Raw genomic sequence first — 72089 nt, 5'->3', positions numbered from 1 at the left:
CCAAAAAGGAACCAAACTGAAAACCAGAAACAGCACGACACCAGGCACAACTAGCGAAGCTAAAATGAAAATCAGCAGCCTAAGAAAAACCATGCAAACGGAAGAAGAAGATAACACTCCAAGAGGTGGCACATCGACGACGAAAACTGCCGCCCCTCAAGCAAGCTCGACGTGAAACAGTAGAAACACGCCGATCACGGAGATCCAAGAGGTCCGACCAGTCGGCTCCCAGTGTCGAGCTCACCCGAGCACTGAAAAAAGACACCGCTGACACCCCGACCCTAACACCAGAAATCGCCCACCCTCCTGCAAAACCATCACAACACCAGCAGACAATCGAAACCCCAACGAAGCAACCGCACCTGTCGCGAAAAGCATCCAACCTATTCGAAACAGACATTAACACCTTAAAGCACCATTCTAACAAAGCTATGGGTAGAAAAATCACGAGCCACCGCATGTTTAATATCGTCAATCGCATAAGGCCACCATCCCTCTTGTCTATCATCATTGGCCATTATGTCCGCGGGGTGATTTCCTTCACGAAAGATGTGAGTAACAATCAAAGAAAAACCATGAAGACGATGCAGAACCTGCTTCCAGGAAGCTAAGAAACGCCAGGGAACATCCGTGGAGCGATTCTCCAACAACCGCACGACATACATCGAATCGGACTCAACCCAAAGATGAAGCCAGCCACGTTCATGAGCAATATTAATAGCAGTAATAACCGCTAGAAGCTCAGCTTATTTTCATTACACATTGTATAAATTGAAAATTTATAATTTTATATTCAAGATTTTATTGAGTAATTGATCTTATATATTATATTTTTAAAACATATGTTGTATTTGTTTATATTTTATTTTTATTATTATTTAAATTTATTTATTTAAATTTATCGTTTAATTTCGATGTCCGTCGTGCATCGTACGAATGGGCGTATACTAGTAGAGAAATAAAACCCAAGTTGGTGGCAAGGCTGAAAGTCAAAATTGGAGCTGGCATAGCTGGCTCTCGGCAAAGCTGGATCTGGAAGCACTGAAATCTGGCAAGGCTAGAATCCGGCAAAGCTGGAGCTGGCAAAGATGGGATCTGGCAAGGTTGGAATTTGGCAAAGCTGGAACCGGGCATAGCTGGAGGCCAAAGCTGGCATTTCCCCGGTGTACAACGCCGATGCATATTTTACTCCTCATCGGCTACTCCCCCCAGTTCGGTTGAATCGAGTCTTCTTCGTGTTCAACCGATGAAGTGTTGTGTAGAATCAGCGTTGTGCTGTTCTCCCAAGTAAAGTCCAAATATCTCAGCCCTGCAGCCCTGTAACTTATCCAAGATTGAGTATTGTAAATTTTCAAAATAATCCATGACAAAAAATTTCAGCCCTGCCGATTGTCATCACAAAAATACTCCAACCCTGTCAATATACTTAGAATAACAACAAAAATAATAAGAGTGAAGAAACTCCCTTTCGCATGCCCTTATTGAGTTGCTCTTTGATTGTTATCGTCGTGCCTACGGCCAACAACTCCCTTTGTTTTTTAGTTTTCTCTCCAATAGCTCGCGGCTGAGGCAGCTTCTAAAATTTAATGCCCGCGCTAAGCTAGCATTGGGATCCGAACTTAGGCAACTTCTCAAACTTAATGCTCTTAACGCCCGCGCTAAGACAGCTCTGGGAGCTCGCGCTTAGGCGACTTCTAAATCCTAAGTGCTCGCGCAACTACCCGCATTGGGATACGGTGTAGGCAGCTGCCCGCGCTAAGCCAGCTCTGGGAGCTCGAACTTAGGCGATATCTAAAAAATTTAACCCTCCTACTACCCGCGCTAAGGCAGCTCTGGGAGCTCGCGCTTAGGCGACTTCTAGGTCCTAAGTGCTCGCGCTACTATCAGCATTGGGATCCGGTGTGGGCAGTTGCCTGCGCTAAGCCAGCTTTGGGAGCTCAAACTTAGGCGACATCTAAAAAATTTAACCCTCCTACTGCCCGCGCTAAGGCAACTCTGGGAGCTCGCGCTTAGGCGATATCTAGATCCTAAGTGCTCGGGCTACTACCAGCTTTGGGATCCAGTGTAGGCAGTTGTCCGCACTAAGCCAGCTCTGGGAGCTCGAACTTAGGCGACATCTAAAAAATTTAAATTTTTTATCTCTAAAAAATAGGATATGAATCACAGTGCAGTAGGTATATACGGGGTATACACCCCTACTCTCCCCAGTGTCGTGCGCGTACTTTAGAAGTCAAACACGATTGTATTGTACTCCCTCCGTCCGCCAAAATTATGTCACAATTACTATATCGGGTGTCCGCCAAGATTATGTCACTTTCCTTTTAGAGGCGAAATTTAAAGTGCCCCTTCTCTTATGAATAATTTGAAAAATGTCCTCTCTTACTATGTAAAGCACTACATGCCCTAAATAAGTGAAGAACCGAAAATGCCCTTTGAATGTGATGGATGTGCATTGTTTTCTGCAAAAGTTCTTACACATCTATGACAAAAGTTGTTAAAGTGTAAGAAAAACATCAATTCATCAATTTAAACATTGAAATCGGTCAAATAAGTGTTGGAACATGTGAAATACTGACAGAGAAAATAATATTTATTTATTTTTGAATTAAAATCGAAGGTTTTACAAGTAAATCGTAGGCTAATTAATCAATGGAAAATAAATACTAAAAATTAACACAATCGATATTAGCACTCAAAACACACATTGGAAAAAAAAAAGCGTCCGACCGGAAAAACAAAGTGTCCGACCGGACATAAGGTTTCTTCGGGCGGACACATATATGTTCCGGTCGGATAGATGTTTTTTTGGTTCCTATGTGTGTTTTGAGTGCTAATATGGATTGTGTTAATTTTTTGTATTTATATTCCATCGATTAATTAGCCTTCAATTAAGGGACATAATTTTTTTTTTAAATTGATGATAAACGACAAATATGATGTGAAATAGCTTTGTCAGTAAAGTATTCATGTCAAACACTCTAATTTCATTGAAATTCACGTGAAATGAAGGAATCTTTGTTTATATATGAGTGAATTCTCTCATCCTCTCATCCGAACACTCAAAGTGAAAAAACACTCAAACTCATTAGAAATTCTAATATTTTCCAAGTGGTGAAGCTATTATTTGTGAATTCTCTCATCCGAACGTTTAAAGGTATGTCATTTTACGTTTGAAATGTAATTTAAGTTGGTTATTGTTTATTTTCAATGTTTTGTTTGATCCTATATGCTTATGTGAATTATTAGCATATTATAGCATACTATGATTTAAAGACACGTTTGAAGGAAATACATGAGAATTAGAGCAAATTCTATCATGTTTTAAAGTATTAATTAGTAATTATTAGTTGCATTTTAGTTCTATACATATATATTGCTACATAACTCATGTTAATATGCTCGAAAATTATGTATCCGCCCGGACAAGTGTCCTTGAAAATTTGTCCGGCCGTGTGTAATTATATATCATGTAATACACGGTCGGACACATTTCCTCGGATACTTCCCCGGGCGGATAGATTTTTTTCGAGTGTATTAACATGTTATATGTTATATTTTAACATTTTATTCCATTTACATCATATATTTATTTATTTATTATTTTTTCTGTAGATGAATGAATATGGGAGATACTTTGTGGTTAATTATGGAGGTGCCTTCAATGGTTATGAGTACATCGGCGGCTCTTCTAAGAATTTGCATATTTTCGGAGACACAATGGCCAGTACGGTGTACATGATAAATTACCTGATGATGGAGAATTCATTGAGCACTAATTACAGCTTGTATTATTTGACGAAGAGATTAAATGGCAGGGTATACAGTAAAAATATTCTTGCCGATGACAATGATTTGCTTCAGTTGCTGGCGTCCCAGCCACATTTTCCTGAGATTTATGTTGTCGAAGACGATTACAGTGGAGGAGTGTATGTTCCTTCGTTCGATCTCCCTCAATCTTCCGGGTATGGAGGTGAATCCAGTGCAACATTCGAAGGTGGGGACAGATTGGAAGCAATCCAAAGATATGCTTATTTAGACCTATCAGCCGGAGATTCACCGGCGCAACAAAGTGTTGAACCGTCGGTCACTTGGGGTAATGATCAGTCAACGGGTTGGCCTTCATGGGATGAGCCAAATCCGTACCAGTACGATCGCCCAACAACTGATCGTTGTTGGGGTCCAGCTGATGATCAATATACGTACGAGCCTCAGTTTGTGGAGGATGCTGGTAATGTAGATGAAGATTATGTTCCATCGTCTGAAGCCGAGACTGATACAAGCGCCTCTGAAGACTTGTCGGAGCCAGAGAACGTGAGAAGGGCGGGGATTGAATATGCAGGTTGGCAGAATTTGCAGATCGACGAGGATGATGACGAACAGGTTCCTGGAGCAGATGAACTAACTAATTGGTTAGTTCCGGTTATCCCGTTGGACGCCGCAGCGGCACTTGTGGATATTGAAGATTATCAGCTACTGCCTAGGGAGTTGTCAAAGAATATGTATTTCAATAGCAAAGATGATCTGATCGTTGCAATCGGTCTGTGGAACATGAAGCAGGGCAAGGAATTTTCTGTCAGCAAATCAGACAGCAGACGAGTCTACTTCAAATGCAAGCATTCAGATACGTGCCCCTTCAAGCTCCATGCATCGTCACAAGATGGAGCCATTTGGGGAGTGTATAAGTTCACCAATGAGCACTCATGCGACGGTGAGCTAGGGCGCGTAGCGCGAATAAAGGCCCCCGCAAAAGTCGTCGCAGCATATTTAGCACAGAAGATACATGATGATTGCGAGATCTTGAAGCCGAAGGCCATCCAGCTGGAGCTGCGACGTGAGTTTGGCGTACAGATCAAGTACGATGTTGCATTGCGAGCCCGTAATCGAGCCACTGAGATGGTTTATGGTCGACATGATCAGTCCTTCGAGATGCTGCCCAAGTACTTATACATGTTGAGACAATCTAATCCCGGTTTGATGGTGGAGTGGGAAGTTGACGATGATGGCCGATTCAAACACTTATTTGTTGCTCTTGCAGCTTCGGCTACCCCTTTCATGTTCAGCTTACGGCCAGTGATTGTCGTCGATGGCACACACTTGAAGGGCAAGAATAGGGGTATTTTGTTTGTTGCAGTGACGAAGGACGGCAACGAGAGTTTGTTCCCACTCGCGTATGGTGTTGGCCCGAAAGAAAACGATGAATCGTGGACTTATTTCATGTCACGCATTCGACTTGTTTATGGCCATGCCGATCCACTTTTGATTGTCTCTGATCAGCATATCTCCATTGCCAATGCTATCAGGAATGAGTTACCAAATGCAACCCACGGCCTATGCTACTACCATTTGCAAAATAACCTGAAGCATTACGGTAAGGCAGTGGTCGAGGTGTATCGACAAGCTGCATTTGCGTACGAGAAGTTCGACTTCAATAGGGCTATGAACGCCCTGAAGTTTATGAAGAGAGCTGCGTACGATAAACTAATGGGGATTGGGCCGGAGAAGTGGGCTCGTTCAATGTGTCCTATGCCTGTGCGACGCTACAGTTTTATGACATCAAATGCTGCTAAAGCTTTTAATTCCAGATTGTTGTGGGCAAGAAGACTTCCTATATGCTCGATGTTAGAGGCAATCAGAATTGTTATTGAGAAATGGTTCAGCGAGCGACTAAGGGCTGCACAACAAATCGAGCAAGGCTTGACTGCTGAGGCTGGTAAAAGGGTAGCTATTGAAGTCCAAAAAAGTCGTCGATACACTGCACAAAGGTTGAGTGGCATGAAGTATAAGGTGCAAACTGCTGACAGAAGCTTCAAGGTGGATTTGGAGAAGAAAAAATGCGAATGTCGAGTATTTCAGCTAGACCAACTGCCATGTTCTCATTCAATCGCTGCAATAAGGTACGATCATGAAATGATTACTGTCGGGTTCATTGAAATGTAAATATGTTCTAATGTTCGTTATATTGATTACTATCGGAGTTTGTTTGTTTTTATAGTGAAGCCGGTGATACGATCGCGGAGTATGTAGACTCGTACTACACGAATGACTTTCTTATCGATACTTACTCTCGCGAAGTTAATAATCTCCCGCCGAGACGCCAGTGGTTGGTTCCCGAGCACATCGCTGAGCAGGTTGTATTACCTCTGATTGTAAAAGGTCAAGCGGGGCGCCCAAAAGAAGGTAGACATCGAGGTGGTGGTGAAGGCAGCAGCACACAAGCAGATGAGTCTTCTAGTATTAGGCGTCGTAAACCAAAGAAGTGCAGCATCTGCCATGAAGAAGGACACAGCAAGAGAACGTGCGCTGGCAGGGCGACTGAGCCCAGGGAGTAGTGGGATGTATTTGTGTGCTGTAACAGTTAATGATATTGATTGAATTATCTTATTATTCGATAAGCTGGAATGATTTACAGGAAATAATGCTCGTTGAATAACCAAATAGAAGCACACATTAATGTAATAGAAGTGAGAAAACTATGCAAAACCAAGTCTAGTGGTACGGGCATTCCAAGTTTCACACAACGAAAATATAGATCTAGCAATCTTGGCCCTATATGCCGCCACGTTGCTATTACCCCACTCAATGGATGGAGAGCCAGATATCAGTCGTTCAGCATACATGCAGACGAAAGGCCCGCAGCTGACAGAGTCCTGCTGGTGAAACTGAACCTCCGCTGGAGCAAACACTGCCGTCATAAGTGGCCACTTGTTCTTTGCCACTGTCGAATCAATGGATGTGTCGTCTAGCCACCTCGACACCTGAAGGACAACTGGCAACAATCTCAGTAAAGGTAATAAATCACCAACTCGAGCATCCTGTTGTCGAGGTGTTAGCTTGTGGAATACTGGGTCATAGACCTCGCAAACGGCTTCTCCTAACCGAATCCGACATAGGATAAAATGGTGGCCAATTATGACTGGCATGAGAACCTATGACAAACCACAATGAATTGATAAGAAACAACGATAAAGCACAAATGACAAGTAACAATAATTGTTTAACTGATAACCTGTGCGGCATCCATCCATCCTATATGACCAGGAGGAAGTTCATGGCCCTTAAGTGATTTTCCACGTACTTGGCAGATCCAGTCTATATCAGGCTGCCAATCATCAGCCATTGCTGTACTAGTCAATACATGAAACTCCTTGGGGCCGAACTCACTTCCTGCCCACTTCTCCAATAGAGCGTCCCACTCTTTCTTGAGGTATATCTACAGATCAAATAAGTAATTAATAATTTATATCCGCACCAATGAAAACATATAAATAATGAAAGTTTACTTACAAACCAATCCGTGTCTACTATGATTGTGTTATTCATATCTACGTCATCCAGTAAATCCAGGGAACCTCGAAGTCTATTTCTCAAGGTCAAGAAATACAAGTCAATATCCTGCAACAAAGTTAAAATCAATAAGTTAGTAGACAGTAATTTAACAATGTTAAAATCAATAGATTATTTACCCCAGTTGAGAATTCCTGGCTGACATTATCCACCCGCGCGAAGTCGTCGTACTCCCGCAAACCACCACTTGCCTTGACATAAATCTCACCACCCCTACCCTCTCGACACCTAGCCATCCACTTCTCATAATGGTCACTGCAGTGTTGTGTCACTGGACGTGGCATTTGGCTATTAACCCAAGGCAATCTCTGAAAGTTAGACGGACGCCTCACCCTTTGACTGCGACGCGGGGGCTCTGCCGGCGGCTGCTCTGGGTGCTGCAGCAGTAGTACCTGTGGCTGCTCTGCCTGTAGCTCAGGCTCCTCCGTCTGAGCCTGCCCTGCCGAACTGGACTGTCCCCACTCATGTGGTGCAATAGAAGTGAGCGGTTCAGCAAAGAATATCGGGGTCTCTGTGCTATACTGCGGCTTCAGGAATGGGGAAGACCAATGAGGGTAGACCTGGGTCGACCAGTCACAAGTCTGCTCTGCCGGTGTGTAGTCGCCCTGAACAGACTGATTCATGGCCCGCCACTGCTCGTTGTAATCCGGGGTCTCTGCTGGGCGGGAATGGGCATAATCTGAAGGGCGTGATGGGTAGACCTGGGTCTCTGGATGGCGTGGTTCCTCATCGCGGGGGTCGTCGTCGCAGGGACGTGAAACGCTTGGCCCTGTAGCGTCGGGCCCTGAAGCACTGGGTGGAGGAGACCGTCGTTGTGGAGGAAACCGTGGCTGGTAATCATCAGGGGACCGTCGCTGGTCATCATCATCAGGGGAGTCGGGCACTGGGAAATGTTTGCTCTTCTTGCACCTATCCTTTTTACCCTTGCCCTTCAGATGATCCACGAATTTGCCGAAGGCCTTCTTAATCTCCTGACGGATCGTCTTCTTCACCCACTTACGGTCCACCTCACCCTCGCTGGGACTGGATACAGTCCGAGATCCGCTCGACGATGAAGAAGTATGCGGCGCTGGGCGCTTGCCCGGATCTACTGAATGACGAGCCGGCTCGTGGGGTCGAGCATCCCTCACAGGGCCCCGAACACTGTGACTGCGAGTCATACGAGGTTGACTAGGTACATCCTCCTCATCCCCGCGCTCCTCCACAACACGGGCTCCGGTCTGCTGTGGAAATTGGACACCCCGAGCTAATGGGTTGTCGGGGGGCCTGAAGCTCACCGAGAGTTCGCCCGGTGTCAGCGCTGATATGAAGTAGTGATTCGACAGATCGTCACCATCGGGCTCCAGGGGCAGGACACCACCCTAGAAAGCAACAAAGATAATATATTAGAACATAAGTAAAACCAGTAACGGTGAAACACTAAATCTTAAATAACTGATTACCTGTCCCTCGAATAGATCGCGCAGACCGTGAAGCCGGGGCTTACCCCTGAAAGTCCATCTCAAACACCGAGGGTGCGCTGTCGGATCACCGCTAGATGCTGCGACCATGTGTCCGAAGCCCGGGAAGCGCTCCAATGCCCAGACATATAAAGCCCACGAAGGACCGTAGAAGTGATACTTCTCGCCGGTTCCTATCTCATGCGTATAATGGCATAACATCTTATACGAATACGCGCCCCAGGGGAATCTATCAAATGTAGCCAGATCATCCACCAAAACCCAAAGCCACGGCTGTACCCGCGTATCCAACCCAAGAACAAGGGTGTGAGCCACACACACGAGGACAGCACGAAGGTACAGGCTCCCATCCTCATCATCCACTCGACGATCCAAATCGCGCACGCGTTTGATGAGCCACTGTATGGTCATGCTTCGCGTACCGCAGAATCGTCGGTATGCCTCCACGCGACTGCAGTCGTGCTGTAACGTCGCATCGAACCTCGATCCCCCGAAATTGAGCCCAGTCACTAATGCGTAGTCCGCAGGGGAAAATCTTACTCGTGCTCCGCACAGAAAGAAGCACATCTCATTTTCTTCTGACACAATCTGCCTCGATACAATCTGGTGTAATGCTTTATTGCTCTTCGGGCCGGGCCTCCAATCAGTGAAATGCCCAAAACATGATGCTCTAAATCTTCCCAATAAATCTGAATTGCACTGTTCGCCGACCACATTTAAAGTTTCAACCAGCTCCGGAAAATGTGAATCCCTATAGTAGGTGCTGATAGCAACCTCCGTCGCGACGAAGATATGGGACATTCGCCTATTCATTTACAAAATGAAAACATATTAAATTCAGTAAAATATTTAAAAATAATACAAATAGGCATAATTAAAAAAGAGGCGAAATTAATTAATACCAAGCAATTAAATTAAATAATATTAAAATTCAGTAATTCAGTAAAATAGTAAAATTCAAGTAAAATCGTAAAATTCAGTAAAATATTAAAACATTTAAAATTAAATTCAGTAAAATTCGAGTAATTCAGCAATTTAATATTAAATTCAGTAAAAATTCAGTAAATTATTAAACTGCAATTAATACCAAGCAATTTAATTAAATTCAGTAAAATATTAAAAAACTGCAATTTAATTCGTAAACCAAGCAATAACAGTTTCAATAATTAATAATTAAACAATTAAATATAATTATTTAATAACAGTTTCAATAATTAAACATAAGAGTTTCAATAATTAAACAATAACAGTTTCAGTAAAATAACAGTTTCAATAATTAACGTAAACATACAGATATATTTAGTAAAGTATTTTATGCCTAAAAAGACACTATCCGGCCGGTGAAGTGTCCGGTAAAATGTATCCGGCCGGGTACATTTCAGATTGAAACTGTTCCGGCCGGACGCATTATTCCGGGCATAGTACCGGCCGGATAGTTTCTCTATAGGCATAAAATACTTTATTTTATTAAATTACACAAAAACCACACAAACAGTGCAATGTAATACCCAGCAAAACTCGCAATAATAATTCAATAATGATTACTTAAACAAATATAATTAAATTAAATTCAGTAAATTTCTAATGATTAATATAAACATACAACTAATTAAAATGGAATAATTTATGCTAAAACACGCTCGGTCCGGCTGGTGAAGTGGCCGGATTAATCGATCAGGCCGTATGTTTCATTTAAATAATGTTCTCGGCCGGATCGATTTATCCGGCCACTTCACCGGCCGGACCGATCGTGTTTTAGCATACATTATTCTATTCTATTCAATTTCATGAAAATTAAAAATAAATACCTGTGAAGAAGATGCCATGGATGAGTCCGAGGGTGCTTCAATCTTTTGAACTCTCTCTCTCGGTGGGTAAAAGTGAAGAAGCCGATAGAGGTGTGTGGTGAAGTAAAAAGTGTTCAAAAACCCTAGTATTTTAAAGTAAGTGAACGGACCGATACAATCGGCTTTATGTCTATCAAAAGGGAATCAAATTTTGAAGAAAGATATTTTAACCTTTATGTATCGGTAACATGCATGATTTTTTTGGGTAACAAGCATGCATTTATTTGGGACGGATATTGAGTATATATATATATATATATATATATATATATTAGATTTAAAGATATCAATTGATTTACACGATATATATAGTGTTATATAGTACTATATATCAACATTCAAGAATAACACAATATATATAGAGGTATATATATACAAATAATTTCAAAGAATATATGTATTGAAATTAAGATATTAAAGGGAAAAAAAATAAAAAATTTAAGATAGATACGAATGGATATATATTATTAGCGTCTTGATTTTTTTTTTTTTTATGAAATTGAATAAAATAGAATATTTTATGCCTAAATAATATCGATCCGGCCGGTAATTGTCAAAAAAAATGTATCCGGCCGGGTCATTTTAAAATTGAAATGTACCCGGTCGGATACATTTCTCTGGCCATTTTACCGGCCGGATCGATGATATATCGACATAAAAGTTTGTATTCTATCTATTGGTATTTTTATATTAATTTTTACTATTTTGCTGAATTTAATTTAATATTTTGTTTAAGTGTTAATTAGGGTCCGGTCGATTTAAAGATATGAACAATATATATATATATATATATATATATAGTGTAAAAAAAATTATTGCATGCACTCAATGTAATCATTTCGGTCATTATTGTGCAAAAATGCATTGAAACTCAAAAATGTGTAAGATTGTGTAAGAAGACCGAAATGATTACATTTGATGTTGACCCACTTAAGGGTTAATTAGTAATTTAGGGCATGGATTGCTTTCCATGATAAGGGTGGGCATTTTTCAAAATATGAATAAGGAATGGGGCACTTTTGCCTATTAACACTTCCTTTTATGGCAATGGTCCCACCACCCTCTTTAATATTTTATCCTTACTAACATTCTTTATTTACAAAAAAATCACTCAAAATTCAATCTCAACCACTCATCTCATAAAGTGGTGGGACCCTTTCTCCACTACATCAAAATCATCACCAATTTTATTAAATCACGTGCCCAAGCAAATTGCCATAATCTTGGCGGACGGAGGGAGTAGTTCTGTGAATATCTTTGACGATAATATATCATAGAAAGCCCAGTAATATCATAAAAGATCCGATAATATGCTTTGTATAACATTTGAGAAATGAAGTACTGATCGGATACAATGATACCCCCTTCCCATTTACTATTAGTGATTACGGCAATGAACCAGGAAATCCAAGACCCAACTATTCTTTTATAAGCATCTCACTTATGGCAGCAAAGCACAATTGCAGTAAAATCAAAACAGCCATCCCCGTGGCAACGCTTCCATACACGCCCGCGGAAATATAAGTGATCATTCTCAATGAAAACTCCAGACTAAGAATTAGCGGTGTTATAATAGCATGTTGTTTCTCTTGCAAGCATAATTAACCCCATAGTATGTTGTGGCAATAATATTGTGCCTTTATCTTGCACGAGGCTGTCATCAAGTTCTGCTATCAGCGATCTCGGCATTGAGGTGGAACAGCGTCTAAGAATAACGCACATAGCTGTCAGGAGACATGTCAGAATTTTTTCAACTAAGACGCAAGGTTGAAAAGACCCAAGCAAAGCTAGAAAATCCATTGTGTGGAAATACCCGAGCAGCGCTGGACAACTATTGTGCGAGGAGTCACGCGCAGGACTGGAAATCCCGGTATACTAAGAAATCTGGCGGTACCCCAAAGCGCCAGGGCTGCCATACTGACCCCTGTCCACCCAAGATTCAAACAAATGCAGAGTGGTCCCGAGCAGCTCTGGGAATTCCCAAAGCTCCCGAGAAATCATCAAGCAGGGCTGGAAATACCTCCCTTGCGTCGAGAAAAAATGTGCAGAGCTCCGATGAAATTTCCCCGGGGTAAGCATTGAATTCATTCCAGTTGAAAATCTATCCAGGTAAAGGTAGAGAGCCCAGTATTATCAAGAATTGATGACCGAGAATGTTGTGAATTCCCAAAATTTGCCGGGCTGGTCAGAGCAGCGGCCCTTGCCTGTGTGAAGCACAAGGCTGTCGTGTTTGTATTTAGAAGCAGCACGCCACATAACCTGGTATAAAGCAGCTTCCCTGGTAGCCTCAGATCTGAAATGCCGAATCACAAATTCTCCATGCTCGCACCATCATATCCGCAGAGCAGGCTTGTTGTTGGGTTGTCGAGCTGTCATTAGTCATTGTTGATTCACACTTATGTTAGAATTCTCCCAAGCACGACAGTCGTCATCCCCATCAGTTAGAATTCTCACAAATAAAAGAAGGGTCGTTAATCCCATTATGTTTGACAAGTCCCTCGCAGGGCTGGACTTCGCGTATGCAACAAGTCGGATTCTTGTAACCTTTATCGTGCCAGGACTGTCACTAGGCCTTCCTGAATCAGCATGCTCAGCCTAAAATTTGATATGTCCTTCATATTTGAGTGGAAATCTCCACTCTTCATCATATATAAATGAACGCAAGGCAGGTAGTCCTGCTGCGCCAAGAGGTATTGAGCAAGGCTGGAAACCTTGTGTTGCACCGAGAAATCGCACGTAGGGCTGATAGTTGGCGAGAGTCGTGTATAGGGACGTGATGATACGGTCAGGACAGCAGGTATGGTCATGACACCGACCCATCAGCTGAGTATGGATTTTGCCCAAGGATTCCCTCAAATAACTTCCCGGATAAACGCAGAGCTGGAAACGTTGCTCATTGCGTCTAGAAGCCTCACGCGGGGCTGTCCGTTTCTACTGAGCTGCAAAATCCCATGCAAGGTTGCTACCATAAGAGCAGGGCTGGAAACTCGCCGCAAGAGGTGACCCGAGTAGGGCTGTAAACCCGCCGCAAGAGGACACCCGAGCAGGGCTGGAGACCCCTACCAACTCCAGCGAATGATCGCAGCTCTGAGAATATAAGTCATCACGCCCTTGTTATTCTTCCCCGAGTAAAAGCAAGGCTGGAAGTAAACAAATGTTGAAATACCCATCACGCAGGGCTGGAAATTCCCCAGTTCAGCGTGAAACATCGCGCAGGGCTGGACTTTCCCATCCCCGGTAATGCAGCCACGGAACGAGGTGCAGAATAACTGCCCTGACTCGCCTTGTCCACCCCTGCTGTAAACCCATTTCCAGGCAGCTCTGGCAAGTCGCGTGAAAGTCCATTTACAGCTTTGATGACCCTATTCATTCAATTGCGCCTCAGTCTAAATGTTGCAACCGCCCTAAAAAGGAAAGACAGTGGAGAATTCAGTAAATTGAGATTTCAGAATCCCCAAATTCACTAGCCTTTGGGGCTTTGATTCCCAAAACGTTGCTCCCCCACTTTTGGTGAAAACTGAAGACGAGAGTTCCAGAATTTCCCCAATTTCTCCTAAAATTTCCAGATGTGGACCAACCAATTGAGGAGAACCATTAGTATTTTGAGTCCAAATATTTAAACATCTTTTTTTTAAAAATGAGAACCCCATTGCATTTTCGGACATTGATATCCCCCTATCGAATATATAGCGAAATGGCTGCGTGAGTTTCTCCCTCAAAAAATTTGGCAACTAACAGAACGGTAATCGGCAACGCGCACAGGCGAAGGTGTGCAGTGTATCTCCCGTGGATAGAGTCCCCGTGCCCAGCAGTATGGCAGAATGAGAGAGAGGGAAGGTCGGCGGCGTGGTGTGGTGTCGCTTCTGATCTACCATGAAGACCCAAGCCATTCTAGCTTTCCCAGAGATCCCGCGGCCGCAATTATCAGAGACAGGTGTGTGGCGTCAGTCTGACCTTCTTCTTCTTCAGCTGGGCGATGGTGAGGTCCGATTTCAGGTTTCCACCTAATATGGCGATACATTTTTGGAATTTTCCCTCATTCACGTGAAGAACCACATAGAAATTTGAGGCAGATTTTGTAGATTCCAGCCGATCCCCTTTCTCCCGATAGTACTTTTCCCAAATTCAAATTTTCGCTAATCGGCCTCTAATTTGGTGAGAAGAATTACCAGCAAAAGTTTTCGCAGGAGGAAACACTTAGCCATTTACCCAAAACTTTTGAGACTATATATTTACCACTTTTTCCAAAAGAAATTCGCTCAAGCTCTATTCCCCAAAATTTTCCCCCCTTTTCCCCAAAAATCAAGAGATTCACCATTTTTTCTATAGAAAACCGAGAGAGAGTTGAAGATTATGCAATTGTAAGAAATTCCCCAAAGCTACCAACAATTTTTTTTTTTTTTTTTTTTTTTTAGTTTTTCATATTTTTCTAGAGAGAATCTTATAGGAGTGGAAATTTAAAATGCCGAATCCCTTATGTTTTTTCTTTTAAAATGCTCTCTCTTATCATAGAAAGTAATTTATGCCTTAAAAGACTAAATTACCCTTAATTGGGTCAACATCAAATGTAATCATATGACACTTCTTACACATTCTTACAGACTCATCACTTTCAATGCATTTTTTTACAAGAATTAGTGATGTTGACCAAATTCATGGTTTTGAGTGCATTAAAAATTGTGTTTTTTGTTTTTATTATTTATTTTAAGTGCATGAATGCATGCGAATTTTTTATTTTCCTTTTTTCTTTTTCTTTTTTGACATTTTTCTGGGACATCATTCATTATTAATGGGCAAAAATGTGGAGTGGAAATTAATGTGTCCGAGCGTGTGTATGTATGTATATATATTTTTGAACGTTACTATTAACACTATATATATATATATATATAGAGGGGGGCTAAAATAAAAACTCTATTTAAACTATAAAATAGGAATGTTTGTGGGCCTTTAGATTATAAGAGATGGATGGTCAGATTTATTCCCATTTAATTTATAAGGGATATTAACGTGTTGAATTTGAATAGGCTAGATTAGTAATTTTACTTTTAAGATAATCAGGACTCCAAGAATTAAGGGATTGCATCATTAAATATTGAATAAGTTTCCATATTGCATTTTGATACTCTCAAGGATTATCGTTCACTAAAAAAGAAGAAGATTACCGTAAGAAATTCATACATTCAAAAATAATTCGTACGAAAACCAAATAACAATTCATACATAAACAACAAATAATTCATACATAAACAACAAATAATTCATGCAATCAGACATTCATCACTGTGCGCGGCCTCCTCGGCCCAGTTAAACGCCGCGCAGAGTGCAGCCTGCTCTCCAATCCGTTTCCAGCAACGCCGCCACGCTCCGCCCACCACTCCAATTCAGTCGGACGCCGCCAGCGCCCTGCGCATATCTGCCACGCCTCCTCAGATTTGGACGTCGAGCAGCAGCGCCGCAACCACCACAGCTCACGCCAATCCGTCGCCATCCCCACCTGCGATTGCCGCACCTTCCAGACGCCATTCCACACGTCGCCAGCGCCCTTACATAATTTAGAACCACCGCACTACCTTCCACCAGGACGTGCAATGTAACACCCCGTGTTTTGAGAAGCTATTTGTGCCCTAGCTTGAATTTAAATTGAGTTTTAAATAGTAGCTAGAGGAATTATGCACGTGGGCGAATAAATGAGATAAGAAATTTTTAGAGTTTAATAGGAGGCGATATTATTTTCTCGAGTCTTATAAATTCTCTTATTGAGAAACCTATCTTCGCCCTATATTTTTATTAAAATGTCTATGTGATATAAATATTTTACTTGGTAGAATATTCACATATGATTTATTAATGCATTGTTATTATGATATTAGTTATATCATAATTGAGAAAAAATTTCCTCACATGAATAAATATATTTTCCCACATACTAAATAATGTTATAATTATTCAAGTATATATATATATATATATATATATATATAGATAGATAGATAGATATATATATATATATATATATATATATATAGATGCATCTCTCTTTCTCTCTCACTCTCTCACCCTCACGCAACACTCCCTCCCCACTCTCCCACATTATTCTTCTCTTTCCCATAATCAACACTTCCTCCCCACTCTCCCACATTATTCTTCTCTTTCCCATAATTGAAGATCACATGCACCTAAAAGGCTAATCTACTAGCCAACACATTCCTACACACTTTAAGCTCACAAGCACATGCATACCTCTCTCTCATTTCCCTCCCTCTCTTCTTCTTCTTTATTTTCGCAGCCCCTCCCCTCTTCACTTCACCTTACTTTTTTTTTTTTTTTTTTGTTCCACCAAATATAGTAAGAACTAAGGTTTCTTAAAGTGTTCATCTTCAAGCTCAAGCTCCAAGCATACTACGCATCATCCTCTACTCCACCTCCATTGATCTTGTTGGTAGCAACCTCAATCCTCCTCTTATGTTATATATATATATATATATATATATATATATATTTTCATGATATATAGGCATGTATATTGAAGCATATTGAAGCATGATAGTTCCCTCTCTACTCTTGTGATTTTCGAAAATGTTGGTGAAAGAAAGTGTTATGAACTCCTTCAAAACTTTCACTACTTTTCATATGCTCATACCCTTCTTCATGTAGATGCATGAGAATGGAAGATAGTTCTTGAACACCCTTGAGAGAGCTATATGTTATGATAAGTGAAGCATGATGAGTTATTAGTGTGAAGATGCATGAGAATGGTGATGAAAGTATAGATCTAAGGTGATATGTGCATATGTGATAATTTCAACCATTTTGAGAAGTTTTCTTACGTTCTGGACTGATCAGTCGACGAGGTTTCCCTCGTCCAAAAATCTTCAACATTTTACAGAGTTTAGATATATGTGTCTTGAGGACGCTGGTAAAATTTCAAGTCATTTGGACTTCGTTTACTACCTTTTTAAAATATAAATGTTTTACTGCGCATTTCCGCCGGAAATTTAGAAAGGCAGTCCCTAGAGTCACACTTTTCAGTAACTTTCAAAAACATTCAGCCTCCAAAATTTTTATGATAGAAAGATATATGTGTCATACAGACTCATGTAAAATTTCAAACCCTTTAGCCAACGTTTACTATTTTTCAAAAATCCTAGCTTCCAATCGTGCAAAACTGCCGAATCTGGTAGACTGTGGGAAAACACCCATATCTCTTAAACCACTTGGAGTTTTTCATTCTACTGTTTTTTAAACGAAACTAGACTCAAAGAGGTTTTCATCGGTATAAGTCTCGAATCCAGGAGGTTCCTGAGTTAAAGCAGTTTATTCGTTAAAGTTGAGACAGAACAGAATGTTAAACTGGTAGTGTCCGAAAATTTTACCTTGATTTTGTGTTAAGAATTTTTAAAGAGCTTTGGTGGAATTATACACCATGATATGGCATGAAAATGCTACTAGAAAGTTTTATAAATATTTTTCAAGGCTTACATGAGTATTTGAGAATTTCCCTTCAAGGAAAAAGATTTCAAGTTCATAGAATGACTTTTAAGTCATTTGACTATTGAGATAATTCATTTATATTATGTGAAATATTTGTTTATTTGAAGCATGAATGATTAAGTGATTTTTGAATGCTATTTACCTAGGATTGAGAGTCTTTTAATTGGATAAGATATCCGATTAAATTGGGAGGTCCAATTGGGTAAATAGTGGAGAAGTTATAAGATGAGATTAAGCATTGATGCAAGTATAAGTATTGAGATATTAGTTAGATGAAATTCTAACTAGAGTTTATTTTGTCACATGGCAATCTAAACCACGTGCGCCACCAAAGGTTCGAGTGACGGCCGGCGTTAGTACGACTCTGAGCGTTACGTCATCGACCCCTGAGACAGGTGGGCTTTATTCTAACTCTATTATGGCTAGCTACCATGATAATAAGTTCAAATGCAAATTCTTATGAAAATGAAGCATGTTGAAGCATTATTGATGAGTATTATGAAAATTGTCAACTTGCCATATTTATTATTGATGAGAATGAGATATGGTATGTTGCCTCTATGAAAGACATGATTATGATCATGATGCAAGATATCGGCCTTTGACTGATTTATATGACAGTAAAGGTTTTGTGCGCAGAGGTGATCGTGAGCCGTCTCTAGTCGGCCGGTCACGGTGATTTGAAGGAGGCCTCCTTTTCACCTTATATATATATTATATGAGTTCTCATAGTTGGCACATACCGTGAATATTTAATGTCTGCAGACTAATGATATTATTATGATGATGCAAATGAGTTTATGACAGAAAAACATGAACAGGTATTTTTAATCTCAGTTAAATCCTGTTGATGCATTGAAAAGGGCAAGATTGACATATAGCTCTAAGAGCAACATTTCAATTATTTCCGGCATGAGTCCACTGAGTGCTTTTTGGTACTCAGCCCTGCATGTATTTCTAAATATGCAGGTCTGGCTTGGCGCGAGGATGGGTGAAAGCTGTTGGAATTGTCAGTTGGCTGTGTCTTTCCTATGTCTCATATTTATCCTTATAAGCTTTGACTCTATAAGAATTTGAACTCCCTGCTATATGTCTTCACACATATAGTAACGCATCTCGCTGCATAACTCTGATGAAACTCTTTATTTAATTTGCTTATGTCTGTAATATCCCTTAAGGGAAATACTTCTCAGACCCTTGCTAAGTTTCAATGGCTTAATCATGTTTACCCAAGCTAGTAATTATTTTGGTCTTGAAATCCTTCTTTAAAATGAGTAAAGTTTGCAATTGCTTCCGCTAAAACAAGATATATTCCTATTTCTTTCACTATTTCTTTTATTAGTCGTACGATACTTGGTATACGCTATCACTGGCTATATCGGGCTGCGACATGCAACAACAGCTGTCCTCCACCTACGCCGACCGCGAAAACCACCATGCCGCCTCTCCGTCTGCCATCTTTAATTTGTGGAAGTAATAATTCATACATAATTGTCTAATTATTCAATAGTTTAGACCACATACTTCATACTGCAACCTCTAAAAAACAAGTGTAATATTTATCACTAATGTACGAATTATCAACATAACTAAATGAACAAGCATGAATTATAACAGATATTCAAATGCACACACGCATGCATTCCAATAATTCAATAGTTCAACCCACATAATTCGTACACACGATCCTTTACATTCACAAAACACAAATAATTCGTACAGTTAAACTTGCCTTATTTTATTTCCCCAAAGATGAGGCCTTATTTTCGGAAACAGTTAATTAAGTAAGAGAGATAAAACATCATCAGACCCAATTTTGCCCCCATCCGCATATTATCTACGAATTATAAGACTACCGGAAATGTTAAAACCGCCCAACATAGAATAAATCTAGACCGTCCATGATTAGATTTTAATGGTTAGGATTTATCCTTATATTATAGTCTAAGGGGAGTTTTCTGTATAGCCATATATATATATTCATATTCATATCTTTAAATTGAAAAAATGTATTATTGTATTGGTATCTTGAAACAATCTTTGAAAAAATTTGATTCTCTTTGTGATAGACATAAAACCGATTGTATCGGCTTCACTCTATTAATTTCTTTCTTTTGTCCATATATCTTATAGAATCTACTCCTTCAATCTATATAATACTATATATTATTAGCTTCCTCATTTTTTAACTCACCAATATAACCGAGAGAGATAGATAGTTCAAAGCACATGTTTTTTTTTTTTTATGAAATTGAATAAAATAGAATATTTTATACCTAAATAACATCTGTCCTACCGGTAATTTTCTCGGAAAAATGTGTCCGGCCGGTTCATTGTTTACCTGAAATGTACCCGGCCGGACACATTTCTCCGGGCACTTCACCGGCCGGACAGATCCTATATCGACATAAAATTCTCTATTTTATCTATTTGTATCTTTATATTAATTATTACTCCATCCGTCCATGAAAAAGTGCCCCATTTGGGTGCCGGCACGGGTATTAAGAAAGCTGATAAAGTTGTTTTGAGTGGGGTAAAAATTGCAATAGGGGTAGTTCTAATGACATTGATTAGTTTGTTAATATTTTCTTGTCTTTTAGTTGTTGAGAGTTTAAACAATCCTACTCTTTATTGAGTTCGATTTTAATGTTAAATACTAGTATTTAATTTTTATGCCTATTTTAATTCTTGTGTTTTTCTTTAACATATTCATTCTTGTTTTTTTATGCCTATTTTAATGTTAAAGACTATTTAATTTTTATTTTATTGTATAATTGTAGAGAATCAATTGATTAGTTGGCACTAATATATAAAAATAAAATTAAATTTACTTTAATTTGTCAAAATATAAATATTAAAATTATTATCCACATATATTATGTGTGGTTTAAAAAAATTAATAGAGGTGCACACCAAATATAAAAATAAACTTCATTAAATAAAATAAAACTTAAAAAAGAATTACCGCCATATAATAAATGTTACAAATAAATTTTCTGCTACACATTTTAAATGTCAATAACTAATTGAAAGTTTCAAATTGTTTCACCCACACATTTTCCAAAATATGTGTGGGTAAAACATCAATTAAGATTTGCATAAATAATTAATTAAAGTCAAAATATAAATGTAGTTAAAAATATTTTCCCACGTTTCTTACATGTCAAGAATAAATAATGATAAAAATTCATTACCCACACGTAGATAATTTAGAATTATGTGTGGTTAATAATTTTTATTAGTTTGCCACGTTGGCGCAACAAATTTAAAAATAAATTTTATTATACATAAATAAAACTTAAAAATAACCGTAAAATAATAAATGTCACGAAAATATTTTTGCCACACATTTTAAATGTCAATAACTAATGAAATTTTTTTGTGTGAATTAACTACACATTTTGAAATTATGTGTGGCTAAACTACCACACATTATTATGTGTGGGTAATTATGTGTGGGTAAAAACTCAATTTCTTGTAGTGCGGAATTCACACGTGAAGTGGTGTTAATTTTCAGAACATATTTATTATTCCATTGAACTAATCAACAAATACACATAGCTCAAAAGCCATTAAATCGGGCTGTAGATACAATTGGAGATACAATTTGGAGGGTTTGTGTGTATTTCTTCCACTTGTTTGAGTTCAGAGAAAGTGTAATTTAATTTTGGGGGAAATGAGATTGATTAGGCGTGGGGGAGTTGATTTCGTAGTTTTAATTAGTGGGTTAATTGTGTGGGTTAATTGCATAGATTAAATAAAAGTGTGGATTTATTAATGACATAAGTTGTAAATAAATTAAAAAGTAAAGGAGGGTATAAATGTACAAAAAGGTAAACAGGGCACTTTTTCGTGGACAAAAAAATGGGTAAGTAGGGCACTTTTTCGTGGACAGAGGGAGTACTATTTTGCTGAATTTAATATAATTATATTGTTTAAGTGTTAATTATTGAATTAGTGTTGCTTGGAGAATAGTATTGCTTGGTATGAATTATTATATTGTAGGTTTATTTTTGAGAGAGCATGCACAATGTGTCCGGTCGTGTATCCACTCGTTTGAATTATCTTAAAAATTTGAAAATCAATTTTCAATTAACTTTTAATTATGGAATGCATGCAATGTGTCCGGTCGTGTATAAATTACTTTATGTTTCTTTTTTTAATTATTATTATATTCTTTGTAGCATGAAGCCGACCATAAAATGACAAAATATTGAGTGTTTGTAGGCAATATTTGACCACTTTATTTGTGTAGTTCCAAGGCTGCAATATATCTCGGCCAAATCTTGATTGAATATTTGAAAATAAAAAAAGATTCGCTTGTGATAAATATTGTCTTAATAGCCGATATACACTCCTTTTTTTTGTCCATATATCTCGGCCAAATCTACTCATTCAATCTAATATTATTAACTTTCCTCAACCTTCAATATTCAGCAATATAGCCGAGAGAGATAAAGAGTTGAAAGAACGGTCGGACAGTGGTGAGAGATATATTTGGAGTTCATTCACGCGAGAGAATATGTCCGAGAACAAATTCATGGCAGCTTCATCTTCTCCACAGGTATTGAAATTGAATAGAACAGGTTATTTTATGCCTATAAAGCATCTGTCCGACCGCAAATGTGCCCGGAAAAATGTGTCCGTCCGGCACATTGTTTACCGAGAATGTATCCGGCCTGACACATTTTTCCGGACACTTCACTGGCCGGACAGATGCTTTATAGGCATAAACACTTCTATTTTGTCAATTTGTATCTTCAAATTAATTATTTACTATTTTACTGAATTTAATTTAATTATATTGTTTATGTGTTTCATTATTGAATTAGTATTGCTTGGAGAATTATATTGTTTAATTTTTAGACTCCTGATTTATGCTTAATTGTTCTAATTTTAGGGGTTTGTATGAGCTTTATTTTAAGATAATCTTCTAGAAATTGGTGCGTTTTATGGTGTATTTTATGCTTTGCAGGAGATTTAGGATTTCGAGATGAAGAGTGCAAATTTTGGAGAGTTTGGGCTAAGAAGTACGCTTTTGTGCATACTCTGGCATGTCAGAGAAGCGAAGCCCCGCATGCCAGAGCATCGAAATGGGAAGCCAGAGAAAAGCTCAAGAGCCAGAGCAGCGGAACCAAGCCAGGCCAGAGAAGTCAATCTCCAGTGCAGCGAAGTCAATCTCCAGACCAGAGAAACCAATCGCCAGAGGAATCCTATTCGCCAGAGAAACCAATAGTCAGAGCGGAAGGCCATTTCTCTGACGGAATCCGTTCCGCTGGCGAGAGTTGCGAATTCGGCCAGAATGGAGATTACTTGCTGAGTGCGTCACAGCTGGAGAGTTGCCTTATCTTGCACGATTCTATTGCCTTTAGAGTTCTACTTTGCAAGGCAACTTCCATAGTGATCAAGAGGGATTTGAAGTCTATAAATAGGGCCATACTTTTTATTGTAAAACACATTCCCCTTGCCCTAATCTTTAGTTTCCGCTAGGCAGCCAAAGTTTAGGATTTACTTGTTTTCATAGTTCTTCATAGTTTTCGGATTCATTGTTTTAAGTTAGATTTCAATTTAGTTTTTAGTTTATTCTTGGATTGTGATTGAGTGACACAATTACATGTTCAAGACGTTTACGGTATTTCGTATTTCAATTCAATTCGTTTAATCATGTTTATGTTTTTCATCCATGTTTATGTTTTCTTTTTAATTATGCAATTTAAATTAAGCACTTTAGTTTATGCCTAGATTAGAAGTCTTTAAATTTATAAGTATTTAATTTCATAAGTAGGTTTCATTTAAGTTCTTTAAAAATCTTGCCTAGGGTTTAATAGTTCAATTCGCCTAGCTTAGTTTCATAATTCGGTTTTTAATTATGTTTTTAATTCTAAGTTTTAGTTTAATAATCAATCTCTTTACTGCTTTCTTTATTGTCTTTCCTACGATACTACTAAAAGCCCTTTAAGACTTTCCTTGTGAGATCGACTTGGGTTAGCTTATCACTGCTAGGATGTCCTTGTTCTATTGCAAGTCAAACTAGAGGTGTTCTAGGTTGAGTCAAATTTTGGCGCCGTTGCCGCGGAAAGTTTTAGGCGTTTTAGTTGTGTCGTTTTTACTTGCTTTATTTAATTTCCAGTTTTTCTCGTTTTTGTTTTTACGTTTCTTCCACTCGGTGCGTTTAATCCGTTTGTTTAGTGTTGTGCATGCAGGGACGTCGTAGTCTTAAAGGCAAACTTGTGTCCCCGTTACATAGTACGAGCGAAGGGATTTTCAGGAAGTATAGCTGCAAAGAAGAGGAGGAAGCCAGCTCCGCCAATTCCAGCTCTAACTCTGAACTTGAAGTTCCAGAGCAGATCGTAGAAGAGGAGGAAGCCAGCTCTGCCAAGTCCAACTCTGATTCTGAAGTACCAGAGCAGATCGCAGGAGAGGAGGAACAAGATTTGCCAGCCAGCTCTGACTCTGAGCCTTTAGAGCAGCCAACGAAGGAGGACGCCAGCTCTGCCGATACAGAGCACACGACAGAAACGGCAAAACAAGCTAAGGAGGAAGAGGCCAGCTCCACCAATTTCAGCCCTAAGCAGAATTTAAACGAGGAGAAGGAGAAGATGGCCCAGAACATGGAATACATGGGAGACTTCACCAGACCTGTGATTGGAGATACCAACACGTCGGCAATCGTGCTCCCCACTGCTGTGAGAAATTACAATCTCAAACCCAATGACTCGAATTTACTGCCTGTGTTTCATGGGATGCCAAGCGAGGATGCTCTGCAATTCATCCGAGATTTTTGCACACAAGTGCAAACGATTCCTCTGCTTACTCTCACGGAGGACCAACTCAAGCTCAAGTGCTTTCCCTATGTACTTAAAGATCGGGCAAGGACGTGGATGCTATCTCTGCCGCCCAACTCTATCACTACATGGGGAGATGCTTGTGAAAAGTTCATGCTGAAATACTACCCAAGTCACAAAACACAAGAGCTGAGAACGAGGATAATGGAGTTCACCCAAGGAGCGGACGAGCCTTTGCATGAAGCTTGGGAGAGATATGAAGAACTCATCCGTCAATGCCCTCAACATCAATACACTAATGTTATGTTGATGCAGTTCTTCTACGATGGGTTAGGGCAAACTACCCAATTTATGGTGGATAGCACGGCAGGAGGTAACATAGCTCGGAAGACTGCAGCAGAGCTGAAAGAGATTTTCAAAACCTTAGCGGAGAGCTCTCAACAAAAGTTGGTCCGTGGAAAGAGAGTTGAGGCTAGCGCTGTAACGAACCAGTTTGAGATGCAGAAACAATTGGCCTCAATCATGCGCGAAGTACAACAGCTCAAGATGAGCCATACGGAAGCTGCACCTATCCCTGCGCAGAGCATAAATTATAATCAAGGAAAGCAGAACTTCAATGGAGGATGGAGAGGTCAGCAGCAAGGAAACTTTCAGCGCAATCAATTCCAGAGTGCACAGCAAATTCCAACGCAAAAACAATCTCTGGAGGATACATTGCAAGCGTTTATGGAGGTTAGCAAGCAGAGCATGGAGTCTCAAGCTGCCACTATTAAACGCCTTAAGACCACCGTAGGGCAACTGTCGGGCGCGCTGGACCAGCTACAGCAGCAGCAGAGCCAAACTCATCAAGCGCTAGCTCTGGTAAGGATGCCAGAGAAGACTAGGCTGCCAGCTCTGGCTTGGCAGCCAGAGCAGAGGAGAGAGCTAGCTCTGACTTGGCAGCCAGGGCAGAGGAGAAGGATGACAGCGCAGAGGAGAGAGTCGGAGTTGATAAGGCCAGAGCAGAAACTTCACAAATCAAGTACGCCATATCAACCACCGAAGCCCAGCCCGCCTCTGCCACCTTCAATTGTTTATCTAACCCAACCATTGCCAAAGAAAGAAGATCCAGGGAGTTTCATTATTGGTATTGATTTGGGTCGAGCTGGAGAATTCACGGGCATGTTAGACTTGGGGGCGGCAGTCAATTTGATGCCGTATGCTATTTTTTAGAAATTGGGCAGGAAGGAAGAAGAGCTTAAAAGCACGAAAATAAGACTTCAACTAGCTGATGGGGTATATTGTAGCACTCGTGGTCTTTTAAAAGATGTTGAAGTCATGGTAAGAGGAATCACGGTGCTAGCCGATTTCGTGGTGCTCGAGGCAGGGCAAGGTATTATAGAAAAGAATGGGCAATTTGTTCTACTTGGTCGGCCTTTTATGGCTACTACTCAGACGCGCATTGATGTGGGTTCAGGAACATTGAGCATGGCCGGGTCTGGTTGATCGGTAGCATTCTCTGTTTTTAATAAAAAGCATGTTATTTCTAGTTCTTCAATGCATATCTGTTCTCTTGTGGAGATTGCTGACCATGAGGAAGAAGTAGAAATTTTCAGAGCTAACTGTCTTTCGCCAGCTCTGCCCATTCCGCCAGCGCTAACTACTCCAGCTATGCCCGTTCCGCCAGTGCTGACTACTCCAGCTCTGCCGCTGGAAGACAAAGCAACAAATTTTCCGCCAGCGCTGACTACTCCAGCTCTGCCGCTGGAAGACAGAGCAAAAATTTTACCGCCAGCGCTGACGAGCCCAGCTCTGCCTAGTCAGCCAGCCCTGACTAGTCGGCCAGCCCTGACCAGTTCGCCAGTGCTGGAGAGCACTTGCCCGAAAGAGGACGAGATAATACAGGATTTTCTTGCTAACCTGCTAGATGAGGAGGCCATTGAAGACGAGTTTTTGACCAAGCTTCCACTCGACGTTAATGCAGAGCAAGAAGTATCAACTAAAGTGAAAGCGGATGCAACAGTTAAGGAAGAATGGGCTGATGTGCTGAACTGCAAAGATGGTGTCGTGCAGGGAGTGCAAGGCGTAATGCTCTTGGAGGAGAAGAAAGAGGAGAGATCTCGACATAGCTCTTGGTTCGAGAGAATGATGAATGCGATGAGCTCTGCTTGCTCATTAAGAGGACCCGCAGCTGAACTGGAGGATGATGTGCTTTCACGAGGACTAATTCAGCTGACGTTTCATAGTGATTTTGGTTAAGGGATCCTCTACGTCGGGCTGGCGACTTTAAAACTAGCGCTTGGTGGGAGGCAACCCACCGTGGTTTGGTTTTTGTTTTTGTTTTTCTTATTCTTTGTTTTCTGTTTTTGTTTTGTGTTTTCCTAAGTTTTGGTTGCTTTTGCGGATACTATGATTCTGGAGGTTTTCATGTTTTCAGCGCTGCCACTTTCTACTCTGCATCGACCACAAACTCCACTCTTCACCGCCTCTCACGATGCTTCAGTTTCCCCATGCCAATTATCAGGGACGTTTTCTCAACTTTCCTTATTTCTTTTGTGCCCTGAGGACATGGCATGCTTTAAGTGTGTGGGGGGGGTGTTTTATTGCGCTTATGCTTTCAATTGGGCGAAATTGATTTTTTTTTCTATGCTTAGTTTTTGGTCTCGAATCTTGCTAATTTTTATAAATTTGTGGAAGAGTACAAGGTTTTCAATGCGAATTTCGGGTTTGTGAATGAATGGTGGTTATTCTTGTTTTACTCTTGATATATGTTTCTTGATTGTGCAAAGAATTTGAGTCTTGTTGCAACATGACTGTAAGTAAGTAAAACGTGATTTGTCCGGTAGATGCTAGAAGGAGTGTTGTCATTGTGATTACCTACGATCGTATCTTATCTGTGAAAATGTTGGACGAATTGCCAACTTCAAAATTGCCAGCTCTGAAACATCTGGCCTGTTCTGAAATGTGATAGCTCTGAGGCTCCTCTAGTCTAACTATGAGCATGGGAAACCACGTGAAAAGACTTTGGATTACATTCAAATGGTTTTTATTTCACGAATTATGGCTCAACTGTCGAAATCTTAAGCACAAAGAGTGTGAAAAATGGTGATATTGATTATAAAGGTGATCACATTAGGGAATTCACTTCTAGCGGAGAATTGGGTCTGATCGAATTGCTTACATTACTCTTTTGTTGCTTCTTAAACTTTGAGTTACTTGCATGATCGAGAGATGTGTGTTGATTGCAAAATTTTGAATTGACTTTGAGAATGTTTGGATGGAAATTAGCATTGTTGAAATCAATCTCTTCCTATGATTCATATGGATTTTGCTTGAGGACAAGCAAAAGGCTAAGTGTGGGGGGTTGATTTATGCTTAATTGTTCTAATTTTAGGGGTTTGTATGAGCTTTATTTTAAGATAATCTTCTGGAAATTGGTGCGTTTTATGGTGTATTTTATGCTTTGCAGGAGATTTAGGATTTCGAGATGAAGAGTGCAAATTTTGGAGAGTTTGGGCTAAGAAGTACGCTTTTGTGCATACTCTGGCATGTCAGAGAAGCGAAGCCCCGCATGCCAGAGCATCGAAATGGGAAGCTAGAGAAATGCTCAAGAGCCAGAGCAGCGGAACCAAGCCAGGCCAGAGAAGTCAATCTCCAGTGCAGCGAAGTCAATCTCCAGACCAGAGAAACCAATCGCCAGAGGAATCCTACTCGCCAGAGAAACCAATAGTCAGAGCGGAAGGCCATTTCTCTGACGGAATCCGTTCCGCTGGCGAGAGTTGCGAATTCGGCCAGAATGGAGATTACTTGCTGAGTGCGTCACAGCTGGAGAGTTGCCTTATCTTGCACGATTCTATTGCCTTTAGAGTTCTACTTTGCAAGGAAACTTCCATAGTGATCAAGAGGGATTTGAAGTCTATAAATAGGGCCATACTTTTTATTGTAAAACACATTCCCCTTGCCCTAATCTTTAGTTTCCGCTAGGCAGCCAAAGTTTAGGATTTACTTGTTTTCATAGTTCTTCATAGTTTTCGGATTCATTGTTTTAAGTTAGATTTCAATTCAGTTTTTAGTTTATTCTTGGATTGTGATTGAGTGACACAATTACATGTTCAAGACGTTTACGGTATTTCATATTTCAATTCAATTCGTTTAATCATGTTTATGTTTTTCATTCATGTTTATGTTTTCTTTTTAATTATGCAATTTAAATTATGCACTTTAGTTTATGCCTAGATTAGAAGTCTTTAAATTTATAAGTATTTAATTTCATAAGTAGGTTTCATTTAAGTTCTTTAAAAATCTTGCCTAGGGTTTAATAGTTCAATTCGCCTAGCTTAGTTTCTTAATTCGGTTTTTAATTAAATTTTTAATTCTAAGTTTTAGTTTAATAATCAATCTCTTTACTGCTTTCTTTATTGTCTTTCCTACGATACTACTAAAAGCCCTTTAAGACTTTCCTTGTGAGATCGACTTGGGTTAGCTTATCACTGCTAGGATGTCCTTGTTCTATTGCAAGTCAAACTAGAGGTGTTCTAGGTTGAGTCAACTCCTGTTTAGGTGTTAATTATATATATATTGGGTAACAGTGTTTGTTAATTAATTCATAATTTTTTAACGAATAATTATATGAGTAGTTAATTAATTAATATTTTTTAACGAATAATTGCTTGGTATGAATTGTTTTATATATATTGGCTGGTATGAAATTATATATGAAGTTAACAATGTTCATTTTGTCGAGAATTAATATTGCTTTATGAAATTATATAGATGAGATGTTAGTTTGTGCATTTTGATCTAGATGAGTTTCGAATTAGGCATTTTTGATATAGAATTTGTTTTTTTTTTCTAACTTTAAACTTTTAAATTGTGTATAAAACATGAAAATATTAATAAAAAAGATGTGTCCGGCCGGCGAAGTGGCCGAAAAAATGTGTCCGACCGGAACATTGTTTAGCTAAAATGTACCTGGCCGGACACATTTTTCCAGGAACTTCACCGACCGGACACATTCTATATCGGCAGAAAATCTTCTATTTTATATTCTATTCTATAGTTAATTATTGAATTAGTATTGCTTATTGACTCATCCAAAAACACCTAACGGATGGACTCGAATTTATACGAGGTCGTCCTAGGGTGGTAAGGTGACTCAAGTCGTCTCACAAGGAAGACTTAGCAGGGCTCTAATCGTATTGCTCACAAGAAACTTAAAAGAAATCTAAACACTCTAATCGGGTAATTGGGTCTGACACTTTCTCTCCGATTAACTAATGCGTAATTAAAATAAAGCATATAAAGTTAACTAGGCAAAAGATAGGAAGCCAATAAGAACGCAAGAAAGAAAACAAAGCTAAGGTTCTAAACTAGCAATCTAGAAAGCAATCATCAATTCAACACCATAAACAACGATTATCTAGGCGAAATAACATATTAACATTTAATCAAATGAATGTTAAGCAAACACACACAATCCAAGAGAATTCCGCAAGCAACTCAACGACGAACTAACTAGAACATGGTATTTGAACATTAACGAAATCAACAAGAGTTTCCAACTCCAACACTAAACCAAACGATCATAAACTTGTAAACATCAAAGATTAATAACTACCTAGGCAAGAAACTAAATCAAGCATAAGATTCGAATGCAAAGAAAATCTTAATCTCCAATCATCACATTCATCAAAGCATAAAACACAAAACTTAATTAACCAAAAGATTCATATAACCAAGAAAATATAGCATCAACAACAATGATCTTCAATCATCATATTCATCAAAGACAAGAAACTAAAACTCAAATAACCAAGGGATTCATAAACAAAGAGAATCAAAGGGAGTTCTTACAAAACATAGTAATCCAAGGAAAACCAATCCGATGAAGTGTTAATTGACATCCAAAGCAATCCAATGAATCCACAATCGAAAGTAATTGATTTGAAACTCTAAAAACCCAAGGAAAAATGTGGAAATCGCCCTTGGAGGCTGCTGGGTTCGAGAGTATAAAGTGAAACCCTAGAGATGGGTTTTAAACTAAAAAATTCGTAACTGCCAGATCACGCAGTAGGCGGCCGCCTAGAGAAGGCGGTGGCCTAGAAGTAGGCGGTGGCCTAGAGAAGGCGGTGGCCTAGAAGTAGGCGGTGGCCTAGAGAAGTAGGCGGCCGCCTACTACCCCTTTCGTAAATCCAAAGTAGGCGAGCGGCGAGGCTAGGCGGGCGCCGTGCGCGCGGCGTTTTTGTTTTGGTCTGTTCTCCCTCGTTTCAAGTCGGATTTTAGATCCGTTTTCGCCTACGAACTCGTATCGAGACAAACTTTGATTCTTCATCAGACCATTCAACTAAATTCTGACTTTAATTTTGTTCACATATCAATCAATGTGAGCACAAAATCCTGAGACAACAAAATTAGCACAAAAGCTCAAATCATTCAACTCTTAAGTGAAAGAGACCAAAATAAAAGTCAATATAACACGTAAACACCCAGAGATTCATCACAAAATAGGGCTAAACAACCCCCCCACACTTGATCCTTTGCTTGTCCTCAAGCAAAGTCACGACACCAAAAGATAGTTCACAAGAAAACTTCCTCACCATTCACATCTCCAACCAATCTAAGTCTCTTAGCCATTCACATTCCTCACGAGATGTTCATTGTTAAGATTTTAAGAAGCAACAACCACATGATACAATTCAATCCGATCAGACCCAATTCTCCGCTAGAGGTGAATTCCCTAATGTGATTGCCTTTATAATCAAATCCCATTTTCCTTGAAGATGATAAACAATCAAACCAAAAAAAAAATTTTATACATCTTTCTTTTAAAGGTGATGTTATTCCATTCTCAATAGATGGGCCAACTTTCGTGAGATCAACACTTTTGGAGGTAATCCAAAATGTTCTCACGTGGTTTTCCATGCTCATAACACTACCGTCAGAGGAGCAGAGACCCAGAGCTATAGAAAACTTCACAACAAACCAACATTCAAACTCAAGGGATAAGATCGTAGGCTATCACAATGAAAACACTCCCTCTAGCATCTACCGGACAAATCACGTCAAGAATAGCTCATAAGGGTGTTGCATCCAAAACATTAAACAACTTACATCAAGAGAGGAATATGCATAGCCTGAGAGACAAAGATAGCAACCAAGCCAACACAAAGCATGAAATTTACTTGTGAACAAATCATCAAAGTGTGCATTATTACTTGAAGCCAAACAACAATCAAGATAAAGGAGACCATTTGCCCCACACAAGAAAGCCCAAAAACACAACAAAAAGGCACCCATAGGATCACAACTACCAACAAACACCCCCCCCCCCCCCCACACTTAAACTCTGGCACTGTCCTCAGTGCAAACAAAAAGAGGGGTGAAGGAGGAAACTTCCCTAAATACCGATCCAGTGGTGAGTCTGTAGTGTCCCACGATGTTTGCCTCTCTCTCATCCAAAGAACAAGCAGTCTCCAACGCAACAACCTGCACCAAACAACAGATGCAACAAAACACAACACAAACAAAACGACAGAAAAATGAAACCAGAAAAAGCAAGAAAACATGGGTTGCCTCCCATGCAGCGCTAGTTTTTAAGTCGCCAGCCCGACTAAGAAGGTCCCTTAACCAAAATCCGATTGGAGCTCCAGCTGCCTTAGCGCCCTTGTAAACACATCTTTTTGAATTGTAGCTGCGGGTCCTCCAAATGAGCGTTCCATGCTCATATCATGAGATGCTCCTCTATCCACCCATCCAAGGAGATTGAGTGACACAACCTCATCGAGCTTCTCTTCCAGTGGCAAGGCAGACAGGAAGCCTTGCTCTATGTCATATTCCTCGTGCAGCTTATCCAGAGATTCCTGCTCAATGTCAGCCTCATCCTGCAGGTTAGCAAAGAATTCCTCCACGATCTCGTCCTCCTCCTGCAGCTGATTAAGGAATTCCTGCACAATATAGTTCTCATCCAAAGCATCAAATGCTTCAACATAAGAGCAGGTTTGAATTAAGCGAGTGGGGGTAGTAGGTTTTTGATCAAAAACAGAGAATGTTACCGCTCTACCCGCCCCTGTTGGATTTGTATACTGAAAGCAAGAACTTTATGCTTGTATACAATGATTCCTGTTATTCACTATTCTTATCTCCTATCTGATTGTGTTCATGATTGCATATGTATGTTCTTTATCTCTGTATAAGTAGATTATATGGTGTGTTGTAGATCACAGAAGACCATATAATTGGAATAACCTTAAGAGATATAATATGATCACAGCCGAAATAACTCTAGGACAAGTTATTGGTTTAGGCTGCAGTATAGATGGAAGTAGTTTGTCTTGGCTACTTGTCTATACTGGTACGTCATTACGTATTGATAGGACCAACAGTTGAGATGTATTCTTCTATCTGACTTAAGTGAAGAATCAAGATCTCGGTGACTCATAAATCTTAATACTAATAAGTATTCAGATATATATGTTAATTCGTATATCACTTTGACTTACTATGGGCGAGAGTTAAATACTAACTCGAGTACTCTGTATCTTGGGTGATAGCGGTTAATATATGATATTTGATTATCTGTATTAGTACCCGTATCCGATATAGGATAATGACATCCCCTTAAGGAGCTCAATAAGGTTTATTACGCTAAACCCTGCAGGTTGATTAAGTTCAAGCGTAATAATAAAGATTGAGTGGTACTGCTTAAGGAATTATTAAGAGATTAATTAATTTAAGCTGTCAGAGCTCTAATTAATTAATGGATGTCGGATATTTTAAATACGGAGATTTAATAAGTCTAAATACAAGCCCCGACTCATCACCGGCAATAAAGGGGTAAGTCAGTATCGGTTCTCTAGTGGAATGAACTGATATTTATAAATTAATTATGGTCTGGGCTGACCATGGATAAATTAATTTATTTGAGGCCCATCTTTATTCCTTGTATCTGGTCCCTGGGCTGGCCCAATGTCTCCAAGCCCTAGAAGACAGTAATTTTCGGCCCTCTCAGTAATGTGGCGCCTCCTCCCTCTTTTCTGTATTATTAATACAGCTGTCAGCTCTCAGGAAAATACACTGATAAAATATTAGGGTTTGAGAGCAGAGGGAGGCGCAGAAAATCGTGAGGTGCCATTCTGTCTTGGGAGTTCTCATAGCTCGTTGTCCATCCAACGTTGGGAATTGAGCGGGATACAGTCGAGAAGATCAGAGCTGGAGTCTGAATCATTCAACGCGATCGTCAATCATCTGTGCATCCAATTCTCAAGTAAGTATTTCCTAACACCTAAGTGCAGCTGTTAAATTCATAGGAGCATGTTAGGAATTAATCGTTGTATGATGAATTAATAATAATCCAAGAAACGATCATCGGGCAATCGAGTATTAATTCAATTTAATATTCCTTCAATTGGTATCAGAGCCCAGGATTAATTTCTTGGCTCTATTATTAATTTGTGTACGATTAATAATATGCGTTGTCTTTAACTGCTGTTGTTCTTCGTGATTCGTTGATTCGTGGGATACGTCGTTTGACGTTGTAATCGTTTTTCACCACGAGAAAATCCGTGGTTAGATTAGGATTTCAATTGTATTTGTTTTTTCCGTTGTAAATCTGTAAAATTGAAGAACGAAACGAGGATGACGACGAATCAACAACGAGGGACGATGTTTGGTGGGAGGACGACGGGACAGCACGGCGCGACACGGGCTGCCGCGCCGAGGGCCGCGTGCGCACGAGCGCCTTGCGCGCTGTGCCGCGCGCGCCTGGTCGGGCTGCTGAGTAGCGCCGGGTGCCGCGGATGCCGAAGGCTGTTGCTGCTGCGTGCAAGACCGTGGCGAGGCGAGGCAGACCATGGCGGGCTCGGCTAGGGCTGGGCGAACGGCTGGAAGCAGCGGGCAGGGGCGGTGCGCGCCCGGGGCTGCGTCTGCGCGCTCTGCGCGCTGCGCGCCCGGCGGGCGGCGCGCTGCCGCTGCTGCCGCTGCTGTTGACGTCCGCTGGAGCAGCTGCCGCCGAGATCGCCGAGGGCCAGAGGCTGCTGCCGCTGTGCGCGCGCTGGAGGCGCGCTGGAGGCGCGCGGAGGCTGCTGCCGACTGTTGCTGTTCGCCCGGTGCCGCGCAGAGGCTGCTGCCGCTGGGCTGCTCGCTCGACGGGCTGCTGGTGCGGCATACGCCGGTCTGCCGCGCGCGCCGGGGCGGCTGTGCAGAGAGGCGGCGGCGCCTAGGGTTCCAAACCCTAGGTGGCTGCGTTTCAAACCCTAGGGGGCCCAAACCCTAGCTTGACGGGCCCATGTGTTCGGGCCGAGTTTTATCTTCAGTTTTTGGGCTTGTTTTTCTATTTTATTTTGTAATAGAATAGATGTTGGGTTTCCACGAATGGGTCACGAAGAATTTTAATTCTTTTATTACTGTTCTTTGCATGTCGTGGTTGTTAATCCCTTATGCTCTTTACCTGCCTTTTTGCACGTCTTTGCTTGTTAATATTTGTTTATTAATTGCGCTTAGACGAGCATGTTAGTAGGTTTGCCGTTTTCTTAAGCATGTTTTAGAATTCTGCGAGCATGATTTACATGTTGCGTTCTAGAGAAGCATGTTTAGGTTTATGTGCTTGAGCATAACAAACCTTTTGAAAGAAAAAGACTAAGCAGTTCAATAATTTTTATGGTAATTAAAAATTATTTTAGACCTCCACATGCGGTCTCTAGACAAAGTGATTAGCAATATGAGTAAACGTCCACCCAACGTGGCTTACTTCATATTTGTTTTTCATAAGTTTGTCAGAAGAGGTTTCTATAAAAAATATTTAAACCATTAAAGTAGTGGGAGTTATGCAGTAAACGTCCACCCAACGTGGCTTACTTGTGTAATTTTCACAAGTACTTTGGAGAATGGATTTAAATAAGATAACCAAGAAAATTAAATTGAAAGCGGCATGGTCCTAGTGAGTATGCTAATTTCGAGAATTTAATTTTCAAGGTTAAAATGTGGTCATTGCTTAGATATCATATCAAGTACAATGTACAACTCCCAAAGGAGTCCCTTCTTGATGATGATATGGTCTAGTTAAGGTGCCAACTATTAATTTCCTTTGTCGAAAGGTTAAGTTGACATGGATGGAAATTAAATGACTAGGTAAATAGTCTGGTTGAGGAGTTCATGTGTAAACGTCCACCCAACGTGGCTTGCACATGGGATTCTTTGAGCCGTTGGAGGTTTCATTAATATTGTTTTATCAAAAGGTTACAATATTATTGTTACGAATTATATGCTTTTCATGTTCTTACATGTTTATTTGTTTACTTTCAGATATGTCTATGTCTCCGATTATTAACATTCTAGCAAACAATCCTCTCACCGGTCCAAATTACACTGAATGGAAACGCCATATTATGTATATACTTGACGCTGATGAGCACAGTTTTGTGCTTACCACTCCACGTCCCGCGGCCTTAACTGATGAGTCGACTGATGCGGAACGTGAGGCGCATAAAAGGTGGCACAAGTCGAATAATATGGCCAAGTGCTATATTATGATGACTATGTCGCAAAATTTGCAACTCCAGCATCAGGTCATGGATGACGCAGCGACCATCATGTTAAACCTCAGCGAGGTTTATGGGGAGTCCGAGAGGTCTGCTCGTTTTAACTTGATGAGAGAAATCTTATCTTGTAAAATGAGCGAGGGCAGCTCGGTGCACGATCATGTCATGCATATGACAAATCTGTTTGACAGGCTTGATCTGCTAGGAGGGGGTATCGAAGGCGAAGCCAAGGTCGATATCATCCTCAATACTCTCCCCAAGACTTTTGAGCATTTCCGTCTCAATGTCGTTATGAGCAAGGCCAACTATACTCTTAATGAGTTATTGAATGCTCTAGTTTCGGCAGAGGGGGTCATGGGCACGCGAAATGGGAAAGAGGTCCTTGTTGCTGCCAAGGGATCTACTTCTTCGTCGAAAGGCGGGAAAAAGAAGTGGAAAGGTCCAAAGGGCAAGCATGACCATGAGGCTAGTGGGAGCGGTAAAGCCAAAGTTGATGGCCCTAGCGGCGGCGTGAACAAGCCGACAGCCAAGGGAAAGTGCTTCAAGTGCGGCAAGGTTGGGCATTGGAAGAAAGATTGTCCAGTGCTCAAGGCAAAGGGACAAGGTACGTCACAAGTTTTAGTAACAGAAACATGTTTAGCTTCGTTTTCTACTCATTCGTGGGTAGTGGATACGGGGGCAACTGACCATGTTTGTTACACCTTGCAGGGGTTCAACCCAACAAGGGAGCTGGCAAGTGATGAGATCACCATCTCCATGGGCAATGCGTCGAAGGTCGCAGCTGTTGCTATTGGAGATTTATCTTTATGTTTTGGTGATGACATTTTAGTTTTGAGAGATATTTTATATGTGCCGGAGTTTCGGCGGAACATAATTTCTGTTTCAAAGTTGTTTTTGAATGGATATTCTGTTACTTTTGATGGGGGTGTCTCTATCATGAGAGATAACAAGATTATTTGTTCTGGAATTTTGAACAACTCTCTCTATACTATTACATGTCCAATGAATAACTCTGTCCATGTTGCATCTACATCACAAATTCTTCCAAATCCAAATAAGAGAAAATATTATTCTCATGAACAATATACACATACTTGGCACCTAAGATTAGGCCACATCAATCTAAATAGGATCCAAAGGCTCGTTTCAAATGGAATCTTGAAAGATTTTCAAGCTGTGCCATTTAGAACCTGCGAATCCTGTATAGAGGGAAAGATGACGGCAAGGCCTTTTAAGGCAAAGGGGAATAGGGCCTCGGATGTGTTAGAACTGGTTCACTCTGACTTGTGTGGACCAATGTCCACTAGAGCTCGTGGAGGGTATGAGTACTTCGTTACTTTCATTGACGATTACTCAAGATATGGGTATATTTACCTACTTCAACGCAAGTCTGAATGCTTTGAGAAATTCAAAGAATTCAAGGCGGAAGTGGAGAAGAGAACGGGTAAATCTATCAAGTCATTGCGGTCTGATCGCGGTGGCGAATACCTCGGGAACGAGTTTCTGCAATACTTGTCAGATCTTGGGATTACATCCCAATTGACTGCACCGGGTACTCCCCAACAGAACGGTGTAGCAGAGAGAAGAAACAGGACTCTTATGGAAATGGTACGATCTATGATGAGCTATGCATCATTGCCTATTTCGTTTTGGGGATATGCCTTGGAAACAGCGGTTTATTTGCTGAATCGGGTACCGTCCAAATCGGTTCCTAAAACTCCTATTGAGTTATGGTCAGGGCGTAAGCCCAGCTTGAATCATATAAAGATATGGGGTTGTCCTGCATACGTGCTAGACAAGGAAGCGAGGAAATTGGAGCCGAGATGCGAACTAATGCTGTTTATAGGATACCCTAAGGAAACGAAAGGTGGTTACTTTTATAATCCAAAGGATCAGAAAGTGGTTGTTAGCACCAACGCACGATTCTTGGAACACGATTATGAAAGTAATCACAAGTCTAAGTCCGAGATTGTCCTTCAAGAAATCGAAGGCAATGGACAGGCGATTCCATCACCCCAGCCAAGTGTGCAAGTGAATGCACCACAAGACACTGCACAAACCATTGTCACAACTGTACCACCACCGCTTCGTCGTAGTGGGAGGGTTGTAGTTCAACCCGATCGATTTATGTTCTTGGGAGAATCTTCGGATCTTCTCCCTGTTGATGAACAAAAGGATATCGACCCTGACAACTTTAGACAAGCGATGAAAGATCAAGATGCAGATTCTTGGTACGAGGCCATGGTTTCTGAAATAGAATCCATGGGTGCTATGGATGTATACGAGAAGACCGAACTACCAGATGGCTTCTTAGCTATAGGTAGTAGGTGGGTATACAAGAGAAAGAGAGATTCGGATGGCGAAGTCGCAGCTTTTAAAGCTAGACTGGTGGCGAAAGGTTATACCCAGGAACAGGGTATAGATTATGATGAGACCTTCTCGCCGGTTGCCATGCTCAAGTCTATCCGAATACTCCTTGCCATAGCAGCCCACATGAACCTTGAGATTTGGCAAATGGATGTCAAGACCGCTTTCCTAAACGGTTTCCTTGAAGAAGGAAGGGACATCTATATGCAGCAACCTGAAGGGTTTGTGAAGAAGGGCGAAGAGCATCTTGTGTGGAAGCTTAAGAAGTCCATTTATGGACTTAAGCAAGCTTCGAGGTCATGGAACAAACGTTTTGACGAGGTCATTAAATCCTACGGATTTACTCGTTGTGAGAACGAAAGTTGCGTGTACCGTTTAGATGCCAATGGTGACGTGGTTTTCCTTGCACTTTATGTAGATGATATCCTCCTCATTGGCAACAATGTTGAGCTATTATCGGACATAAAGAAATGGTTATCCGAACAGTTTCAAATGAAAGACTTAGGAGATGCAGCGTACATCCTGGGGATCAAGGTCGTTCGTGATCGCCAGAAAAGGATGTTGAGCTTATCTCAAGCGTCTTACATTGATACTGTGATTGCTCGTTTTAGCATGCAAAATGCCAAGAAAGGCTTGCTACCTTTTAGACATGGCATTCCTCTGTCTAAGGACATGTGTCCTAAGACGCCTAGTGAGGTTGAGGAGATGAGGAAGATACCCTATGCTTCCGCCGTAGGTAGCCTCATGTATGCGATGCTATGCACGAGACCTGATATTTGCTATGTCGTTGGCATGGTTGCAAGATATCAGTCGAACCCTGGACCAGGACACTGGACTGCGGTAAAGCATATTCTCAAGTACCTGAAACGGACTCGAGATTATAGGCTAGTTTACCAGTCAGACAGTCTATTTCCTTTGGGTTACACCGATTCGGATTTCCAGGCTGACCGGGATGAGAAGAGATCTACCTCTGGTTATGTGTTTACCTTGGGAGGTGGAGCCGTATCATGGCGGAGTGCAAAGCAGAAGTGCATTGCAGACTCCACCATGGAAGCCGAGTATGTAGCTGCTTCGGAAGCTGCTAAGGAGGCTGTATGGTTCCGGAACTACCTCTTGGATCTAGGAGTGGTCCCTAATTTGCCTAAGAGTATCATAATTTATTGTGATAACTCGGGTGCAGTGGCAAATTCTAAGGAACCCAGGAGCCACAAGGCGTCAAAACACATAGAGAGAAAGTACCACATCATACGAGAAATCGTAAACAGAGGAGATGTGCTAGTAGAAAAGATTGATACATTGGAGAACCTAGCTGATCCTTTCACGAAAAGCTTACCGCAAAAGACCTATGAGAAGCATGCTCGAGGGATGGGATTGCGGTTGATGCCACCCACTTAGAGAAAAACTTTCAGTATAAGTGGGAGAGATGAAGTGAAGTCTTGTAATAGCTAGTATTTAGACACATTGTATACTAAAAGTTTTGCTTTAGTATAAGTGGGAGATTGTTGGATTTGTATACTGAAAGCAAGAACTTTATGCTTGTATACAATGATTCCTGTTATTCACTATTCTTATCTCCTATCTGATTGTGTTCATGATTGCATATGTATGTTCTTTATCTCTGTATAAGTAGATTATATGGTGTGTTGTAGATCACAGAAGACCATATAATTGGAATAACCTTAAGAGATATAATATGATCACAGCCGAAATAACTCTAGGACAAGTTATTGGTTTAGGCTGCAGTATAGATGGAAGTAGTTTGTCTTGGCTACTTGTCTATACTGGTACGTCATTACGTATTGATAGGACCAACAGTTGAGATGTATTCTTCTATCTGACTTAAGTGAAGAATCAAGATCTCGGTGACTCATAAATCTTAATACTAATAAGTATTCAGATATATATGTTAATTCGTATATCACTTTGACTTACTATGGGCGAGAGTTAAATACTAACTCGAGTACTCTGTATCTTGGGTGATAGCGGTTAATATATGATATTTGATTATCTGTATTAGTACCCGTATCCGGTATAGGATAATGACATCCCCTTAAGGAGCTCAATAAGGTTTATTACGCTAAACCCTGCAGGTTGATTAAGTTCAAGCGTAATAATAAAGATTGAGTGGTACTGCTTAAGGAATTATTAAGAGATTAATTAATTTAAGCTGTCAGAGCTCTAATTAATTAATGGATGTCGGATATTTTAAATACGGAGATTTAATAAGTCTAAATACAAGCCCCGACTCATCACCGGCAATAAAGGGGTAAGTCAGTATCGGTTCTCTAGTGGAATGAACTGATATTTATAAATTAATTATGGTTTGGGCTGACCATGGATAAATTAATTTATTTGAGGCCCATCTTTATTCCTTGTATCTGGTCCCTGGGCTGGCCCAATGTCTCCAAGCCCTAGAAGACAGTAATTTTCGGCCCTCTCAGTAATGTGGCGCCTCCTCCCTCTTTTCTGTATTATTAATACAGCTGTCAGCTCTCAGGAAAATACACTGATAAAATATTAGGGTTTGAGAGCAGAGGGAGGCGCAGAAAATCGTGAGGTGCCATTCTGTCTTGGGAGTTCTCATAGCTCGTTGTCCATCCAACGTTGGGAATTGAGCGGGATACAGTCGAGAAGATCAGAGCTGGAGTCTGAATCATTCAACGCGATCGTCAATCATCTGTGCATCCAATTCTCAAGTAAGTATTTCCTAACACCTAAGTGCAGCTGTTAAATTCATAGGAGCATGTTAGGAATTAATCGTTGTATGATGAATTAATAATAATCCAAGAAACGATCATCGAGCAATCGAGTATTAATTCAATTTAATATTCCTTCAGCCCCTACCATACTTACAGTTCCCGTACCCACATCGATGCGAGTACGGGTGGTAGCCATAAAGGGTCGGCCAAGTAGCACGAGATGCCCATTCTCGCCTCTAATCCCTTTTTCCTCATCAAGTACAACAAAATCAGTGAAAACACTAATCCCCCTCACGACCACCTCAACATCCTCAACAAGGCCTCGTGGGCTGCTAATGGAGCCGTCAGCTAGCTCTATCTTAATGTTCGTGCATTTCAGCTCTTTATTTCCCAACCTCTCAAAAATATCAAGCGGCATCAAATTGACTGCCGCGCCCAAATCAAGCATTCCCAAAACCTTTTCAACCCCACCTAAGCTAATATCAAAAATAAAGCTACCTGGATCTCCTTGCTTGGGTGGTGGTTGGTCTAGTGCAACAGTGACGGGTGGCAGTGGCTCACTGGGGCATTGGGTAGCCTTGATTGCCTGCACAGTTTTGCTTCTCCATCTCCCCATGGTTATTGGGGCCTTGTCCTTGACTACCTCAACGGCATGAGCTTGATGCGGCTGTTTGTCCTGGTTTGGGAACTTTCCGGTCGGCTGTTCTTGCTGCAGCTGATTCAGGGCTCCTGTAAGTTGCCCAACTGTAGTCTCGAGACGCTTGATGGTAGCACTCTGAGACTCCATGTTCTGTTTGGTCATCTCCATGAAAGACTGCATGGTGTCCTCGAGAGACGGCTTCTGTGGTTGAGCTTGCTTCTGAAACTGTTGGGGAGCATTCTGGTATTGTTGCTGCTGCTGCTGCTGAAAATTCCCTTGTTGTATAGGAAACTGTTGATACTGCTGATACTGCGGGGGCTGCTGTTGCTGATAAGCTTGAGTGTAGTTCTGCTGCTGAGCTCTCCAACCCGAGTTGGAATTTTGTTGCCCTTGATTAAACACGGGCCTCTGTTCAAATTGAGGCCTCCCCGGATAGCTCTGAGCAGCATAGACCTCTGCTTCTCCTTCAGGTGTGCATTCCCCCATGCGATGGCACGCGTTGGTTCCATGACCAAAATCGCCACATATGCCACATCCTTCTGCTGGTGGCGCATGAACTAGTGGAGCCTTCACCTGGTTCATCGTGAGGTGTTGTACTTGCCTCATCAGGTCCGCTACTTGCTTCTGAAGCTCATTGTTGGGAGCTACTGCATTGGCTTCAACCCTCCTTCCTTTAACTGATTTCTGTTGAGAACTCGCGGCAAGTGTTTCGAAAATCCCTTTGAGCTCATCAGCTGTCTTCCGGGCAATGTTGCCCCCTGCTGTACTGTCCACCATAAACTGTGCCGTCTGGATCAATCCGTCATAGAAGAACTGCATCAACATGACGGGTGCAAGCTGGTGCTGCGGGCACTGGCGGAGGAGCTCTTGGAATCTCTCCCAAGCCTCGTGGAGAGGCTCGTCAGCTCCTTGCATGAAGTTCATTATTTGGCTCCTAATCTCTTGAGTCTTGTGATTAGGGTAGTACTTGAGCATGAACTTCTCACACGCCTCTCCCCATGTAGTGATGGAGTTCGGCGGTAGGGACAGCAACCACGTTCTCGCCCAGTCCTTGAGTGCGTAGGGTAAGCACTTGAGTCTCAACTGATCCTCGGTGAGTTCCAGCAGTGGGAAGGTCTGCACTTGGGTGCAGAAATCACGGATGAACTGCAAGGCGTCCTCACTGGGCATCCCATAAAAGAGCGGCAACAGGTTTGAATCATTGGGCTTCAGATTATAATTCCGGACCGCCGTGGGAAGCACTATCGCAGAAGTGCTAGTGGTCCCAATAACTGGCCTGGAAAAATCTCCCATGTACTGGACATTCTGCTCCGCCATTGCTTCTTGGTCAGGATTAGGCCGAGCTTCTTCTTTTTCTTCTTCAGAATGCACTGAAGGCGTCTCCTCCACGGCTTCCAGGATGGGATCGGAAGCAATTCTCTCTTCACAGTTTTTCTCTTGAAACTGTGATTCCACAAAACTTCTCGAACTGGACTCGGACTCCTTCTCCAGGCTTGAAAGAACCTCCCGAGGTCGATGAATGTTGTCGTAGTAAGGTGCAAGCTTTCTCTTCAAGCTTCTACGTCCTTGCATACACAACACGAACAAACAAATCAAACGCACCGGAGGGAGAAAATAACCGAGTCAAAAGAAATAAACAAAAATAAACACGGAAAACAATGCAACACAATCAAATGCCTAAAGCCTTCCCCGGCAACGGCGCCAAAATTTGACTCATCCAAAAACACCTAACGGATGGACTCGAATTTATACGAGGTCGTCCTAGGGTGGTAAGGTGACTCAAGTCGTCTCACAAGGAAGACTTAGCAGGGCTCTAATCGTATTGCTCACAAGAAACTTAAAAGAAATCTAAACACTCTAATCGGGTAATTGGGTCTGACACTTTCTCTCCGATTAACTAATGCGTAATTAAAATAAAGCATATAAAGTTAACTAGGCAAAAGATAGGAAGCCAATAAGAACGCAAGAAGGAAAACAAAGCTAAGGTTCTAAACTAGCAATCTAGAAAGCAATCATCAATTCAACACCATAAACAACGATTATCTAGGCGAAATAACATATTAACATTTAATCAAATGAATGTTAAGCAAACACACACAATCCAAGAGAATTCCGCAAGCAACTCAACGACGAACTAACTAGAACATGGTATTTGAACATTAACGAAATCAACAAGAGTTTCCAACTCCAACACTAAACCAAACGATCATAAACTTGTAAACATCAAAGATTAATAACTACCTAGGCAAGAAACTAAATCAAGCATAAGATTCGAATGCAAAGAAAATCTTAATCTCCAATCATCACATTCATCAAAGCATAAAACACAAAACTTAATTAACCAAAAGATTCATATAACCAAGAAAATATAGCATCAACAACAATGATCTTCAATCATCATATTCATCAAAGACAAGAAACTAAAACTCAAATAACCAAGGGATTCATAAACAAAGAGAATCAAAGGGAGTTCTTACAAAACATAGCAATCCAAGGAAAACCAATCCGATGAAGTGTTAATTGACATCCAAAGCAATCCAATGAATCCACAATCGAAAGTAATTGATTTGAAACTCTAAAAACCCAAGGAAAAATGTGGAAATCGCCCTTGGAGGCTGCTAGGTTCGAGAGTATAAAGTGAAACCCTAGAGATGGGTTTTAAACTAAAAAATTCGTAACTGCCAGATCACGCAGTAGGCGGCCGCCTAGAGAAGGCGGTGGCCTAGAAGTAGGCGGTGGCCTAGAGAAGGCGGTGGCCTAGAAGTAGGCGGTGGCCTAGAGAAGTAGGCGGCCGCCTACTACCCCTTTCGTAAATCCAAAGTAGGCGAGCGGCGAGGCTAGGCGGGTGCCGTGCGCGCGGCGTTTTTGTTTTGGTCCGTTCTCCCTCGTTTCAAGTCGGATTTTAGATCCATTTTCGCCTACGAACTCGTATCGAGACAAACTTTGATTCTTCATCAGACCATTCAACTAAATTCTGACTTTAATTTTGTTCACATATCAATCAATGTGAGCACAAAATCCTGAGACAACAAAATTAGCACAAAAGCTCAAATCATTCAACTCTTAAGTGAAAGAGACCAAAATAAAAGTCAATATAACACGTAAACACCCAGAGATTCATCACAAAATAGGGCTAAACACTTATGAATTAAATTGTTTAAGTGTTAATTATATTGTTTAACAGTGTTTGTTAATTAATTCACCGGCCGGACATATCTGTTTGCTGCATATTTTACTGTTTTTTATGTATTTTTCTATTTGTATTATTTTTTAATATTTTATTGAATTGAATATGGTTTTCATTTTGTAAATGAATAGGCGGATGTCCCATATCTTCGCCCCGACACTATTGACCAGACGGAGGTAACTATCAGCACATACTATAGGGATACTGCTTTTCCGGAGCTGATGCGCACTTTAATTTCGGTTGGCAATGAGTGCAATGAAGGGTTATTGGGAAGTTTTAGAGAGTCATGTTTTGGCCATTTCACTTATTGGAGACCCGACATGAAGAGCAATAGAGCATTGCACCAGGTTGTATCGAGGCAGATTGTGTCAGAAAACGATGAGATGTGGTTCTTTCTGTGTGGAGCACGAGTAAGATTTTTCCCCAGGGACTACGCATTAATGACTGGGCTTAATTTCGATCCAACGATGTTCGATGCGACATTACAGCACGACTACAGTCGCGTGGAGGCATACCGACGAATTTGCGGTGGGCGAACTATGACCGTACACGCGCTCATTAAACGCGTGTGCAATTTGGATCGTCGAGTAGATGATGAGGATGAGAGCCTGTACCTTCGTGCTGTCCTCGTGTGTGTGGCTCACACCATTGTTCTTGGGTTGGATACGCGTGTACAGCCCTGGCTTTAGGTGTTGGTGGATGATTTGGATGCATTTGATAGATTCCCCTGAGGCGCGTATTCATATAAGATGTTATGCCATTATACGACAGAGATAGGAACCGGCGAGAAGTAACACTTCTACGGTCCTTCGTGGGCTTTATTTGTTTTGGCATTGGAGCGCGTCCCGAGCTTCGGACATATGGTGGCAGCATCTAGTGGTGATCCGACAGCGCACCCAAGATGTTTGAGATGGACTTTTAGGGGTAAGCCCCGACTTCACGGTTTGTGAGATATATTTGAGGGACAGGTAATCAATTATTTCAAATTTAGTGTTTCACCGTTACTGGTTTTACTTATGTTCCAAGATATTATCTATGTTGCTTTCTAGGGTGGTGTCCTGGATTTGAACCCCGATGAGCATGAGATGGAGAGTAACTACTTCATATCAGCGCTGACACCGGGTGAACTCTCGGTGAGATTCAAATCCTCCGAGAACCCATTAGCTCAGGGTGTCCAATTTCCACAGCACACCAAAGCCCGTGTTTTGGAGGAGCGCGGGGACGAGGAGGAGGTAGCTAGACAACCTTGTATGACTCGCAGTTAGAGTGTTCGGGGCCCTGTGAGGGATGCTCGACCCCACGAGCCGGCTCGTCATTCTGTTGATCCGGGAAAGCGGCCAGCGCCGTATACTTCTTCATCGTCGAGCGGATCTCGGCCAGTATCTATTCCCAGCGAGGGTGAGGTGGACCGTAAATGGGTCAAGAAGACGATCCGTAAGGAGTTGAAGAAGTTCTTCGACAAATTATACGATAAACTGAAGGGCAAGGGCAAAAAGGATAGGGGCAAGAGCAAACATTTTCGAGGGTCTGACTCCCCTGATAATTACCAGCGACGGTCTCCTCCAAAGAACAGAGCCGATCCCAGCACTTCAGGGTCCAGCGCTTCAGGTCCCTGCGACGACGATCCCTGCGATGACGATCCACGCCATCCAGAGACCCAGCGTTATGATCCACGCCCTTCAGATTATGATTCTCACCCTGCAGAGACTCGGGATTATAACGAGCAGTGGCAGGCCACTATACAAGGTTATGGCGACTACACACCGGCTATGCAGAATTTTGACTGGTCGACCTATGTCTACCTTCATGCCTCTTCCCCATTCCTGCGACCGGAGTATAGGACAGAGCAGCCGATATACTTTGGGGAGCCGCTCACTGTTGTTGCACCATATGAGTGGGGACAATCTAGTTCATCAGGGCCGGCTCAGACGGAGGAGCCTGAGACACAAGAAGCGCCACAGGCAGAGCAGCCACCGCATCGCAACCGGAGGGTGAGACGACCGTCTACATTTCGAAGATCGCCTTGGGTTAATAGCCCAGTTCCACGTCCAGTGTCACAACACTGCAATGACACTTATGAGAAGTTGATAAACAATAGTTAAGGTGGTAAGGGTCTTGAGGTGTGTGTCAGGGCCAGTGGTGGTTTGCGGGTGTACGACGACTTCCAGCGGGTGGAGAATGCCAGTCAGGAATTCACAACTGGGGTAAATAATCTATTGATTTTAACTTTGTTAACTTATTTTCTACTAACGTACTGATTTAAACTTTGTTGCAGGATATTGACTTGTATTTTTTTACGTTGAGAAATAGACTTGCCAGTTGTGGGGATTTACTTGATGAAGTAAATATGAATAACACAGTCATAGTAGACACGGATTGGTTTGTAAGTAAACTTTCATTATTTATATGTTTTCATTGGTGCGGATATAAATTATTAATTACTTATTTGATTTGTAGATATACCTGAAGGGCGAGTGGGAAGCATTATTGACCAAGTATGAAGCAAGTGAATTTACTCCCAGGGAGTGGCATGTATAGACGCGTACCGGAATAGCTGAAGGTTGGGAGCCTCACATAGACTGGATCGCCGCTGTACGTGGAAAAACACTTCCGGACCAGGAACTTGCTCCTGGTCAAACCATTGGATGGTTGAATGCCTCACAGGTAATGATTAAAGATATATTAAATAATTATTTGTGATTTATCGTTGTTTTAAACCAATTCATTGTGGTTTGTCATAGGTTCTCATGCCAGTCATTATTGACCACCATTTTATCCTCTGTCGTATTCGGTTGGGCGAAGCTGTTTGCGAGGTGTATGACCCAGTAGCGCACAGTCTTAATGTAGAGTTGAAATTTTTTTTGAGTGAATCAACTACTACCTATTCTGAGATTGTTGCCGCGTGTCCTTCTGTTGTCGATGTGGCTAGACCACACATCCGTTGATTCGAAAATGGCAAAGGAGAAGTGGCCACTCATGACGGCGGTGTTTGCTCCAATAGAGGATCAGTTTCAGCAGCAGAACGCTGTCAGCTGCGGGCCTTTCATCTGCATGTATGCTGAACGACTGATATCTGGCTCTCCATCCATTGAGTGCGGTAACAGAAACGCGATGGCATATAGGAGCAAGATCGCTAGAGCTATATTTGGATTGTGTGAAACTGCGAAGGCTAGATTCAATAGACTTGGTTTTACATAGTGTTGTATATTGTTATATTCATGTGTGGTTTTTTTGGTTAATCATCTAACTTTACTTCCAGTTAATCATTTCATATTATCGAATAATAAGATAATTCAATCAATATCATTAACTGTTACAACACACAAATACAAACCACTACTCCCTGGTCTCAGTCGCCCTGCCAGCGCACGTTCTCTTAGTGTGTCCTTCTTCATCACAGATGCTGCACTTCTTTGGTTTACGACGCCTGATACTAGAAGACTCATCTACTTGTGTGCTGCTGCCTTCACCACCACCTTGATGTCTACCTTCTTTTGGGTGCCCCGATTGTCCAGTGACAGTCAGAGGTAATACAACACTCTCAGCGATGTACTCAGGAATCAACCACTGGTGTCTCGGCGGGAGATTATTAACTTTGCCAGAGTAACTATCGATAAGAAATTCATTCGTGTAGTAAGCGTCTACATACTCCGCGATCGTATCACCTGCTTCACTATAAAAACAACCTCCGGCAATAATCAATATAACGAACATTAGAACATATTTACATTTACATGAACCCACCTTAGAAATAATGCTCGTACCTTAGAAATAATGCTCGTACCTTATTGCAGTGATTAAATGAGAACAGGGCAGTTGGTCTAGATGAAATGCTCGACATTTGCATTTTTTCTTCTCCATATCCACCTTAAAGCTTCTGTCACCAGTTTGCACCTTATACTTCCGGCCACTCAACCTTTGTGCAGTGTATTGACAACTTTTTTGGACTTCAATCGCTACCCTTTTACCGGCCTCAGCAGACAAGGGTTCCTCGCTATGTTGTGCAGCTCTTAGTCGCTCGCTGAACCATTTCTCAATAACAAGTCTGATTGCCTCTAACATTGAGCAGATAGGAAGTCTTCTTGCCCACAACAATCTCGCATTAAAAGCTTCAACAACATTTGATGTCATAAAACTGTACAGTCGCACAGGCATAGGACACATCGAACGAGCCCACTTTTCCGGCCCAATCCCCATTAGTTTATCGTACGCGGCTCTCTTCATAACCTTTAGGGCGTTCATAGCCTTAGTGAAGTCAGATTTCTAGTACGCAAATGCAGCTTGTCGATACAACTCTACCACTGCCTTACCGTAATGCTTCAGGTTATTTTGCAAATGGTAGTGGCATAGGCCGTGGGTGGTATTTGGTAACTCATTCCTGATAGCATTGGCAATGGAGATATGTTGATCAGAGACAATCAAAAGTGGATTGGCTTGCCATAAACACGTCTAATGCGCGACATGAAATACATCTACGATTCATCGTTCTCTTTTGGGCCAACACCATACGCGAGTGGGAATAAACTCTCGTTGCCGTCCTTGGTCACTGCAACAAACAGAATACCCCTATTCTTGCCCTTCAAGTGTGTGCCGTCGACTACAATCACTGGCCGTAAGTTGAACATGAAACAACTAGCCGAAGCTGCAAGAGCAACAAATAAGTGTTTGAATCGGCCATTAGGGTCAACTTCCCACTCCACCAACGAACCGGGATTGGATTATCTCAACATGTATAAATACTTAGGCAGCATCTCGAAGGATTGATCATGTCGACCATAAACCATCTCAGTCGCTCGATTATGGGCTCGCAATGCAACATTGTACTTGATGTGTACACCAAACTCACGTTGCAGCTCCAGCTGGATGGCCTTCGGCTTCAAGATCTCACAATCATCATGTATTTTCTGTGCTAAATATGCTGCAATGACTTTTGCGAGGGCCTTTATTCGCTTTACGTGCCCTAGATCACCGTCGCATGAGTGCTCATTGGTAAACTTATACACACCCCAAATGGATCCATCTAGAGACGATGCACTGAGCTTGAAGGGGCACTTATCTAAATGCTTGCATTTGAAGTAAATTCGTCTGCTGTCTGATTTGGTGACAGAATATTCCTTGCCCTGCTTCATGTTCCATAGACCGATTGCAACGATCAAATCATCTTTGCTATTAAAATAAGAATTCTTTGACAACTCCCGAGGTAGTAGCTGATAATCTTCAATATCCACAAGTGTCGCTGCAGCGTCCAACGGGATAACCGGAACTAACCAATTAGTTAGTTCATCTGCTCCAGGAACCTGTTCATCATCATCGTCATCGATCTGCAAATTCTGCCAACCTGCATATTCAATCCCCGCCCTTCTCAAGTTCTCTGGCTTCGACAAGTGTTCAGAGGTGCTTGTATCAGTCTCGGCTTCAGACGATGGAATATATTCTTCATCTACATTATCAGCATTCTCCACAAACTGAGGCTCGTCTGTATATTGATTATCAGCTGGACCCGAAGAATGCTCAGTTGTTTGGTGATAGTAAACGTTCGGATTTGGCTCATCCCATGAAGGCCAACCCGTTGACTGATGATTACCCCAAGTGACCGACGGTTCAACAATTTCTTGTGCTGGTGAATCTCCGACTGATAAGTCTAAATAGGCATATCTTTGGATTGCTTCCAATCCGTCCCCACCTTCGAATATTGCACTAGATTCACCTCCATATGCGGAAGATTGAGGGAGATCGAACGAAGGAACATACACTCCTCCACTAGACTCGTCTTCGACAACATAAATCTCAGGAAAATGTGACTGGGACACCAACAACTGAAGCAAATCATTGTCATCGGCAAGAAGATTTTTACTGTATACCCTGCCATTTAATCTCTCGTCAAATAATACAAGCTGTAATTAGTGCTCAATGAATTCTCCAACATCAGGTGATTTATCATGTACAACGTAGTAGCCATGGTGTCTCCAAAATTATGCAAACTTTTAGAAGAGCCGCCGATGTACTCATAACCATTGAAGGCACCTCCATAATTAACCACAAAGTATCTCCCATATTCATTCATCTACAGAAAAAATAATAATAAATAAATATATGATGTAAAGGGAATAAAATGTAAAAATACAACATATAACATGTTAATACACTCAAAAAACATCTGTCTGTCTGGGGAAGTTTCCGAGGAAATGTGTCTAGATGTGTATTACATAATATGTAATGACACACGGCCGGACACATTTTCAAGGACACTTGTCCGGGCGGACACATGATTTTCGAGCATGTTAACATGAATTATGTAGCAATATATATGTATATAACTAAAATGTAAGTAATAATTACTAATTAATACTTTAAAACATGATAGAATGTGCTCTAATTACATATATTTCCTTCAAACGTAGCTTTAAATCATAAAATATGCTATAATATGCTAATAATTCACATAAGCATATAGGATCAAACAAAACAGTGAAAATAAAAAATAACCAACTTAAATTACATTTCAAACGTAAAATTACATACCTTTAAACGTTCGGATGAGAGAATTCACAAATAATAGCTTCATCACTTGGAAAATATTATAATTTCTATTGAGTTTGAGTGTTTTTTTACTTTGCAATGGAGTGTGTCCATCCAGATCTCATATATAAACAAAGATTCCTTCATTTCACATGAATTTCAATGAAATTAGAGTGTTTGACGTGAATACTTTACTGACAAGGCTATTTCACATCATATTTGTCGTTTATCATCAATTTAAAAAAAAATAAAAAAAAATCTGTCCATTAATTCAAGGTTTTAGAAGTAAATCGTAGGCTAATTAATCAATGGAATATAAATACTAAAAATTAACACAATCGATATTGGCACTCAAAACACACAATGGATTAAAAAAAATGTGTCCGACCGGAAAAAACGAGTGTCCGACCGGACACAAGGTTTCACCGGCCGGACACTCGTTTTTTCCGGTCGGACATATGTTTTTTTTAATCTATTGTGTGTTTTGAGTGCCAATATCGATTGTGTTAATTTTTAGTATTTATATTCCATTGATTCATTAGCCTACGATTTACTTCTAAAACCTTGAATTAAAATGCGTGTATAAATAAATATTATATTTTGTTTCAGTCTTTCCTATTTTCCAACACTTATTTGACCAAAATTGATGACATTGATGTTTTTCTTACACTTTAAGAGCATCCACTATGGTGCTACCCCATAGTGGTGCCACCTGTGTGCCACATCAACAACTACCTCCTTTTTCAACTACCTCATATTTTCTCCACTATAACACTACCTCATTTTTTACTATTCATGGACCCACTATCATTATTATACTATTTTTACAATAAAAAAGGAAAATAGAGAAAGGCAAAATTAAAGGATAAATGTAGTTGGGGCCCGCAATGTCAGGATTGCTACCGGTAGCAAAACTACTACCCATCCAAACTTTGCTACCCCAAAGTAATCCCTCCACTATGGCACTACCCATGCCACCTAGGATACTACCCCAAATTTTTTTCCCATAGTGAATGCCCTAACAACTTTTGTCATACATGTGTAAGACTTTGTCATAGATGTTGTTAGGTCCCGGGGGTCTCGAATAGGTGTATGGGGGGGGAATACACCTATGGGCTATTTTTCTCTTTCCTCAATCAGATGGATCTCAGATAGAGATCAAAACGAAACTTTACACGCAAACAAAGACACCTGTTGACTGAAAACAGTTTTGACCAAACAAGGTTCACGACTGATACTGAAAGCTCTTCAGTAAGGAGTTATCAGTTAAGTTACTGGAACTCAACTGATGCACTTATGGGCTTCAGTCGAGTTTGCTAAAACAGAGATGATAACACTCTTCCTGACTATCAAAAGATAGATTAGTCAGACTGATATCATACGCAGTGGAAATTAAACTTAGTTTCGCAATAGCCTCGATTGAGCACGTTGTTGGTCTTAGGTTTCTCTTTGCAGTTATTCAGTATTCAGTTTATCAATTGAAATAACACAAGTAGGAAAGTAAAACTGAAAGCTGTAAACAACACAAAGACTTTTACGTGGTTCGGAAAAACCCTTTCCTACATCCACGGTCGATTGATCAGACCAACAATCCACTCCGCAAGTGCTTAACAGGTGCACTGCAAACCCAACCATGTGCTTGCCGGGTGCACACAACCGTACCACTGAAGAAAACCCTTCTTCAGTACCCACACTTCACTCGTGTCGGATTTCTCTTGCTTAGCACAACCTGCGCTAAGACTCTCAGAGTCAGAAAACCCTTCTGAACTCCGAATCACTCAAAACACTCAAATCTTTCTTTTGGAAATGAGGTTTGAACGAGTGCCAACTATACTGCAAAGAACAAGTTCTTTGTAGCAAGTTTAACCTTGGCTTCTGGGTAAACAGAGGTTTGCCTAAGGTCTAAGAGAATGTATGTAATCAGCAGTTACTGATTTTGGCTTTGGAATTCTCTTCTTCGATTCAAGCTTTGGGGAGGTTAAGCTTTAGGCTGAGTAGCAATTTTGGCAGAGCTTCAGCTTATGTCGTTGAATCGGTGAAGGTTGAAGTGATCCTCGAGTGCTATTTGTAGGAGAACTCTTGAATAGATCCGTTGGCGTAGAACGTCCTCAAGATTTCTTCCGTTGGAGAGAAATTCGAATTTGGGCTGAGGCTTCAATCTTCGAGGTTCCTTGTCTGGTGGAAACGGCTCTCTTGAGGGACAGGAGATGTGACGTCTCTGATAAAGTAACCACCAAATAGGAATGACCTCTGCTGAGATAAGATCCTAAGATCTCTGCATTTAATGCGGCTGTACTTTGTGAGTACGTGGCTTCCTTTACACGTTGGAAGATCAGTCCGAGGAAGAATGTTCAACTGATACTTGACTTTAGTATCAGTCTGTGGCACACATTAAGTAATCAGTTCCAAACTGATTCTTCAACTGATACTTCAATTGGTATCTGCAGTCTTCAGTCCTTCAGTCTTCAGTCTTCAGAACCGCATATTAAACTAGAAACGAACTCTAACACTTGAGTTCAAAACTGTTCCAGTCTATTACAATTAAGACCTATGAATTTTGGTATCATCAAAACAAGGATTAGGATATTCCACTAGGTTCCCAATAATTTTCCCCTTTTTGATGATGCCAAAACCACACAGCAGTTCTAGACAACAAAAAAGACTGAACTCACAGCACAAGTTCTAAAACTGGGGTGAAAACAGTTCTCCCTTAACAATAGAACCTAAAAACTTGTACTTAGAGTTAAGAACGAAACAGTTCTAAAACAGAACAGGAGAAGACAGAAAAACATAATCAGAGCCTGGACAAAGAGTCATTGTCTTCAGGTTGAGATAAAAAAGTTCTTTTCATTATTGAAAGACTAATAAGTCATCAGTCGAGGTACAGAGCAAGACTTACATTGGAGTAAAAAGAAAAACAAAAACAACATGGGAAACCCATGGACTCCAGCAGTCTGCTTAGCTGCGCCTTTGAACTTCTTGATCTTCATTTTCTGTCTTCGTGTCTTCATGTTCCTAAGCTTGTTCCACTATCACTTGTTTTCCGTTGAGTTGAGGTCTTTACTGGAACGTCGTCCTTACAACTTCTGGTGATCCTTTGCTGTCTCATCTTCAGTCAAGAAAGAAGATGCAGGAAAAACCTTTGAGAAAGTTTTTCTCTGACTTCCAACTTTTTCCCCTTTTTGGCAACATCAAAAAGAGAGCTGATGATGAAGGCAATGATCAGACGGTACCCAACTCCTAGTCTCAGAAGCTCTTGAGAAGATTCGAGAATAGGGTGAGTCCAGAGTTGCAGAAGGAAGGAGGCGCCAGTGGAGAGGTGGAGAGATGAGAGAGGCAGAGAATTGAAGAAAAGACGAGGGAAGAAGGCTGCCTTGGAAGAGAGAGAACGCTGCCTTGAAGGGAGAAAGAAGAGCTAGTGATGGAGAAAGAATGAGAGAAATGAAGGAAGGCATAAGAGGGAAGAATCGAACTGGTGGCAGTTGAGAAGACTAACACCGTCGATTTGCCAGCACTGGGTCTTTGAAGAATAGACCTGGTGCGGCTGAAGATGCCGGCCAACAACGAGAGAAGTCTTGTTGTTTGTTGCAAGCCAGGGAGGAGTGCAATATCTGCGATAAGGAAAATCTCCTCCAGAAGCTGTGAGGCTTCTTGGCGCCAGGCATGAGGATGGAAGACACTCGCTTCGCTGGATACAAGTGAGGGTAGAGCAAACTTTGACGTCGGAGAGACGTTGAGATCCAGTGGAAGGGTCCGGTGAAGACCAAGTATGTGAGCGTCATTCTCCCACTCCATGACTTTGCAGTCATAGATTTCCCCTTTAGTCGGAACAAATTTTTCTCTGCAACTTTGGAAGGTTTGAAAAATTTTCTCACAGTGAAGGCTGTGGAGATTTGTTAGTTGATGCAGAAAAAGAGTGAAGACAACATGGTATAAATAGACAAGAATTGTACCAAGTAAGAAGATGAAAAGTTTTTCGAAAACTGTGCCTAAAATGTTTTTGAAGAAAAGTTCACGTCCGCCGTCACTGCAGGGGACTGAAGCTTCAAAAAGCTGAGAGGTATCATTGCATTATGTCATGTCAATGAGGTTCTCAAGAAATTTTATGACAGAGGCAACAGGTTGGAAAGATTTTTAGATAAGATTTTGACAAGTTCAATCAAAACAGATTTTCCCTTTTAAAACACTTGTCCTTCTCGGATATTCAATTTTCCAACAATCAGTTAAAAGTTTTGAAAGAAACTGATCAGTTAGAGAAAGATTTTGAATTTTAACTCAAGGCTCTTAACTGAAATAACTGATTTTTAAATAGTAAGTTTTAAAAATAATTACTGATCGACTGATCATTGTAGCCAGTCGATACCACTTGATCCTGGTTGAATCATCAGGATGACTTTTCTTCAGATAAGTGCTTGACTTCATTGCTTTCCACGTCAGTGGTTGTTGAACAGCAATTGGAAGACCACCAGTCAGCATGACTGTTTGAGAAAATCTTCAAAAACAGCATCACTCTTCAGGGTTGATGAGGCCGATCCTTCCACACAGATCGTTGAACCTTTCTTCTGGAAGAGCTTTGGTCAGCAAGTCTGCTCTCTGAACAGCAGTTGGAATCCATTCCACAGAGATATTCTTCTTTTCGACGTGATCACGGATGAAGTGATGTCGAATAGCAATATGCTTGACTCTGGTGTAATGAACTGGATTCTGGGAGATTGCAATAGCACTGGAGCTATCGCAATAGATTGGGACTTCCTTTTCGTCTATCCCATAGTCCTTCAACTGTTGGACTAACCACAAGAGTTGTGAGCAGCAGCTTCCGGCAGCAACATATTCAGCTTCAGTTGTGGAGGTGGCGACTAAAGTCTGCTTCTTTGAAAACCAAGAGATGAGCTTGTTGCCTAGGAATTGACAGGTTTCGGAGGTTGATTTGCGATCAATTTTGCATCCAGCAAAATCTGAGTCTGAATATCCGGTGAGCTTGAAGTCGTCGTTTGCTGGGTACCACAATCCTAAGTTGGGTGTGCCTTTTAGATATCGTAGTATTCGCTTTGCTGCATCCAAATGAGCTTCCTTTGGATCTGACTGTTATCTTGCACATACTCCGACTGCAAATGCGATGTCTGGTCTGCTCGCAGTCAAATACAGCAATGATCCAATGATTTCTCTGTACTTCGTCGAAGAGACAGATTTTCCTTCTGAGCCTGGATCAACTTTCCAGTTTGTGTTCATTGGGATCTTGACTGATTTCATGTGCTGAATACCGAACTTGGCTATCAGTTCCTTGGCATACTTGGACTGACTGATCAGTATTCCTCCGCTGGTCTGCTTGACTTGCAATCCGAGAAAGAAATTCATTTCTCCCATCATGGACATTTGGAACTTGTTGGTCATGATGTCAGCAAACTTTTTGCACATGCATTCGGATTTGGATCCAAAGATTAAGTCATCGACATAAATCTGAACAAGCAAGAGATCTTCTCCTTCTTTGAGAGTGAACAAAGTTCTGTCCACAGATCCTTTCTTGAAACTTTATTCAACAAGATACTCCGAGAGAGTATCATACCACGCTCTTGGAGCTTGCTTCAAGCCATAGAGCGCTTTCTTCAGCTTGTACACCTTTTCTGGTCCAGCAACCTCAAAGCCTGGAGGTTGTTCCACATAGACTTCATCGGTGAGCACTCCATTTAGAAATGCACACTTGACATCCATTTGGTGTACCTTGAAACCTTTGTGAGCTGCGAATGCTAAGAAGAGTCTAACTGCTTCCAATCTGGCAACTGGAGCGAACGTTTCGTCGTAGTCGATTCCTTCTTCTTGAATGTATCCTTTTGCTACAAGCCTTGCTTTGTTTCTCACAACGTTTCCTTCTTCGTCTTTCTTGTTTTTGAAAATCCATTTCAAACCAATCACATTTGCATCATCTGGTCGATCCACAAGCTCCTAAACTGAATTCCGGTTGAATTCATTGAGTTCTTCTTGCATTGAGATGACCCATTGAGTGGACTCCAGAGCTTCTTCAACATCCTTGGGCTCTGTAGATGATAAGAAACAACTGAAATTCTTATCTTCGTTGATGCAGTTCTGATTGATGTCAAAGACGAGGTTGCACATTGATCTTTGAGTCTTGACGCCATCTGATGGTTCTCCAATGATGTTCTCCTTTAAGTGGAGTTCAAACCATCTTCGATACTTCTTGATTTCTTCTGGAGATGGTGGGGCTTCTTCAATCAGAATGGTTCTGAAGTGTTGAGCACCTTCTGGAGCAGGGGAGAGTTGAGCTGGAGCTGCTTGGTCACGTTCAACTCGATCTTCAGCAACTGGAGTTCCCCCTTGACTGATTGTAACACCCCGCTTTTTACCTGATTATAAATATTTTGAGATTTATTTTTAAGAGCACCGAGATATAAAAATAATCTTATAATGAGATGAGATATCCCAATAGTATGAGCTATTATATTTTCGATGATGAGTCTAGTAAATGAAATACTTTGAGGAAATAAGGATGTATAGAGATGTTGTTTGAACTAAGAAGAAGTTAAAAATTTTCTTTTCTTTCTTTAGTCGGTGGCAACTCTGGCGAGCCGAGCTCTGGCGTATCCGAGCTCTGCTCTGGAAGCAGAGCTGATGTTGAGCCTAGCTCTGCTCTGCTCTGATAGCATAGCTGAAAGCTCTGCTCTGGCTTTGAGCTCTGCTCTGACCTGGGAGCTCTGCTCTGGGTTTGAGCTCTGCTCTGGATGAAAGCTCTGCTCTGGAGGCAGAGCTGAAGTAGAGCTCTGCTCTGGAGACGGAGCTGAAAACCCGAGCTCTGCTCTGGTGACAGAGCTGAAACTGAGCTCTGCTCTGGCCGAGTCAGTTAGCTCTGCTCTGGCCGAGTCAGTTAGCTCTGCTCTGCCGAGTCAGTTAGCTCTGCTCTGGAGGCAGAGCTGAGTCGAGCTCTGCTCTGGAGGCAGAGCTGAAGACGAGCTCTGCTCTGGAGGCAGAGCTGAGTCGAGCTCTGCTCTGGAGGCAGAGCTGAGTCAAGCTCTGCTCGGATGGCAGAGCTGAAAGCTGAGCTCTGCTCTGCTCTGAGTGGCAGAGCTGAAGTCGAGCTCTGCTCTGGTGCGGAAGAAGTCAAAGCAAGTGGATAGATGGATAAGATATTTATGCAAGTGGATAATTAAGCATGTGTTATTATCCAATACTTGATGGCTAAGTAAATGAGGTTATATATGTATAACACCTTTCTCTTTAATCCTCACCATAGCAGCCGTCCCTTTCATCTCACTTTTCTCTCTCTTTCTCCATCAACACCTTCCATTGTTGGGCATAACCAAAGCTCCATAGATCAATTCTACACCATAGAAAGCTCTTAAATCATGCTCAAAACATCATTATCTCCATAAATCAAAAGCTAGAGTGTGATAGAAAGCTTGGTTTCAAGAAGGAGGAGCTATACTTTTCTCTTCAAAAATCATAGAGTAAGCTTCTAAACACATGAACCTATTTATTTTTAAGCATGATAAACATGTAAATGGAGGATCAAAGCATGAAAACATCACCTTATTTTTTCTTCAATATTTTCGAAAATACTAGGGTTGGAAGTCTTCTAAAAATTTTGTCGTCTTCTAACTAGTATATGCATGCTATTAAGGTGTTAATTATTGGTCTTTGAGTGAAAAGCATGATTTGATTTTGAGATATGGTTTATAAAGATGTTGGAAAGTTGAAGTTCATGAAGAAAGTAAGGGCTAGAGTATAAAAAAATGAGCTTATGAGATTGTAGCTATGATTGTTGATGGATTAAAATGATGATTAATGATGATTGATAAAGATTATGATGAATTGGTTTGACAAGTAAATAAAGTATGCTTGGCTATATGCTTAAAATGGACTAGGTTGATGAGTTAATTGGCTAGCTTTTAAGCTACTGACTTGATTGAATTCGACAGGGTTATTGATACCCAAAAACCTTGAAATTTTTATGGTATGTATATATAAGTGTTAGGAACGTTCATGTAAAATATGAGGTCATTTGAACATCGTTTGGTACCCTTTTAAATTATGAAACTCCAACTGCAACTTTCTACCGGAAGTGTGGGAGAAACTGATATTAGAGTCACTTTTCCAGTATCTTATTCTGCGTTTATGGTTTCCAAATTTTTATATGAACAAGGTGAGCATGTTAGCTAGCTACCCATAAAATTTCAAGTCTTTTTGACAAGATCTACTATTTTTCTAAAATCAAAAATTTCAGTTGCACAAAACTGTCGAAAATGGTAGACTGTAGGAAAATGGTCATATCTCTTAAACCACTTAGAGTTTTGCAACCTACTTTTTTTTAAATGAAACTAGACGTCAAGAGGTTTCAAACGGTATGAGTTGCATACCCAGGAGAGTTCCGAGGTAAAGCAGTTTATTGCTTGAAGTTGGGATAGAGTATATGAAGTCAAGTATGGTTTTTCACAAAGTACACCTACCTTTGATTTAGTAAATTGCATGTGTTAATGACGATAACTATACACCTTAGTAATTCATAAAATGCTAATGGGATACATATATATATATATATATATATATATGTGTGTGTGTGTGTGTGTGTGTGTGTGTGTTTATATATATATAACACTTTTTCTGAGTTTAATTTACTTAACCAAATTGGTTCTCTTGAGATATTAAACCACTTAGTAATATCATTAAGCATTATGTGAATTATCGAGTATATATTAAAGAATGTGATATAACCTCATAACTTTAGTTTGTGATTGCTAAAGGTTATCTGGGTTTGTGTATTTAGAAGTCTTTCCTTAATGAACAGATTAACTTAAAACTTTGGTATGTGGTTGATAATGGAATCAATGAATAATTAGGAAGTATTATTATAAAAGTGTTTTGGTTACGAAGAGTGATTAGTTACAAGGAAACAATGAGAAGGGAAGACTGGTACTTAGATGAGAATAGTAAACCTAGTGAGGATTTGTCTGATTGACGTTTATTTTATTACATGAATCGTCTATGCCAATGATGATATCTGAAGACACGAGTCAAGGGCATAAGTAGGATTTTTCCGAAGTACGAGGACCAAAGCTAAGATTCCCAGGTGGGCATTACTTTCTAATACCTCTATTACAGGCTTTCTAAATAATGATTATGATGATGTCTATAAGTTTTAAGATGATTTGAGATAAATTGATGTTTGAACTAATTAACTTGCCGAGTTTTGATGACGACGAGCCTGTATGTTACCCTCTACGGATGAAACGATTTCGGGTCCTGCCAAAGGCGGGATTGTGTACACGGAGGTAACTGTGAGCTGTATACCGGGTTGGCCGGTCAGAAATGACCGTGAGCCGACTGTCAGGTCGGCCGGTTACGGTGCTTGAGAAGGAGGCCTACTTCTCAGTACCATGATGATGATAAGTTGTAGAAGTGGTACTACATGCTAAGTATTTATGACTGCAGTCTATTTTTCATTACTTTATGATGCTTATAATTTATCAATTGCTTACACAGGTTCTTTTAAAGAAAAACCCCTGTGTGATGTATAAATGGCAAGTTAATTGTATAGCTCTAAGAGTGAGATTGTTTATTTTCGGCTTATGTCCACTGAGTATTTTATACTCAGCCCTGCATATATTTCTAAATGTGCAGGATGAGCAAGGAGAGAGATTGGGGGATCGCTGGAGGGCTGTTGTTCATAGACGACCTTTTTAGTACCGTATTTTACTCCTATACGGTAGTGTGATTAGTTGAAGACTAGCTATGAACTTAATTAGGATTGCTACTCACAGCTATATGTCTTCATACATATAGTCTGATCACGTTATGCTGTGCTACCCTGAACATTATGAATCATTGTAAATATTTAACTATACTCCCTTTGTTTTCGTTGACTAGAACCTTGATACATTTGAATGTATGAAGCCGACCATGTTTCTATTAAGTTTGATGATATTTCATTGCTTTAACTTGAATTATTAGTAACTTCCGCTTGATGAGTCCTCTAGTTCGCTTGTTTTTACCCTATCTTTTTATTAGTCGTATCGATACCCAATCTACGCTATCACTGGCTAGATGTCGGGCTGCGACACTGATGCCATCTGCATTGGCTCCAGTCTGAACTTCAGACCTTTGACTGATCTTTTGATACTGAAGCCTATAAGTATCTTCATCTTTTTCTGGTCCCCACACCAAGACAGTAGAGGGCTCGGTGTTGTGGATTTCAGCTTTGGAACCTTCAGTGTTTTGGTCACACCTTTCAGTTTCCTGTTCCCTGAAATCATCTGTAGACTCATAAAAGACCACATGAGGTGCTTCTTCAACACAAAGAGTTTGAGAGTTAAACACTCGATAGGCTTTGCTCGAACGTTCTGTTCCAGAGTATCCAAAAAAGACTCCTGGATCAGCCTTGCTATCAAATGTGTTTAACCTCTTCTTTTCATTGTTGTGGATGAAACACTTAGAACCGAAAGCATGAAAATAGGCAATTGAGGGCTTTCTGTTCTTCCATAACTCGTATGGAGTTTTTCCATGTCTTTGAGTGAGGAAGGAGCGATTCTGCGTGTAGCATGCGTTGTTGACTGCTTCGGCCCAAAACTTCAAGGGGAGTTTTGATTCGGCTAGCATCGTCCTTGCTGCTTCCTTTAAAGACCTGTTTCTTCTTTCTGCAACTCCATTCTGTTGAGGAGTTCTTGCTGCAGAAGTTTGATGACTGATTCCTTGTTCATCGCAATACTCACGAATGACAGTATTGAGGAACACAGTCCCACGATCTGATCTGATGCTGATGATGTTAACTTCCTTTTCCACACTCAGTCTTCTCAGCAGCTTTGGCAGTTCCTCCAGTGTCTCTTTCTTCTTGAAGAGAAAGATAACCCAAGTATATCGTGAATAATCATCCACAACTACTAAGGTGTACTTCCTACCGTTGTAGCTTCTTGGAGAGATTGGGCCAAACAGATCCATGTGAAGTAGATGAAGAATTCTTCCAGAGGAGTGTCCTGACTTTGACTTGAATGACATTCGCGTCTGCTTTCCTCTTTGACATGCTTCACATTCTAGCTTCTTCTCGAACACAAAAGAAGGCAGACCTTCTACCTGTTGATGTTTAGCAAGCTTGTTGATCGTCTTGAAGTTGAGATGGTTGAGTCTCCTGTGCCACAGCCAGTTGAGCTCTGAGCTGCTTTTGCTGATGAGGCATGTTTCTGGTGGGCTGTCTTCCTATGAAACGACGTAGAGACTTCCTTGTCTAAAACCTTTCAGAACCACCTTGTTTGATTGTTTCTAATAGTGAATTCATCCTTTTTGATCTTCACTATGAAACCGCTGTCACAAAATTGACTCACAGACAACAGATTATGTTTAAGACCAGAAACAAAGCTAACATTATTGATACTGGCGTTACCCATGTTGAGCACACCATAGCCTTTTGTTTCTCTGATTGAGTTGTCTCCGAATGCAACTTTGGATCCAGCTTTCTCAACATACTGAGATAGATATTCTTTGTAGCCCGTCATGTGCTTCGAGCAGCCACTATCCAGATACCATGTTCTGATTGAAGCCTTAACTTCTTCCTTCTTTTTGTGTTTCCTGATTTTGACCTGCAAGGAAGAGTTACTTTAGGTACCCAATCCAGATTTGGGTCCTTCGATGTTAGCTCGAGTTCCCATTGGAACCCATATCTGCTTCAGAATTGGTCTGGCTGATCTCTTGCACTTTGCTGATCGTCTGACTGAAGTCATTGGTGTTCAGTTGGCACACTAGCATTCTTCTGTTGAGATTTTCCTTTGAAGGCCTCACTCTTGTAGGAGTTCTGTCTGATGAGTGGTTGATGTCTTCTTTGCTCGGTGAAGTATCTTCCTTGAGATAATCGAGTCTTTCCAGACTGATGGAGACTTGACTGATGTCGTGGTACATGAGTCGTATGATGTCCAGTTGCTTGTTGTCGTGGATGTCGCTTGGCTCATCTTGTAATACCCCGTATTTAGTTACCTTACAATAGTATCGAAATACTATCGAGAGTTAAGGACTAACATACTAGAGTCGAGAGGGAGTTATTGATGGATGGTATGATGAGTGAAATAGAGATGTTAAGAGGATCGAGAATGGTGTTAGAACTAAGATGGAGAGGTTATTTATCTTCGAGTTAAGACGAAGTACGAGAGATAGAGTTGAGGTAGTGATTGAGAATTTCTATAGAGAGGATTAATCTAGTATGACGATTAGAGTAATGACGAGAGTTGATCTGTTTTTATATGATTTATTTGGTGTTATGTGATTTATATGATATGTGCGCATTTATATTGTTTGAGTCTGCTTAATTTTCGAAGATTAGCACAAATGTTTAATTCCCGTCGCACACTTCTATTTTCACCACCAATATTTTATCCTTTTTCCCACATGTTGAAATAGCCGATTTGATTTGCTGATAAGGGGGAGACAAATTACTATTGAGCATTAAATGCTACTTATCTTATGGAATAAGAATATTGATAAAACCGAAGCGTCTCTCTCTCTCCGTCATTTCTCATCTTTTCGGCCATCAACTTCTTCTCTCTCCCTCACGATATTCTCTCTCTCCTCCATTGGAGACTAAGCTCAAAGCTTCACCAGTCACCACTGAGACCAAATACTCCGCTAAATCTAGCCTTAAACACATTCCACGCTTGTTTCAAGAAGATTTGCTGAGTTATAACCTGAAGAATCGAGAAAAGACGCCCTTTCTCTTGAAACTTTTGGAGTAAGTGTTCTGTTTTTCGAGTCTAGACTTGTTTGTGAGAAGTATGTGGTGATTTGTGTGAGTAATAAGATGTATTAAGCATGAGAAACTTCCCCTTCTCCTCTTTTCTTCATTTTCGAAAAACTTGGGTTTGTGCCCTCTAAAAAAAAATCCTTCTTTTCTTAAACCAAGTTGAGATGTGTCTTACGTGATGTTTTGTGTGTTATGTGATGATCTGAAGTGGTTAAAATGTGTTTTACAAAACTTAGGTTTGAGCATGAGTTTTTGCAAAACTGAGTTGGGAGATATGAGTTTTTACAAAATTAGTTGATATGCGATTTTGGGAAAAATCTGCGAAACGATGTCTTGCATGATGTTTGATGTTTGAGAGTGTTTGATGTTTGAGGATGAAAAAGTTGATGAGTTTCCGAGTTGCTCTTGATTGCAATGTTCTGCCTTGAGCCTTGTTCTCGGAACCGAGAAGTCATTCTTGGGGCATGCCAGGGAAATCATTTCCCCGCTGGCATGCCAGAGAAATCGTTTCCCCGCTGGCATGCCAGAGAATTCATTTCCCCGCTGCCCTGTCAGCGAGTTCGATTCCTCTGGAGTTTGTTTCCTCTGGAGTTCGATTCATCTGAGTTCGATTCCTCTGGAGTTTGATTTCTCTGACGATCGAGTCCTCTGACGATCGAGTCCTCTGACGTTTGATTCCTCTGGCGATAGAGAGTTCGCCATTCCTCTGGCATTTCTCCGCTGCTCTGCCAGAGTGTTCATGTTTTCGCTGCCCGGGCAAGTTGATTCCTCTGCCCTGGCAAGCATTTCTCTGCTGTTTCGCCGAGCTACCCCTCTCTACTCGACTGAGTTTTTCCACTCTGACCACCGAGCATTCCTCTGCTCTGGTCCCCGAGTCAACTTGTGTCTGTTCACTTATGACATGTTTTGTTAAGTGTTTATGCATGCTTATGTGCTTGATTGCTTTTAATCTAGCCTTCTGAGCGTTAAGTTGAGAATAAGATTAGAATTTGTTTATCATAGAGTCGAGTGATTAGAGGGAGATAAGCCAGAGAATAGATATGAGGAGTGTTATATAGGATTAAGGTTAAGCTTTTTGTGAGGAAGTTTCTAACATATTCCTCGCAACTACAGAGACCAGTCGAGGACGCAAGTAAAGATCTCTCTGAGGTACCACCTGCAACACGCCAAGTTACTACAGGTGGGCAGTATGTTGAGAATATGATGAGTATGAAATTACTGAGTCTTCCAAAATGATTTATTGATGTTATGAGCTTATCAAATGATGAATTAAAATGATGTTTATGAACTGTTTGACTTGCCAATATTTCTAATGATGAACTTGTGTGTTACCCTCTACTGATGAGACGAATTCGGATCCTACCACAAGCGGGGTTGTGTACACAGAGGTGACTGAGAGCCGTCTTCGGGTCGGCCGGTCACGGTGCTTGAGAAGGAGGCCTACTTCTCAGTACCTTGATGATGATAATTTGTAGATGCGGTACATACTTGTTGATTATTTGTCTGCAGACACTTTTATATGATGTTTGATTATGAAAACTGCATACACAGCCTCTTTGACGTTAACTTAATTTCTGTGTATTGCTGATGATTATGGCAAGCATCAAACATATAGCTCTAAGAGCACTTTTCTTGTCTTTCGGCGCCTGCCCACTGAGTATTATGTACTCACGCCCTGCATATATTTCTAAATGTGCAGGTTAAGCATGGTCGGAGGATGGCATGGTGTTGGCGGGGAATCGTTGTTTCGAGTGATCACCTTTTGATGCCTTTCCGCCTCTATGGAAGCATGATGATTTTGAAGCTGTTCTTGGCTTATTTAAGAAATAGACTCTCGGCTATATGTCCCCATACATATAGTTCAATCACCTTTTGTTGTGTAACTCTGTATATATATATGTATATACTATAATCCCTGTACATATTTGAATTACAACCTTTTGATTGTGTAACCCAAACTCCGATGTTTGAGTTTTATAGAAATGCCGATGATTATAACCTAAAAGAATGTTGAAGTTATTATGAGTTGTTTACGCTACCGCACAAACGAGTTTAGTTTTTCAGTCTTTGATCTTTCTTTCATTTAGTCGTATCGATACCCGGTCTACGCTATCAATGGCTAGGCGGCGGGCTGCGACACATCTGGACTCATCATTGTTTTGTCTCCATGGATGTTGTTCCTTCTGAAACTGAACTGATTTCAGTTTCTGACTGATGTGGTCGTTCTTCCCCCTGGTCTAGTGAGGAAGATTCTTCTTGATTCCTGATGTTCCTTCCTCGATCTTTGACTGAAATCTGCTTTCTAGTCTTCTCAGTAGGGTGATCTGGTTGGGGGCCTCCTTTGCTCGTCTGTAGCTTGATGGAGGTGGAACATTTGATCTTGCCATCAGTTTTCGTTTGCGAACTTCATCCATATCATGATCTCTTGATTCTTCTGATGTTGTGGTTTCAGAAGTATCGTCCTTTGAAATGATCATGATATTCTTTCCTTTGTCAGCTGCAACTTTTCCTCCAATGCTTTAAACGAGGCCTTTTGACGGAAAGTTGCTCATCATGGGTGACTTCATCTTGCAGTCCTTGACTGTTTATTCCAGCTTGTGATTGAGCCTCTTGATCTCATGAGATGCTCTGTCACATTCCGAGTTGGAGATTCTGAGCTTTTCTTCCAGTCGACTGTTCTCCATGATTAGCTGATCAAGACAAGTTTCATCCGGAAAGTAGATGATTGTCTGATTCCTAGCTCGTTCATCATTGATCTCCTTTTCTATTTTCTGATTCTGCTTGAGGAGATCTTCGAACATTTTCCTCAACTGACAGTGATCAGTCATGAGCTGATTAAACTGGTCAGTTTCATCGGATGAGCTTTCTCCTGATTCTGAGAGGTCTCCTAAAAGCATCAGGAAGTTATCAGTATAAGGAGTTTTAGAACGAGAGATTACCTCTGAGCCATTCATTCCATTGTCGTAGCTGTTGTCAGCCACGCTTTCAAATCCATTGGCCATCAGGGCTTGACTCTCATCGTCTGAGGTGGTGCTGTCGAAGTCGGATGATTCTGATATGTCTTTGGAAGAATCAGCATCGTCAGCAACCATCGCTTTCTTCCTTCAGAAGCTGCGATCTTTCTTGGCTTTTAGCTCTTTGCGCTCAAATTGAGTCAGTTCAGGGCATTCATTTCGAAAGTGCCCTTTCTTTCTGCATCCAAAGCATTCCATGTCTTTGATGTCGTAAGCGGCTGACTTTCTTTCTCCGCTTCGATCAGTGGAATGTCTGGAGTTGCTTTCTCTTTCCTTTCCTTTGAAGTGCTGCTTGTGGAACCTTCTGTACTTCCGGAACTTGGACTTCATTTTGTTGAATCTTTCAGTCAACAGAGCTTATTGACTGAAGAAGTCCTTAGGGTTGAGTTCCGCTGGTTCCTTGATTTGCTTCTTGCCTTCTCTTGCTGAAGCTTTCAGTGCTGCTCCTCTTGAGGTTGATGGACCATCTTCGTCTAATCCTCCAGCCTTCTTGATTCCAAGATTTCTCTGAAGGTCGAACTCATTTGCCATGAGGTCAGAGAAAAGCTTGTTTGTCGGGAGCTGACTGAATCCTGGCTTATGTTGATGAGCGACTGAGTAGATCTACCATTCTCCTCGTGGCAGTGCTTGAAGAATCTTCAGATTGATTTCTCGTTGAGTGTATTTGTCTTTAGAAATGAATTGAACTTCATTCAGGATTTAATTGAATCTGAGTTCCAATTCAGCTAGATTCTTTTGATTCCTTATATGGCGACAGGTAGCTTCAATTCAGCTTGATTATTTTGATTCCTTATATGGCGACAGGTAGCTTCAATTTCAGAATCAAAATCAAAGAGTGGAATACCCTGAGATCTTGTATTCAAGCGCAACCTACAAAAATTACCAACTTCAAATCAGAACAAAAATAAAAATAAAAATTAAAAGAAAAACAATAAACGCCTGAAATACTGCTCAGTTCTATAAGAAATATTAAAGAGATTTCTAATCAGTCCCCGGCAACGGTGCCAAAAAGTTGATCACTATTTTCCTAGCAATAAAAATACTGCAACTAACATGGTGTAATCATAGCATAAATAGCAAGTCAAGTATCGTATCCTCAGGGACTGAAAACCGAAACAACCTTATCTATTCCCTAGACAAACTTCCACAATAGACATGCAAACAGAATATAAAGAAGATTTAATTAAAACTAAAATTAATCAACAACATATAAAATTCACGGAGAAAAATCAAATTATAAAAACGACTGATTCTAGGGTAGTAATTTCATTAACTAAATCCACATAATCAAACTATTTATCCTATTGATGAATTAAAAATCAACACCTAACTATAAAAGGATAAATGACTCGAGGATTTAAGTAGTTCGATCGTTAGATTGTAACACCCCGTATTTAGTTACCTTACAATAGTATCGAAATACTATCGAGAGTTAAAGACTAACGGACTATAGTCGTGAGGGAGTTATCGATGGATGGTGATATGAGTAAGATAGAGATGTTATGATAATTGAGAATGATGTTAGATTGAGATGGAGATGTTTGTTTTCGAGTTGAGACGAAGAACGAGAGATAGAGTTGAGGTAGTAATTGAGAATTTCTATAGAGAGGATTAAGCTAGAATGACCATTAGATTAATGACGAGTGATGATCTGTTATAATGTGATAATTTGTGAGTTATTTGTTTGATGTTATATGATTTATATGTGCGCACTTATGTTATTTGAGTCAGTTTGATTTTCAAAATCTTGGCTTATATGATTTTATTGCCGTCGCACACCCCTACACTCACAATCTTATTTATAATTCCTTTTCCCACATGTGTGATTAGCCGGATGAGACTTACTGATTAAGGGGAGACAATTCACTATTCACGCATTTAATGCTTCTAATCCTTTGGGATAAGAATATTGTTAAAACCGAAGCGTCTCTCTCTCTCCGTCATTTCTCATCAGTCTCAGCCCTTCAACTTCTTCTCTCTCTCACGATTTTTCTCTCTCTCCTCCATTGGAGACTAAGCTCAAAGCTTCACCAGTCACAACTGAGACCAAATACTCCGCTAAATCGAGCATTAAACACTTTCCACGTTTGTTTCAAGAAGATTTGTTGAACTCTAACCGGAAGAAATCGAGAAGAGACGTCTTTTTCTTGAAACTCTTTGCGTAAGTGTTCTGTGTTTTTGGAGTCTAGACTTGTGTGAGAAGTATGTGGTGATTTATGTGAGTTTAAGATGTTTTAAGCATGAGAAACTTCCCCCTTCTTCTCTTTTCTTCATTTTCGAAAAACTTGGGTTTGTGCCCTGTAAAAATCCTTATTTTCTTAAACCAAGTCGAGATGTGTGTTACAAGATGTTTTGTGTGTTATGTGATGTTTTGAAGTGATTAGCATGTGTTTTACAAAATTAGTCTTGAGCATGAGTTTTTGCAAAACTGAGTCTGGAGATGGAGTTTTTACAAAATGAGTTTGATATGTGATTTTGGGAAAAATCTGTTTAGTGAAGTCTTGTATGATGTTTTGGTGTGGAGTAAGGATGTATGAAGGAGTAAATGTTTTGATGATTTTGAGTTTGTAGAGTTCTTGAGTGAGTTATGTTGATGCATGCTAAGTTTTGATTCCTCTGAAGTTTGACTTCTCTGAAGCTTGATTCCTCTGAAGTTTGACTTCTCTGAAGTTTGATTCCTCTGAAGTTTGACTTCTCTGAAGTTTGTTTCCTCTGAAGTTTGACTTCTCTGACGATTGATTCCTCTGAAGTTTGACTTCTCTGACGATTGATTCCTCTGAAGTTTGACTTCTCTGAAGTTTGATTCCTCTGAAGTTTGACTTCTCTGAAGTTTGATTCCTCTGAAGTTTGACTTCTCTGACGATTGATTCCTCTGGAGTTTGAGTCCTCTGGAGTTTGAGTTCTCTGAAGTTTGATTCCTCTGATATTCGACTCCTCTGGCGATTGAGTCCTCTGGCGACAGAGAGTTCGCCATTCCTCTGGCATTTCTCCGATGCTCTGCCAGAGAGTTCATGTTTTCGCTGCCCGGGCGAGTTGATTCCTCTGCCCTGGCGAGCATTTCTCTGATGTTCTGCCGAGCTACTCCGCTCTACTCGACTGAGTTTTTCCACTCTGACCACCGAGCATTACTCTGCTCTGGTCTCCGTTTTCAACTTATGTTTCTTATTTGTGATATGTTTTTAAGTGAGTTATGTGCTTAAGTGTGTATGCATGCTTATGTGCCAGATTGCCCTTAGTCTAGCCTTTAAGAGTTAGGTTGAGAATAAGATTAGAGTTTTGTTATGAGGTTGAGGTTAAGCTTTTTGTGAGGAAGTCTCTAACTATTTCTCACTTATCGCATGCACATTTTGACGATACAACTACAGAGACCAGCCGAGGACGTAAGTAAAGATCTTTCCGAGGTACCACCTGCAGTACGCCAAGCTACTACAGGTGGGCAGTATGTTGAGAATATGATGAGTATGAAATTACCGAGTTTTCTAAAATGAATTATTGATGTTATGAGCTTATCAAATGTTGAGTTAAAATGATGCTTATGAACTGTTTGACTTGCCAATATTTCTAATGATGAACTTGTGTGTTACCCTCTACTGATGAGACGAATTCGGATCCTGCCACAAGAGGGGTTGTGTACACAGAGGTGACTGTGAGCCGCCTTCGGGTCGACCGGTCACGGTGCTTGAGAAGGAGGCCTACTTCTCAGTACCTTGATGATGATAATTTGTAGATGCGGTACATACTTGTTGATTATTTTGTCTGCAGACACTTTTATATGATGCTTGATTATGAAAACTGCATACATGGCCTCTTTGATGTTAACTTAATTTTCTGTGTATTGCTGATGTTATGGCAAGCTTCAAACATATAGCTCTAAGAGCACTTTTCTTGTTTTTCGGCGCCTGCCCACTGAGTATTATGTACTCACGCCCTGCATATATTTCTAAATGTGCAGGTTAAGCATGGTCGGAGGATGGAATGGTGTTGGCAGGGATTGTTGTTTCGAGTGATCACCTTTTGATGCTTTTTCGCCTCTATGGCAGCATGATGCTTTTGAAGTCATTCTTGGCTTAGTTAAGAAATATACTCTCGGCTATATGTCTCCATACATATAGTTCGATCACCTTTGGTTGTGTAACTCTGTATATATTAGAATCCTTGTACATGTATGAACTACGACCTTTTGTTTATGTTAACCCAAAAATTCCGATGCTTGACCTTTATAGAAATGCCAATGTTTATAATCTGGAAGAATGTTAAAATTGTTACGAGTTGTTTACGCTTCTGCACAAAGACTGTTGGATTTGTATACTGAAAGCAAGAACTTTATGCTTGTATACAATGATTCCTGTTATTCACTATTCTTATCTCCTATCTGATTGTGTTCATGATTGCATATGTATGTTCTTTATCTCTGTATAAGTAGATTATATGGTGTGTTGTAGATCATAGAAGACCGTATAATTGGAATAACCTTAAGAGATATAATATGATCA

At 40.8% G+C, this 72089-nt stretch overlaps 3 protein-coding genes and 1 long non-coding RNA gene across 4 annotated transcripts; 1 reads left to right on the top strand and 3 right to left on the bottom strand.

Moving 5' to 3' along the window:
* Window positions 1-6470: 6470 nt before the first annotated feature.
* Window positions 6471-7626, bottom strand: LOC131003824 (uncharacterized). Its single transcript, XM_057930377.1, has 3 exons — window positions 7285-7626; window positions 7007-7210; window positions 6471-6926 (listed from the first exon to the last, which is right to left on the bottom strand). Exons 1-3 carry the CDS (start codon window positions 7318-7320, stop codon window positions 6471-6473), a joined length of 696 nt encoding a protein of 231 aa, XP_057786360.1. The 5' UTR covers window positions 7321-7626.
* LOC131003823 (uncharacterized) lies at window positions 7328-9577 on the bottom strand. Its single transcript, XM_057930376.1, has 3 exons — window positions 8787-9577; window positions 7464-8705; window positions 7328-7357 (listed from the first exon to the last, which is right to left on the bottom strand). The coding sequence occupies exons 1-3, from the start codon at window positions 9369-9371 to the stop codon at window positions 7328-7330; spliced, it is 1857 nt and encodes a 618-aa protein (XP_057786359.1). The 5' UTR covers window positions 9372-9577.
* A 7382-nt stretch (window positions 9578-16959) lies between these two features.
* Window positions 16960-19378, top strand: LOC131003843 (uncharacterized). The gene is made up of 3 exons (XR_009094817.1): window positions 16960-17093; window positions 18480-18540; window positions 19115-19378. It is a non-coding gene; the product is annotated as an uncharacterized LOC131003843 (long non-coding RNA).
* A 29294-nt stretch (window positions 19379-48672) lies between these two features.
* On the bottom strand, window positions 48673-49578 carry LOC131003822 (uncharacterized). The gene is made up of 2 exons (XM_057930375.1): window positions 49121-49578; window positions 48673-49009 (listed from the first exon to the last, which is right to left on the bottom strand). Exons 1-2 carry the CDS (start codon window positions 49576-49578, stop codon window positions 48673-48675), a joined length of 795 nt encoding a protein of 264 aa, XP_057786358.1.
* Between the last annotated feature and the right edge of the window lie 22511 nt (window positions 49579-72089).

This window comes from Salvia miltiorrhiza, unplaced genomic scaffold, assembly GCF_028751815.1.
Source record: "Salvia miltiorrhiza cultivar Shanhuang (shh) unplaced genomic scaffold, IMPLAD_Smil_shh original_scaffold_273_2, whole genome shotgun sequence".
Classification (NCBI taxonomy): Eukaryota; Viridiplantae; Streptophyta; class Magnoliopsida; order Lamiales; family Lamiaceae; genus Salvia; species Salvia miltiorrhiza.
Note: the sequence above shows the minus strand (reverse complement) of the source record. Positions and strands in the feature narration are given on the sequence as shown.

Coding starts and splice junctions, on each gene's coding strand:
- LOC131003824 (XM_057930377.1), bottom strand. CDS start 7,320: ATGAATAACACAATCATAGTAGACACGGATTGGTTT. Junction 7,211..7,284: donor TAGTAGACACGGATTGGTTT/GTAAGTAAACTT, acceptor TTTGATCTGTAG/ATATACCTCAAGAAAGAGTG. Junction 6,927..7,006: donor GATGGATGGATGCCGCACAG/GTTATCAGTTAA, acceptor GGTTTGTCATAG/GTTCTCATGCCAGTCATAAT.
- LOC131003823 (XM_057930376.1), bottom strand. CDS start 9,371: ATGTGCTTCTTTCTGTGCGGAGCACGAGTAAGATTTTCCCCTGCGGAC. Junction 8,706..8,786: donor GCGATCTATTCGAGGGACAG/GTAATCAGTTAT, acceptor GTTGCTTTCTAG/GGTGGTGTCCTGCCCCTGGA. Junction 7,358..7,463: donor GCCAGGAATTCTCAACTGGG/GTAAATAATCTA, acceptor CTTGAGAAATAG/ACTTCGAGGTTCCCTGGATT.
- LOC131003822 (XM_057930375.1), bottom strand. CDS start 49,578: ATGAACGCCCTAAAGGTTATGAAGAGAGCCGCGTACGATAAACTAATG. Junction 49,010..49,120: donor CATTTAATCACTGCAATAAG/GTACGAGCATTA, acceptor TTGTTTTTATAG/TGAAGCAGGTGATACGATCG.